The 59622-nt window shown below is 44.2% G+C and overlaps 2 protein-coding genes across 2 annotated transcripts; one reads left to right on the forward strand and one right to left on the reverse strand.

Annotated features, from left to right (window-relative positions):
* Positions 1 to 22315: 22315 nt before the first annotated feature.
* On the reverse strand, positions 22316 to 45332 carry mmp15b (matrix metallopeptidase 15b; the record flags this gene model as incomplete). Its single annotated transcript, XM_079216649.1, has 10 exons — positions 22316 to 22833; positions 24224 to 24342; positions 25138 to 25288; positions 28020 to 28158; positions 33023 to 33219; positions 33872 to 34033; positions 37021 to 37328; positions 37425 to 37547; positions 37898 to 38046; positions 45213 to 45332. The coding sequence occupies 10 exons, from the start codon at positions 45330 to 45332 to the stop codon at positions 22316 to 22318; spliced, it is 1986 nt and encodes a 661-aa protein (XP_079072775.1).
* Positions 45333 to 46928: 1596 nt separating this feature from the next.
* Positions 46929 to 58076, forward strand: LOC306735907 (adhesion G-protein coupled receptor G2; the record flags this gene model as incomplete). The annotated part of the gene is made up of 12 exons (XM_079217477.1): positions 46929 to 46939; positions 51115 to 51265; positions 52384 to 52506; positions 53350 to 53463; positions 53573 to 53618; positions 53877 to 53971; positions 54780 to 54898; positions 55175 to 55443; positions 56282 to 56378; positions 56644 to 56773; positions 57051 to 57207; positions 57988 to 58076. 12 exons carry the CDS (start codon positions 46929 to 46931, stop codon positions 58074 to 58076), a joined length of 1401 nt encoding a protein of 466 aa, XP_079073603.1.
* Between the last annotated feature and the right edge of the window lie 1546 nt (positions 58077 to 59622).

Genomic DNA, 59622 nt, shown 5'->3' on the forward strand with positions numbered 1-59622 from the left:
CTGTCCAATCCAGAAGGCTGTATGGAATATCCAACTGCACGGTAGAAAACATTGCCACCGGCATATGCTCCTCCATTAGTGAACCTGACTGAAGACAGAGCGATCTTGAATGGACCTAATGGGTCTGAAAGGCCAGAGAAGATGTATAGATAAATTCATCCATCTTGTCTCCCTGAATCGGGAAGGAGGAAATCCAGATAGGCATCCAATCCAAATAAATCAATTCACTGTTTGCTCAAATTACATTGTGGTGTTTGAGCACCACAGGGAGACATTCTTTGCTCGAGGAAAGTGATGACTCAACTAGAAAAGAAATGTACACTGTGTCCTCAACAGCAGTCAGCTGCAGTCCGTCCAGGGAGGAGTTGACTTAGACATTAGACCCTAAAGCTAAAAGCCTCAAAGCTACGGTTACCAGCTGCCTCATAGGAATCAACCGCGAGAATGTGAGCAATGGGTCAAGAAGCAAGTTCCCCGTTTGGCCTCTTTTAGCTGATTGTTTTAGTTTTCTGGCCAAAAGACTACGCTCTCATCCAACGGATAATTTTTGGACAGAACAAAAGAATATGCAACACATCGACCTCATGATGCAACATTTCCAACAAGCTTTATGTTTTGATGTAACTAACACTATCAATGAATACCAAACTATGCAGTATCAATATTTCCTATAGGCAATAATGTAAATTCTGTCTTGTTTAGTATACTTAGCGTTTTACCGTTTACTTGTTTGTAATATCTTGCTGTTTATTTAAAATGACCCTTTTTGGTTTTATTGCACTATCCCCTTTGCTACTGTAACACTGCAGTGTGTCCTCACTGTGAGACTAATAAAGGAGTATTCTAACAGTTATGGTTACGGTTGAGTTTGGGTTCGGGAAAATCCAAGAGCAAGTGAATTTTGAATCTTAAAAAGCTAGTATATTTAGGCGAAGCTGTCTTCGTCAGCCCGTCTTCGACACGCCCTAATCCTGATTCCTATCGACGTCTGAATTGTGACAAATGAAGGGCCGATGCCGAACAAGTGTTTCAAACTTCTTCAAATCCTCAGCATGGCATGAGAGCGGCCTCCATAGCGGCTCGTTGATACAGTGAGAAGCTGCAGAACTACATTTTCCTTGTCTGGTTTTTTTTTTCGTCAGTGCTAGTTACCTCACACAGAGACGAGGGAGAACGAGACAGAATTATTCATAAGGAGCCGTCTTCTTACCGGTAAGGTCTTTCAAAAGGTTTCTCGTTTCACAGTGAAGTCAGAGACACCGTGTCGTACCAGTAGTTTCTGACACATACATTCCTATATATATATACATAAATATATATATATATATATATATATATATATATATATATATATATATATATATCCTTTTTTTTCACCGTCAGACAATTTGTAGCCAGCAGGGAAAACATCACATGAGCTCGAAGCCAATACAACAGAGAGAAAGTCCCTCAAAGCCATTGTGTACACAACATCCCATGTCCTGAGGGATGTAGGGTTCATTTTAATTCCCCTGATGAGACAAGATTCCCAACCCGTCCCCCCACTCCTCCCACACACACACACACACGCACACACACACGCACACACACACACACACACTTCTTGTCTGCTAGTGGTTTGAGGTCTCACTTCATTGCATCCTCAGGCTCATTTTTGACATTCTTAACTTCGCCCTCTGCCTTTGTACTTCTTGTTGAGTGCATGAAGATGTTGCTCCGACACAACCTGACCTTTTCTATTCTTGCGCCCCTCCCTGCTGCCTCCGCTGCAAAATTGCCACACCTTTTTTGCGTGAGCCTCGGGGCTCGGACACTGCTTTTCAGGGGATCGCTGCTTCCACTGCACTAGATCGCACGCAGATGGAGAAATTACGCACGACAGAGAAAGGGTCATGCACCAGACAGTGCCTCTTATAGCCCGCTGTGCCCCCAGGGGAACCCATCTGGAACACAATTTCCCATGAATTGTCTCTGGTTTGCTTCTGCGTGTGCAGTGGTTTCTCCACGCAGAACACGACCCCTCGGTTCACGATGTATCCGGCCGGGGCCTAGCCACATAACATTTAAATGGAATCTGTTCTCATTAAGTGAAAAGTACTTGGGGTGTGCATCATCCAGGAAGAGGTTTAATCCACACCTACGCAGCTGCATGACAAGAATAGATGAGGAGCAGACAGACGGACGACTGGCACGGTAAATGGCCCAATAAATCTACCGAGCTGCCTACTGTCTGTGTCTGTGTCTCTCTCTGTGTGTGTGTGTGTGTGTGTGTGTGTGTGTGTGTGTGTGTGTGTGTGTGTGTGTGTGTGTGTGTGTGCATCACCCCGGGGATTTAAGTTAGTGGCTAAAACAGAGGTGGTTGCAAACCTCCTATCTGTCTGCATTCCTGAGCCAGATGAAATAACAAGACAGGAATAAATAGCAAACACATTCCTTGCAACAGAGGATAACCGGGGTGGCAGAGATGTTCTTGTTGTGGCGACTCTTCTAATTTTCCCAACTGGTGCCGATGCATCCCTCCTTTTTTTTTATTTGTTCTCCGCTACATCCGATCCCAATTCTATTTTACTACCTTGAATTGGTATACAATGAAATTATTGCTTGTTTTTTTCGGGGAGTTAGAGTCTCATTCTTCCAAATAATACTATAATCTAATTGCTGGTGGTATTGTATTTTTGCAGAGGCTCATAACGTTGTCGCCGAATGTATTTTAGCTAAAATGTTTTGTTCTTGAGCCAAAAGAGCCGGTGGCAAAAGGACTTTCATTACTGCAGCATTGTCAGTCTCAAACTTTACCGCTGCAGTTCTACTTGTTCCGGATGAATCTCTGCTCTCAGCATCTGCCTCACCCTCTCTGTTATGTTTAATATAATCATATTAAAGAATAATATATAATGAATAAATAAGACTCTTAATTAGTTGTCATTTTTAAAAGTAAATGACATTTTACACTACAACTAGAGACACCAGTGAACGGCCTTGGTGTTGCTGCAGTAGGCAGATATCTTTGGACATGAGTCAGACTTAGTGTTCCTCTCTGCTGCTGAACTAATCATAATAATATTCTTTATTGTCCACAAATGCATGAAAGCTTGGCAAGAGAGCAAAAAAGCTTATTCCCCAAACGTAAAACTTTTTTTAAAATGTAATGCTTGATGATTAGTATCGGAGCGCAGGTCAATGGGTACAGCTTCATTGTATGGATAATAGGCAAAAGAAGAAGTCCACAGTTAGTGTGAAATCTAAAAAAGTCAATATCAGAAAGAGTTGAAAACACACAGCTGTGTTCTTTTTCAAAGCTGAACTTTACATGACATTGCCCTCGGACTCTTCCATGTCTTTTGGACAGACTTGTTAGTGTTCCAGCTGAAAAAAATAACACATTTTATGGATTGGTTTCCCCCTGTTCATGGCCTGCCGATCTCAAGGCGGCGGATCGGTCACAATGCTGCCATTCAACCAACCAGAAGCCAGCGGGACAGACAGCCAGCAAGGGCCTGGTCAAAGTACGTATTGCCATCCATGAACTGAGATGTGAAAATGTGCTGTATTTGAAGACTGGATATTTGATGATGCCTTTGCTTGTACATGAATTCCTTCAGTTATTTGCAATCCAGGCTCCTGACAATCCGTATTTCCTGACAATTGTAAATGTATCCTAGTAGCTGGCTGTAGCAACTCGTGATGTTCAATATGAGCCCTAATTAAGACCCTCACTTTACTTTCCAATTATTATTAGCCCGAGGAATGAAACATAGTGAAGTCACGCCTTCGTAATAGAGAGGGGTAAGATGGATTTCAAGAGCAGTGATTTATCAGAAATAATGAGCTCCAAATGAACGATGTACGGCCTGTAACATGAGCCTAATGTTGTTTATAGCTCCCAGACTCCCAGATATAATTGTGTTCAGCTGTTGGAAACGATGGGAGCAAAGCAACAGGACCCTTTGCCCCATGGCAACTGATATGGCGTACCATTGCCGTGGTAACACATGCGACGTCACTCGTTTCCGGACAAATTTAAAGTTAAGACATAAGTAAGAAGCAAAACACATTATTAAAGTTTGAATCGGAATGTAAAGACAGGCATTATATTCACCCACTTTTACGTGAGCATCGTGCTGAAGCCGCTCCGGGCTGGACCGCATGTAAAAACCCGATCATCCCGACACCCACACCCAGCCGGTTATCAACCCCGTCGGCCCGTTTAAGAGTTAAGAGTCATGCAGTCAGACTGCAGAAGGACAAGCAGCCGTCTACTGAGCCCACTCAGCCAGTCAGGAGCGCACGGACACCGAAGCCACTGCCCTTGGCTGAGATGAGACGGAGGCTGGAATGCATGTAGAGGAGTTGGGCCAGACGAGAATCCTTTATTCTGAGGCAGACATGAGAGAAAGGCGCAGTAGTTGTTAGACCAACGGAGTGAGTGTGTGTGTGTGTGTGTGTGTGTGTGTGTGTGTGTGTGTGTGTGTGTGTGTAGGGGGGGGGAGAGGGGACTGATAGAGAAAATGAGTTGCAGACATCAAAACCAGCGAGGGACATCTCTGAAGCAGGGCTCGGCTCGATATGTTTTTCGTTCAATTAAGAGCCAGGAAATGGGAATTCAAAAAGCAGACTCCATTAACTTTTATTTCCAGTCGATAAAAACATTCCTCAAAGAGAATACAGTTTTGGGGCGATGTTGTCATTTGCCATCTTAGACTTAACAATTTAAATCAAGCAAATTGAAACTGAACTGCCAGCCGAGAGCTTCGAGTCTCTCGGCCAGTCGAGACGCTCCCCGTCTCTCTCGCTGACTCACGGCCTCCCCTTCTCTCCCTTTCATGTGTGTCAGTGCGCCGGCATATCTTAACTTCGAGGGCGCTATCACAGGAATCCTTCTGGCCCCCGGCGGGATCTGACGGAGAAGCTGAAAAATGAAGACGGAACAGACACGCCTCGACAGCGCAATGAATGAGCAGGAGTGATAGCGGGAGATGAAGCGAGCTGAGAAGTGATTCTGTCTTTAAAAAAAAGAAGAAGATGAAAATGGGGGAGAATGGGAGCTGAGATGTAGAGGGATGACAATGAGCGCTTGACTGTTGCATGTGAAAGACTAAAGACGAATTGTTTTAGAAAGAGGCCGATGGAAAAGCAGCCATATTTAATTAGCTATACCTGTGGCATTAAGCTTCCCTAATTAGTTTGGATAACTTGCTTCAATCAGCATTAACAAATGAGGCTGTGCTCCAAATAATATGTTATGGCAAGCAGTACTGTTTATGCTAATATTTCTCAAAATAGAACCAGTTTATCTGGAACCCATTGCTTCTGAGAACAAAATGTTGGTACTTGGATCTATTTATGCTGAAAGTGCAATACTTCTTCCTGTGTTGTGCCTTCGTCCTCTCTTGCCTCGTGCCGTGAAGCAGTAGATACAATCCCAAATGTAAAAGGAGGAGAACGGCATTTGCTTTCTTGCTGTGAGTTAGATGAGAAGCTTGATGCCCCTCTTGTGTGTTTGGGCTTTAAGTCTGCAGCTGGAGCCGGGGGGACAAAGAGCTAGACTGTCTCCCTCCAAAGTTAGAAAAATATACGTACCTCGTCTCTCCACTCAGCCCTCACACATCTTGAAAATAACAATACCTGTATCAGAATGTTGTTTGTTGATTTCAGCTCAGCCGTCAACACAGTCTCCCCCTTGAAAGTGATGACCAAACTCAGCACTGTGTGCTCCAGTGCCTCACTCTGCAGCTGGTTATCAGACGTCCTCACAAACAGACCCCCGGCAGCTCGGATCGGCGGCCACCCCCTCCTCCACTCTAGCGTTGAACACCGAAGCCCCGCAGGGCTGTGTGCTCAGCCCCCTCCTGTTCACGCTGCACACACACCACTGCTGGCCCAAACATGAAGACAACTCTGTTGGGAAGTTTGCAGGTGACACCACAACGATGAGACTTCCTCTTGAGAGGAAATCAACGACCTTACAGAGTTGTGTTCAGAGAACAACCGACTGAAAACCTAGACGCTGATTGTCGATTTTAGAAAATCAAAAAAGGCAAGTGAAGAATTTGAAGTTCCTAGGAACCAGCATCACAAACAACCTAACATGGTCAACACACATGAAAATAGCGTAGTCATAAACAGCTAAATTCCTCAAGGATGGGAATGGTACTCGACACAATGGCAGGGACTACCGTGCAAGGTGCCACCTGCCCATCAGGACCAACTAACCATTCACACCGGGAGTAATTTAGAGATGAATGTGAGGAGACGGGGATCAAACCATCGATCTTCTGATAGAGGGACAACCCGCTCTACCTTCTGACATGTGATGTGCACGGCCCAGACAGGAGGGCTCTCCAGCGGGTGATGAAAGAACATCACTGGTACCCATCTACCGAGCATCAGTGATGCTGGTGACAAGAGGAGCCTGAGAAGAGCTCAAAGGAAGCTAAAAACAAAACCCACCCAGCAACAACCTGCTCACCCTGCTGCCGTCTGGGAACTGATACAGAAGTATCAGCTGCCTGCCACCAGACTTCAGAGACTTCTTTCCTCAGGCTGTGAGGCTCCTGAATTCACCCTCCGCCATCAAATATAGTTTAGATTTCTCTGTTTTTGTGGAGCAAAATGTGAAAAATGGCTCTTTTTTTTGTTGCGCAACCCTGTAAAACAATAATAGCCTTGAACCTCAAGGCTCACTAATTAACACAATGTATGTTACATTACATACATGACAATATTCATTTTTTTCTAATCGAATCCTTAAATTTGATGAGATCATTTGAAAGTGGCTCCGAAGTTGTACATGACTTCTATCCTCCTTTGGCACCCCTTTTTCTATCAGTATTCCATCAGCAGGAAGAGAAGGAGGGGTACATTAATACAAAACAGCACAGTCATGCTCTTTTGGGAACATAAAGTTTTTGTCAACCGACATCCAAACCCCTCTCCGAGTAGTTTATACAATGTTAGTGATGCTACTCGCCCACAATCACATCTGATCTGCTGAATTTCTGTGTACGGCCCCCTATTTTACATATTAAATATAACAGAACAGAATAACACTCGCTTTACCAGAGAACAACATAATTCCATTTAAATATTTTGAGGCAAACAACAAGCCCACGCTGTTTTGTTTTTACGGATTAAACCAGATACATTTAGTGAACTCCTGATATTTACAGGTGCTAAGAGGCATATTTGGCTTTTTATGCTTGAAGCCTCCAGGTGTAAATCCTCTCATCAAACTCTTGGGAAGCATATGAACTATAGTGTATTCGCCAACATGTTTGACCACAGTATTCCTTTAAATGAAAGTGGATAACCTCCTTTTTATGTAAACAAGGACTTTAAGAGCTAAGGGAACTTGTCTCGTGTCCAACATGTTATTTAACCCAGCTGCAGCTATTTATCCTGTTGGAGTGCTCTTGCTCAAGAGTCCTCGTCCTAAATGTCCTCAATGATTATTGATGTTGTTGATTCTGGATATACATTATTTATATGCCTTTTTTTCTAAAGATCCAATATGATTACATTTCTTCCCTCAGCAGAATAAGGGTAATGGGACTTAGGAATCCACCTGGTTCGTAAAACGGTTCCCATTTCCTCACACACAGACACTCACACACATGCACTTGTGCGTTTTTCATTCCGTCCTCCATTTGGCATCTGTTTGTTTCCTGCTGGTTAGTCGCCCGCCTCGCCATTCCTGCTCCAGATGCCTGGAAGACATGACGGCATCTCCAGAGCTTCGCCAGGACCAGGGGCTCCCCACCTGCTGGGTGGCCGACTCACGCTGCCTCTCGCTGGACTCACTGTGTGTGTGTGTGTGTGTGTGTGTGTGTGTGTGTGTGTGTGTGTGTGTGTGTGTGTGTGTGTGGAGGTGTGTTTTGACTGCAATAAATACACTTATTACAGACACATTTACAACAAAGAAACCATGCATTTACAGACCTTTAAAAAACAAAACAAAAAACACTATTTGACATTTGACAGTAACCATGAAAGAACAAAGAGTAAGGAAAAGAGAAACAGACAGAAGCCCGGGGATACGATGTTCCTGGTCTGTAATTCTCATGTACATACAAACTGTACGAACAGCCTTCCAGTCTCACCAATGCAAGTTACTCTCTTTATTTCTAACACCAATGAAATAGTACTTGCATTACTTTAGTACTTACTCAGCAGCAGAAGGGATGTACTGAACCTTCAATGCTCAGTTGGTAACACACCCAAGGGCCCCACAAGTCACAACTTCATCTTTCCTTTTGGTCCTGTTTTATAGGTTTACGTTCATAATTACATCTTTTTTTACTATTAGTTTATATTGAGTGTTAAATCAAAACACCACAAACTAATTGACACACGCATCCTGAGGCGAGGTAGTCAGCTGTGTGTACTTTGCTTCGTGGGAACTGGAGGGAACCGGGTTCATAGAGTAACTGGCGTAGTATAAAGAGCAAGATAGTTCACACGGCGGGTAGGAGGACTCAAACAAAGTGTGGGACTTTCAGTTAGGAGACCGCTGTTCATGTCATGTGAAAAACGTAACGTAAACGTTGACATTTTGTCACGTCGGCCAGTTACGCGGAAGTCACTTAGTCGAGTAAACGTCGACCATTTTCTTTTCTTAAGTGATCTAAACTTCCTGTGAAGATGTTATTTAGTAAAGACGGCATCCATTATTGATAACCCGCCACGGGAACGTAGAGCATCGTAGTTTGAATAAGTGAATTATCATTACGGAATAAGTAACTCTAATTGAATTATTGATTTGAAAATGGTAATCTAGAATAGTATTAAAATGGTAAAAGTAATCACACCACAGTGAAGAAGTGTGGTAAAGTGATGCATCACTGGCCCACACAGCTCACCAGTACTCCTCTGTGGTCTCTGACACACACACACACACACACACACACACACACACACACACACACACACACACACACACACACACACACATACATGCACACGCACGAGACACAGCCACACACACACAGCTACACAGCTACAGATAGACACACACACACACACACACAGACACAGATACACACACCATGTGTCCCTTGTGCTGTTTTCCTCATTAACTTTATTACATCCCATAATTTAACGAGCTTTTCTCGCCCGTTGTTATGATGATAGGTGTAGCATCCACGTGAAACCAGACCGCGCGGAGTTCTTATCTGCACACACATTGTAACGCACGCACAGGGTGTAAAAAGCGTACTCACGCAGACACTGGGTTTATTGTGCAGAGGGGGGAACTACATCTCATAATAAAACACACAGACACAGCAGGGCTGCATTCAATCTCACCACCTCATCTGGGTTCTCTTTGTAGCCCCAGCTTTGTAGTGCACATCAAGGCACGTCAACCAGCGAGTTGATGTAGGATGCAATAAAAGTTTAGAGACGGCAATATAAAGTCAGGAGAACATGATGACCAGGTAAGTCTCCCAATGACTGCGCTGCGATTTCCCTGTGGACGCTCACGTGTGAGACGGATGGAGAGGGTTTGATAGCTCGTCTTTATTAGGCTGCAAGCGTTTCCCACAGGGGGGAGGATGTTCTGAATAGTATGGTCCATCTACAGAACTGTGATGTCAGGGTATAATAATCGAAAAGGCCTGTGGGAAAGGCAATATGTTTCACCCTCGAGGGGTGACGAACCGACGGAACGGAAAATGTTAAATGAGAGTGCAAATATTCTGAATCAGAGATCCTCACGCCGGCAGAGAATGTTCGCAACGACACCTCTATCCAATAGAAGGTTTGAATGGATTCTCGCAGGCAGAGGATCAACTATCGGGATCCTATTGACCCAGAGCAGCGTCCAGCAGTCTGGCTGAGGTCAAGTGTTCTCAAGTCTATAAGACACTGTAAACTGTGTCATTGAGTTTCCTTTAAGCTCTGAGTGAATTAGAGTTCGCTAGGACTTTTATTGTGAAAGGTAAAGAACTGAAGGAGTGGATCTGGTCTGCGCTTCCTCTGTCAAGGTTGAAACAGAGTGATAAAGTTTCATTAAAAAAACTGTTTAAGTATACAATTATTATGAAATGCAATTATTATAAAATGCAAATTGCAATATTTCTTGGTTTTCCTAATACTGAACACAGTATTCACAACTACGTGAGAGGATTAATCTAAAAAAGACGTCGCCCCTCCTGGGTCTGTGTGGGTCAGCGGTTCATAACACGAGGGATTGTGGGAAGTGAGGAGGCTGCTTGTCTCGAAGATTCAGCCGCTGTGGAGACGAGGTCAGAACTTTCTCTCAGGAAAGAGAGACGGAGGGACTTCAGTGGGGACAAGTGTCAGCCACACAAATCCACACCAACACACAAACACACACATCTGCAATGCGTATTGTTTTCATGAGGAAACACATTTTGTGGCGGAAATATTGTGTCGGGGTATCTCAGGAACCTTTGTTAGGAATTGCTTCAAATTTGGCACACATGTCCACTTGGGCTCACGGGCGAACTGATGATTTTTTTGGTGGTGAAAGGTCACTCTGACGTCAGAAATAAATATATATATATTTTTGGTCATAACCAAATAATGAATATGTTAATTATGACGTCACTCAAATGTCTATGGATGAAATGAAACATGCAACTTGACCGGCAGTGGTTCTAGCTCCTGATAAAGTTCTACCCGGCTTCACAGGAACAGTGTCGTCCCTTCATTTCATCGTCTTCTGTCGCGATCTTCAGCTTGTTCTCACCGCCCAATCAGTGTGACATCCTGGATACATCCTCTAGCAACACAGCGTCAACTGGCGCCCACCTGCGTGTGTGTGTGTGTGTGTGTGTGTGTGTGTTTCTTGAGTTCCTCGTTTACCTGCATCTGTACATGTTCATGCATTCCTCGCATGCTTGCGTGTCCAGATGGAGTTTTTGAGGACATCCAGGTGGTGTTTGTGGTTCCACGCTGGAGGCCAGCTGGGCTTCATTACCAGCTGAGTAGGACAGACATCTCCACACAGGGTCAACGACACGGGGAGGTACGTGCTGAGTAGAAGTCCCAATTTAGACTTAAAAGGTACACAAATGGCAAAATGACATGAAACGGAAATGAGGAATGACAGAAGAACATGATTTTTAGGTAATACTCTACTACTTCTACTACTCCTGTCTGATTGGTTGGTAGCATTTAGTGCTAGTGTAAAACAGACCTCTAGGAGACTGTCTATTTTTTTAATGCAATAAATTCTGATTTTCATGACAGAAATGCTCACCATGTTTTAAAAATGTTGGTCTTATCACTATTGATTTAAGAGGTAAAAGAAAATTTGCCAATGAATGGAAATTCCAGGAAAAGAAAGACTTTTAAGCTCAATTGTAAATAAAGCAGGAAACAGGTCTGCGAGGTAGATGAGGAGGGTTTATGTCTTGGTTTCATGGTGACAGAAGAAGTGCTCTAGGACTCCTGATGGATTAATAAGGCCAGAGAGAGGGAGGAGGACTGCGCCAGTAGCATGATCACTGATAGCCGGACAGACAAAAGAAAAGAGAGGCACCGACAGACACTGAAGCAACCAGAAATTCAACGGAGAAAAGAAGTTGACGGGCCTGACAACAAAGCCTGGTCGACACACAGTCTTTGATTGTGAGTGCCTATCACCAAAGGAGACAAAAAACATTCAAAAAACATTGAAGAAACAGTGACATTGTGTCAGAGTCTTGGAAGACTTGAGGCTTATTCCCAGATGATAAAAAAAAAAAGAACAACTGCTAGACGCACACCGTCTTTTCCTCGGCACGATGTGAGAGCCGGTCATGTGACAGTACCTGCTTCTGCTGCCCACGTCCTCCCTGATTGGTTGGTCCCGCCCACCTCGTCAAGGGCTCGGCCTCACCTGTTAGAGTGGATACAGGTCCACGGTGGTGGGCTGGGGGCTTTCAGTCATTCCCCACAATTAATAACTTGAGTTCTTGCTGCTTTTTTATAGCCTGATGGATTATTACTGTAGCTATGACCTACACAGGTTTTTTACAAGCATGGGGAGTATCGTGGTATTAAAAATAAAATAAAAACATTGGCTATCTCAACCAGTAAACCCGCCCTGCAGCATGTCCACGCCCTGTGCTGTGGCGACGTGTGCCAAGGCTACAGCACCGGATCACACTGGCCGAGCTCCACTACAGCTCCAGATGTTACCTCCACATTAGCTCACTGTGAAACAATAAAAGTGAAGCAGGGAAGGGGGATGTGACAGAGAGGAAGATGGAAAAAAAATGGAAACTGATTTTTATGGAGAGGAAGTTATACACTCATGTACAGTAAACATTATGAGGCTGGTTTACTGAGCCGTGTTGTTCGGTCACAGTGGACAATCTGCACATGGCACACTTTTTTGTTTCATTTTCTGACATCACATTCTGTACATTTCAAGTACCTCCATTTAGTTTTAAATTACAAATATTGTCAAGTTCCATCCAATCTGGGTGATTTCTTATTTGTTGTCTTAGTACGGTGGCATGAGGTGATCGTGTACGTCATAGTTTTCTTTCCTGTGTCCCAGTATCTGCTGCCTCAGATCATCCCCGGCTCGCATTAAAGTTTCATCTAATCTAATCGGCTAATCTAAATAAGTTATGGCACACCTACAGTAAAGGAACGTTGGAGACCTTTTGTATTTACAGCACATTTACTCTGGTACAAAATCTATTTTACAAGTCCACAAATTGCTTTGCAATGCATGCTGTATATTACATGGATACTTTGTGTTGCTCCTTCACGTCTAAAAGAGACAGTTGAGGTGGTTTGAGTATCCTGATCAGGAGGCTTCTTGGGCACCTTTCTATGGAGGTTTCTCGGAAACGTGACGCCAACTGGTGGGCGACCCTGGGGTAGACCCAGAACCCGCTGGAGAGATTATATGTCGTATATGTCCCGGGGCCGGGCGAAGTGATGCTGTGGAGAGGGACGTCTGGAGAGCGTTGCCACGCCTGCTGCCACCACAACCCGGCCCTGGATAAGCTCAAGAAAACGGACGGTATCATGGACTTAATTTAGTGTTTTTTTTATGTGAAAAAAAAGTGAGACCATGGTCCAAGGATCAAGGATTTAAAGAGTCATGAACTCACTTGGTGGCCTGTACTACGAGTTCAACATACCTTGGGTGTCTTTCGGTTATCTGGCTCAAGAAGCTTAACAATAAATTAAGTGAACATATGATGTGAATTTGTGATAAGCGTATATCAAAAAATACAAATAAATGTATTTCCTGGCATTGCAGCTGAAAGAATTTGGCTCAAATATCGTCATACATACCATAATAATCCATCTGCAACACTTTATTAATTTAACAGAAAACACATGTTGTTATCGTCAGCTCTGTCGTGCTCCAGATGGGCAGAGATATCAGGTGGCATCACCGTGGTCAGTGATTTATTGCCAGCTGTCCTTCTGTATTTGGCAGTTTTTTAGCTGCATTGCTTTCAGTCTGGAATATGAATTTAACTTCTTCATATGTGTGTAACATCCTCTTACAATCACTGGACCGAGCTTTGCTCCCCGTAAGAAGTGAACCTCTGTCATAGGACTGAAAACTCAGTCTTAACCCTGAAGTTTTGTGTTAAATGTGCCAATGATCAAAAACAACATTTTAATTCTAAACTAAACCATTTAAATGCCTCCCCAACAGGTGCACTTCTGTAAAAGTGTTTTGAAACAGGTGGTTCAGCTTCAGCATGTTCAAGACATTTTGCAGCCGAGTCATTAGCTGTAGCTGCTAGTGATTAACGTGTGTGTGTGTGTGTGTGTGTGTGTGTGTGTGTGTGTGTGTGTGTGTGTGTGTGTGTGTGTGTGTGTGTGTGTGTGTGTGTGTGTGTGTGTGTGTGGTAGTGGAGCTGAAAGTGAGTTCATTTTCTACTCAGAGTAGAGAGATGACTGCCAGTAATTACGTTCCTCCACAGGGCGTACCTGGTGATAACTGTAGCAGATAGATTTAACGATGCACTGGTTCTGGCTCAGACTTCACACACACAGCAGGAAAGCATTAAAAGCATGTAAACACAGCGCAAAGCAAGCCGACACACACGCGACGGGCGCCGTTAAAGTTGTTTGTTTAGAGGTCAGTGCACAGAGGTACGTCTGAAACTAGGTCGTCTTTCAGGAGACGGAGAGAGTTTGTACGCTCCTCCGTCCTCCTCCAGTGTCACAACAGGCCTTTCCTTCAGCGAGTCAATAATCTGACATGAGACCAACAAAAAACCTGTTCCAGGACAAAGAAAGAAAGGCTGAACTCTATGAGGGGCCGGTAATGGTCATGAAAGATATTTTAATCAATATGTCTTATCAACAACGCAGCATTTTAGCGTCTTTCAGCTTGTTTCGCTTCAACGGCCTGACTGCGGCGTGACTGTTTTGGTTAACTCTCATTAGAGTCACTGTGGACAGCTGAGTACAGGGTTAGTGCTCTCAGTCAAATTCGTTTTTAACTTTGTTTATTTTGCGTTTTGTCTCTTTTTTGGCAAATTAATTACACTCAAAATAAGAGTATTGGGAAGTGGAGAGAGAGTCTGTTACCATAATAGTCAAAAAAAAGCAGGATTTACATAATATCATTTGTATTATTATCATGATATCATGCATCCTATTTAAATATCGTCTATATCTGTTCATCGTGACACCCCGAGTTGAAACTGGATCGTTCTTAAAATGGATTGTGTTTCTGTGAACACGCTGGACCTCTTCTGAGCGTCGGGCGGTGACCGATAGACACTCTGGTTTCCAGTGGATTATTTCTATTAGTGTTGGAACAGGTGCAACGTTTGACCTGCTGATGGCACCGGGTGGGAAGTCAGATTTGAGGAACAAGGCAAAGTTCAAGCAAAATTCTGTTCCACTAATTGAAAAAATGTAATGAATAAAACCAACAATTAACTGATTCAAGTATTGCCTCTGGATTTAAATCTTGTTAATCCTCGGTGTGACAGAGCTCCATTGGTTTCCAATCGACTATAAAGAATGAATATTGAATATATATATTATGTATTATATATATGAATATTGGCCTCGACATGAATACTCCCTCTGACGTTTGATCAGTTCGCCCAGCAGAACATTTCTTAAGTTATAATTATTATTACTCGATAACGTTAAAGGTATCCACCAAAATAACCCAGTACCATGCATTATTGAAATGTTTCCATTCTGTGCCCAGATCCTGAAATGACTATCTGTATGGTTTTGTGTTCTTCGCTTTGAAACAGCGGTGTGATTGGCCTCAGCGGCTGCAACCCAATCAGTGTCAGTATGGCTACATGCAGCGTTCATTAAGACGAAATGCGGTGGTGGTGGCAAGAAATGCATTATGGGTATCGAATGAAGTAGACAAAAGGTATCAAATGAAGTCCTCTATTGGTATCACCTAAGGGTACTGGTATCGTGATGTATTTCAACGATAAATGATGTGTGTTTGTGAGTGAGTGTGCACCTCTGTGTCTGTCCACACCTAATCTCGCGTTCTGCTGCAGCAAACCACATCATATTTTTCGGTTATGGCTACATGCTCAAACATGTGACTCTTTCAAACCCTCTTTTATTACCTGTTTTATGCTGCCATTGAACTGCCAGCTGAGTCCTCGCCCACTATTCCTGACCGGCCCCCTGAGTGCCGTCTCTTTTTTGGGTTCCAGACGATGTGTTTGGCGAACAGGTAACACCTTCTGCTGAGTACCTCTCGGCCGCACTTTTACTGATTTAAAAAAGTGTGTAAACTGATTTTCCTCACTGTTTCTCTGGCCGCAGAACAGAGGCCGAGAATTATTCAGCAGAGGGTTTACCGGTAGTTTAAGCACACGCTCAGCCCAGTTTGTGAAGGATTGCGCTGCCTCACCTCTGTTTGAACAGGACATGCGCAAATTCATCGATGTTGATTACAAAAATGCTTGAAATGATTGGAATCACACAGAAAATACATTTCTAGCAGAGATCAGTCTAGAAATATTCATTTTTATTGTATTTTATCTGCCTCCCCTGACCGCACGTCCCTGCAGCAGAGGGTGTGCTTGACTAACAGAACTCCCAGTAGGCGACACATACTGCTGAGTACATTGCTGCCAGACAGATCAGAGAGTTTGATTTTGTTTTTGGTAAGATTGTTTGAACTGTTTTACCTGTCTGGACCAGACAAACACTGTCTAGTTTACTTTCTCTCATCCCAGTGGCAAATACCTTTTTCTTTGGAAAAGCTTGAAGCCCTCAGAAAGGCTCCTCCATTAATTGATCACGAGGACTCGAATGAAGACAAAAACACTATAATTTGGGCCAGTTACTCCTGCGACGGGTTGCGAGTAGGTGTCGCTTCATTTTCTTATTCCGAGGCACAAAAACATCTCATTAAAAACTGCCGTCAGTCTGTAATTTTGGTGTTTGGATAGAATCCATCACAAACAAAAAGCCTTGTGCCTTGTGCTGTGAACAATGCATTTCCTCTCAAAGTGATGACACCACAGCCCCGTCGGCTTCCAACCGGCTCTACGGGCAGCTCGCTAACTTCCTCCCCCGCTCATGTGGCTTCCTGGCAATCAGCCAGAGCCTCTCTCTCTCTTTCCCCCTCCCATTGGTCCATAAAGCCACTTCTGCTGCCTGTCCCGTGTGAGACAGGAAGCAAGGCCCTATGGACAGTGACCTCACCGCAGGAAGAGAGTGGAGGGCGTGTGTACTGTAAGTGTACGTGAGTGCTGAATTGTAATCCCCCGCTCTCTTAAGATGGTTCACAAAGCACCGCACCGCTCCAAAGAAGAAGAAAAAAGACTACTTTTAATGTTTTCAGGGCAATTTTTTTAATGTGTACATGTCCAGCATGGCTTGTTAACACACTCAACTAGAGGTGAACACACAACAACACAAATGTATAAAATCTTACAGTTTCTACAGGTAATCAAAAACAAAACACTAACAACCAATCAACAAGAAAAAAAAAATCATTGGAATGTTATTAACAAAATAAAATGTCCTATCAAGTTTGGAGAGAAAAGAAACAAATGCACAAAATTAAAAAGACAATTATCAAAGACACAAACAACTGTTTTGATTGACGGCTGCTTTTTTTTTATTGTATCTCTCTCATCCCAGTCAGAGGACGGCAGAGCTCAGAAAGTCACTGGACCGTCACGTGGTCGTAATGAAGAGAGGCCGAGCTCCACTACCGAGTCCACACTGCTGTAGCCGCAGGTAGCGGGTGAGTCAGTCTTCATGAAAGAGGGCTGCTCAACAGCTTCGACCCGCTGCTCTCGCCCCGTGGGGCAGAGCGACAACACAGATGCTGAGAGTCGTTTGTCGGCCATATTTTCCACTTAGGAAGTTAGCAGGGTGGCGATTTAGAATGAGTGCTGTCAAGAGTGGATGGGGGAGGGGAGGGAGGGTCAGTGAGCGAGGTAAGATGCCCCTCGGGGAAAGGAGAGAAATATCTGGTCCTTTCTGGGTTTCGAGCCGTCACAGAGCTGACGGAACGCAGACGGATTTTATTTTTTTGTGTCTTTGATCTGTTCAGTTTGTCATTTATTGATCTTTTTTTTTTTTCCTTTCCCGAAGAGTTCAGACTTTGCACAGGGCTGACGCAACGACTTTTTGAAGCTTGCGGTTAGTAAGAAGTGCAGGGATACGCAGTGACGCTGAAACACACACACAAAAGGAAAAGTGCACAGATGCTTCTGGAGAAAAAAAAATAAAACCCTGCCTTTTTAACTGATTGTGGAGATTTTAACAGAGATGCTCATTAAAATAAAAGAACAACAAAAAGAAAGGTATGAAAGCCCGCGTTCGGAGCCAACACAGCAGGGCTGACGGAGGGACGCTCAAACATGCAGTGTTTAATGAAACACATCCTGAGAGAGATGAAAGCTCAGCGATAGCTTGACCTCACCGAAACTTTGCATCACGGCCCTGAACTTCAAAAAGGAACAGGGCATTAACATAAAAAATAATAAAAACCTTCTGAATGTGACATCCTGCTGTCAGGTCTGCAAACCTGACGGGTTCGGTGTGTTTCAGTGAATCCCTCCAGTGTTCAAAAGTTGCTGAATAAGGAGGTGTAGCTAAAAAAAAGAATAATAATTAAATAAAAATACAGGCTGTGCTGCGTGGGGCCAGACCTCAGCCTGGACTGGTTCCCTTCAGGGGAGGGAGGAGGTTTGGAGGAAGACAATAACGTGTTTGTGTGCGCATTAGGGAGAGAGAAAATAAGGGGAGGTGACAGAGAGTGGTTGTGTGTGTGTGTGTGAGAGAGAGAGAGAGAGAGAGAGAGAGAGAGAGAGAAGGCCATTGTTGGTATTGTGACCCCCACAGACGGCTGGGACGAGTCTGCGGAAGGGTGAGAAAGAGAGAGAGAGAGAGAGAGCGTGGGAGATTTACAGTCAGAAAAAAACAGGCCTCGCTTATGGAGAGTGGAGCTGATTAACTGAACACCTCTACACACACACACACACACGCACACACACACATCCATCAGCCTGGGCATCTCTCCCTTCGAAACCTCTCAATCGTTGTCCTCTGCTCGCTGTCCCTTTAGACGATCGGTGTCTCCCTCAAACTGCTGCATGGCAGAAACTGGTGATTTCAAGAGTAAAGGACACTCCAGGTGCAGCAGACTTTGAAGTGGTTAGCTCCCCTATGGGCTGGCTTGTGTGGAGAAACAAGAGGAGTTGATGAGCCAGAAGAGCTACACACACACACACACACACACACACACACACACGAGTACTGAGCCTGTCCAGACACTGGGATGACTTCAGCATCGACGTGTCGATTGGAAGGAATAGGACAGGAGAGGATGGAGCCCAGAGGATGGGGGGGGGTGGGGGGGCTTTTAACGCTGATTAGCTTTATCCGCCTTCCCCCGATGGCGAGGAGGTGAACGATGCACACAGGACAGCGTTTCCTAGCAACCGCTATTGACCGGCCACACAGATCAATCACCAGTCTTCTAGTGACGGCTCATTATGCTCTTTCCCTTTCAGTGAGTGTCCTGGCAGCTTCCCCTCTGTCCGCGTAAAGGTGTCCCCCCTCCACCCGTCTGCGCCTCAGCAGCAGCGTGAGGTATCGGTAAAAAAAGCTGCTCCTGCTTCTGAGGACCAGCTGGAACCGATAGGCAGGCTTTTCATATTGTTCTGTGTTCGACTACGTTCTGTCTCCTCCTGGGAGCCGAAGTTTCCTCTTTGGCTCGGGGCTGAACAGGAGAATGTGGGTCACATGGGCGGCTGCCAGTGGGATAGAGCCATCAAAGTCCTCTCTCTCTCTCTCTCTCTCTTCCACCCCTCCTTATTCCTGAGATCCAAGCTTTGCCGGCTCAAGAGGACGAGGTCAGCCTCCCCCCCCCTTGTGTCTCAGCTGCAAAAGAAACCCCAGACTCTCCTCCTCGCCCCCCGTCCACATCTGTAATCTGAGCCGGGTGAGCCCCCCCCCCCCGGTCGGATGGCAGCTCACTTAAATGCCACCTCATAAGCCTTCCTCCCATTCATGTTTAAAGCTGCACTCCAAAGTCGTCCAGTCTCTCTTGTCTTGGTTTGTAAACTCAAAATCGTATGTCTTTCGAAAGAAAATCATTTTCCGATTGATTTGAATAACTCAAAATTGGGCCCTGAAGGTACGTGTTCCCAAATGGGTCAAGTACAATTATCTCATCTTTGATGAATATTTTTTTCAAAACACAACTTTATGGGACAGCTTTGTTGTTTTTGCAAATTGTTTCCTCTTTAGTACTATATATTTTGCTAATTGTTTAGATTTCCCGCCATAAGTTTCCATTAATTTCTCTACAGTACGAAAACCAGTGAGAAAACGAGTTGTATCATCCAAGAGATGGATTTTGACATTTTTTATAATCTGCGTGATTTTCATGCTGGACAAGAAAAATTAAACGGAAACCAGGAAACACCTTCCGAACACTGACATCATGAGTGGTAAAGACCCTCCCCCCGCCTCGCTCTTGCGAGATGAAAAGGGAGTGGGGAGTGTTTTGGTTCTGGGAGTTCAAGGTTTAGTTTAGGGGTCACTGGGGGGGTTAACAGCATTTGCACACACCTGCTGTTTTTTAATGAAGAGGATTAGTCCGTGTTCACGTTAGCCTGCATGGAGCGAGCCCACCCTGCTGCTAACAGCGACATCATATTAACAACACATGGGCCGCGGGTCATCTGGGAAGTCTCTCAAACTGTCTTAAGAAAACACCAGCGGTAAAAAGTCCATTAAACACGGTGCGGTACATTAGCTGCACACTGCCACCGCCGTGGCGCATTCGTGGTGTTACATCCTGAAGTCAAATGGCTTTGCTTTGTTTGGCCCTGGTTTTATGTCTCTGACACACACACACACACACACACACACACACACGCAACGGATCTTCTCTCTCCCTTGTTATTTCACAGCGAGCCGACTTGAACCATTAGTCCGGCTCCCCTCGAGCACAGAGAAAGAAGAATTAGCCACGTGAGTGAAAGTTGAGGGAAGAGATCCCCTTTAACGCCTGAACCCTTTCAGCCAAAGAGGCCTTTAAACACTTTCCAAATAAGGAAGAGAAAGGAGGTGGACCTATTGTCCAACTGTGTGAGGACGAGGTGAAGACGGAAGACAAGGCAGTAATCTGAATTTAAAGGGTAATTACTATTTATTACAACTTGAGGCCTATTTTTAGAGCCACGAGTGCTATCTGTTGTTATAACATCACTTTAAGACCAGCAGCTCAGCACCTATTTACACATTTTGTCCAGTAATTTTTCCTTTTCCCAATCGAGGGTCAAAGAGAGTGTTGTACAAATCCTAAAGCCATATGAATACAATTAACTTGACTTCATCTAACTGTTCACAAAAAAGTGAATAATTGTATTTCCAAACATGTCAAACTATTTCTTTAAACAGACCCCCCCCCCCATGTGAGACGGATGGTCTAAACCACTTTATTTAAAGGTGACGCTGTGTGCGCACAACTACGGCAAGTACTATGGGTCAAACTAAAACCAGGAAGCTGGTCTGTAAACTGACTTATTATTTAAAAAGTATACGCGTGGCTAACCCGGGGTTTTGTTTGGAGGATCCACATCTTTCTGGGAACGTCTCCCCATTCCCAGATTTCAGCAATTAACTCGGTCACAACAGCGTTATTATTAAAATTAAGAACATTACTAGAAACAAATAAGACCTACGTTGTAATAAACTGGGACTATCCTTTAAAACCAAAGCAGTGCCTGAACGGCAACAAACTCAACGTGCCCAAAACCCTGTTTCTCTCTCTCCCACGGGCGTGACACACTGCGCTGCAGAGCAAAAGGGAAGGGGTGAAGAAGAAGATGCCGAGAGGAGGAAGGAGCACCACCGAACTCCACTCGAAGCAGAGTGGTCCGCCCACGCCCCACCTCTCGGGTGACTTCTTCTTTCTTTCTTTGTAACGGTGACAGTATTGACCTTGATTGTGAGCGACCCCTGCCGCCCCTCACACGGTCTCTTCAGCCTCCTGCCCTCTGGTAGGAGATACCGGAGCCTCCATGCTCGCACCACCAGGCTGTCCAACAGCTTCATCCACCAGGCTGTCAGGAAGCTGAACTCTCTCCCCACCGTCCCACTCCGTCCTCTTCTCTAGACTCACATGTCTGGATGCTGCTAAGGAGTTAGTCATTTATTTTATAGTTAGTCCTTCACAGTCTAAACATTTTTTGTAGTTCCTAATTTATGTTGTCTATATGTTATATGTTGTTGTTTTTTAACTTTTAAACTGTTTTTTTTGCACTTTATTATTATTATTATTATTATTATTATTACATTGCACAATTCTCTATATGTTGGACAGAAGAGAAACATAATATTGATCTTCTGCATGTTTGCACAAAATTAACAATAAAACTGACTTTGACTTTGAGCATGAGCAGATGTCCGGTTAATGGCAAGGACAAAAGCCCCGACTGAGATTAGGAAGGAGGAAGGCGGTGCAGAGAGAATAGAACGGCCTTCCTGGTTTAGAAATAATAATAACAATAACAACAACAACAACAAAAAGTCACACGAATACAAGGAAAAAAACATGTGCAAACTTCTCTCATATAAATAGACTACAGTCAACGCATTGTAGAGCACCAGGGAGGTTTAGGGTGGTGTGTGTGTGTGTGTGTGTGTATAAGTAAGACATTACGCTTGCTTTTAGTCTGTGTGTGTGTGTGTGTGTGTGTGTGTCAGTACAGTATTGGATCTACTACCACGTGAACTAAGAGCTGCGGGAGCCGCTGAGACGGATGCATCACTGGGAGGAGGCCTTGAATAGGGAAGGGGAGGGGCGGTGTCTATGGTCCGATTCAAGTTCAAAGTTCAGAGTCCCCGTGAGTTCAAGGGGTCAGACCCAGTCTTGCAGCGAGCGCTTGCAGTGCACCAGCAGCCGCGGCGCCCCCTTGCTCTGCAGCGTGTTGATGATGGCGTAGATCAGTCCCAGGATGCACAGCACCAGGACAAGCGGGATGGTCACCATCAGGATGTTCATGGTCCGCTCCTCGCTGTCGTCCACCTTCAGCACCACGTCCACCTCGTTGGTGTTCTCCTCGCGGTCCTCGCGGTGGTCTTCGTCTTTGCCGTTGTCCGACCCCTTGCCCGTGTTCTTGTCCGTTGCGCCGCCGTCCGTCCCCTCTTTGCCCTTGTCGCCATCTCGTCCGTCTGCGTCCGGGTTGAACGGCGGGCGGTTCAAGTCCGGTTGCTTGCGTCCTGCGTCCGCGTCCGTCTCTCTGTCTCTGTCGGGGTCCAGGTCCACGCTGCAGCCCATGAAGTCTTTCAGGATGGACTTGGGGTAGCCCGGTTCGCTCTTCATCCGGTGGTTGTCAAACTTCCAGTACTTGGAACCCTTGTAGAAGAAGGTGTACGCTGGAGAAGGCAAGAGCAGAGGAAGACGTCAGCCAATTTAAATGAAATAGTTGTCATCAGAGGAGAATATTGATACCACACTCATTATAAAGCTGGAGCTAGCAGCAGATGTTATGGTTAGCTTAGCTTAGCTTAGCATAAAGACAGGAAACAGCTAAGGGACTAGCTTGAAACAGCCTTTCTCTGCTGTTTGCCAACAAGTCTCCAGGCTCCAAAAACACCCCACACCTACTATTTAGGTAGATTTTATACAAATGTGTAAACTTTAGATGTTATGGTAAGCAGTTTTTTAGCAGTTAATTGTTTCCACTTGGTTCCAGTCTTTATGCTAAGCTACGCTAACCAATTACTGGCAGTAGCTTCATATTTACCATATATATATATATATGAGAGTAAATGGACTGTACTTGTCTAGCGCTTTTATCTTTCTCGTCTTCCGGCCACTCAAAGTGCTTTAACACTACATGTCATCATTCACACTGATGGGAGGAGCTACCAAGCAAGGTGCCACCTGCCCATCAGGAATAGCTAACCATTCACACATACTCACACGCCACAGGCACTTTGGGGTTACGTGTCTTGCCAAGGAAACATCGACATGGACTAGTGCAGTGATTTTCAACCACTGTGCGGGAAAATGTCCAATTTCACTTAATCGGTCCCCAAAAATATTATTTAGTTGCCGCAAATAATTTTCCATTGTTGAGCGTCTGAGTCTGGAATATAGTGGCTGGCCTAGTAATTAAATACTCTTCCATGCCAGTAGGTAGTGCAATAATTACCAACCATATATGCTGTATTATGCGACAATGTGACATTTTGTAACTTCTTTTGTTTTTTTTTATTGAAGGAAATGTGCCGCGGCTCAAACAAAGTTGAAGAACACTGGACTAGTGGAGCCAGGGATCGAACCGCCAACCCTCTGAAGGACAACCCTGCCATACTACTGAGCCATAGACGCCCTGGCATCAATCTTCTTCGAATGAGTCCGTTTCTCAAAATATCAAACTATTCCTTTATTAACCCTAAAAAAAATCAAATCAAAATGTTTATTCATCTCAAATAAATAGCTGTTGAAATTAAAAATTAAAGTGTGTTCTGTCCTTAACAAAGACTCTGCTTGGAGACTGGATCGCACTCTGGCGGAGCACAGCAAAGCTAAAAGCATTTCACATCTTGGCTCAAATTCACACATACACCGTCCCCTCTCTCCCCCGATGATTGCGTGACCACACCCTGATTCTTTGTTTCAGGCGTGTCTCTGTCCTCCCCCCTCCGAGCCCCCCAGCCCCTCCTTGCCCTTTTCAAAACACACACACACACACACACACACACACACACACACACACACACACACACACAGAAAACCACTCTTCCTGTGTCAGCTCACCGCCATCATCGCTGAGGAAGGCCCCCTTGGGAGAGGAGGGCACCGACGACCCCCAGACGTTGATTGGTTTCGGGTAGCCTCGGTCGGCCAAGCGCGACTGCTCGTTGAAGCGCCAGTACCTGCAGAGAGCAGCGGAGAAGAACGTCGTCACCACTTCAAAGCCCTCGAAACAAACTTACAGAGCAGCAGGACATGACAGGTCTCTAGGGGTGTGCACGACTGTACGGTTTACACTCGACATTCAAATCTTTTCGGCGTGTAAATGCACTAGTGAACCTGAAGCAAGTCAGTTGCTTAGCTTAACACGCACGGGGCAGTATTCATGTGGAAAAAATTTACAAAAACTCCATAAAATGTATTATTAAAAATACACATGAACATTCTTTAAAGCTAATCTAAAGGGAATACATCCAATGTGCTACAGCTGGAGTAGTTTGATAGGAACCAGACTGTGTCCCCTGTTGCCCTTGTGTTTACATTTCCATGAACCATACGTGGTCGGCTAAGAGAGGCTGTAAATAGATAACGCTAGCTTGCTGTTGTTTCGCAGGTATAATGTTCGTATTTTAGCGTGTTAGCATGCTAACACAGCACAGCTGAAGTGCAGCTGAGGCTGATTGAAATGTAATTTAAATGACCTGATGATGGAGTTAGATGAAAAGTAAAGTAGTCACTAAAAGTGAATGGTAAATTGTAAATGGACTGGTTCTTGGATAGTCTTCCGACCACTCAAAGCGCTTTAACACTGCATGTCATCATTCACCCAGAGACACTCGAGCCACACTGCTAGCATTGCTAACAAAAGACTGACTCCAAGGATAGCCAGTCAAACTAATCACCTACTAATGCATACTTATATAGCAGGTGAATTAGAGGGCTGTCATGTGATGCTGACAGGTTGCAGGCTACATTACCAGTCTCCTTGGAAGAAGTATGTGTAGCCGGATGGCTCCCACCAGATGGCTGTGTCTATCCGGTCGTAGGGAATATCTTGACCGTAATCAACCAGCTCCATTGGATAGCCCTGTTCCAGGTTAGCCTCCCGGAAAAGCCAGAATTTATTTCCTGAGGAGAGGAGAGGAGAGGAGAGGAGAGGAGAGGAGAGGAGAGGAGAGGAGAGGAGAAGAGAGGTGCTTAATGGTGCTTACATGGGTACATTCCCTATCCACCCCCACTCATAATAAACCTTATGGACTCTGGAAAATATTAGCACACACCATCACACTGTATATGTTACGTGCTTGCTGGCACAGAATATGTTCAATAATTGAAACTGAATGAGGGATTTAAAAAAAAAGAGAACAATAAGAACAATCAGAGGGGCCAGAACAGCATTTGTGCACTTGTAAATGATGTGAACGCAATAAGGATTTGTTGGCAGGCAATCATAAAAACAGAAAGGCATAGAAGGAGCACACCACGGACTCTGGAGTTTAGGTTGAGCTTGTAATTATCCATTAGGAGCGGCTTGTCTAATGTCAGGCTGGAGGGAAGGCTTTATTGTTTCTTACTGTGTCAGACAGAGGGACTCCATTCCTGCTGGCACCAAAACATCTCTGCTCTTGGTCACCATTACATATATACTCTTGGTTACCATTACATCTCTACTCTTGGTTACCATTACATCTCTACTCTTGGTCACCATTACATATATACTCTTGGTCACCATTACATCTCTGCTCTTGGTCACCAAAACATCTCTGCTCTTGGCTTCAATCCCTTCTCTGTATCTGTATGTAGAATACATTACACATCCATCCACCTCTGGGCCCCTTGCTCCTTTTTTTAAAATGAAAGCGCTCCACTCAGCATCTGGAGAGAACAAGAGGCTGACGCAATGCTTCCCAGGGCTCGTGTCGTGCACTGGCTCCTGATGTAAAATCCCATGACTTTCCCAAACTTCTCATCACCGTGTAACTGCTGCTATTTTTCTCCTGGGATGAACCAGTTTGAGACCGCGGGGTAACACAATAGCAGTGTGAGAAGATAAAATGAATTCATTTCTGTCCGGATTACATTTTACAAAATGGATATTTTTTCCCTATTGAGAATACAAACTTGATATTCATGCTCATTGTCTATATTTACACTAAATGACTGAGAAATACAAAAATTATAATAGTGTTTTATGGAAAGAGTTCTTTATTTGGCCTGTGTGGGAAGATGGGATTCAAAAGCAACATTTCGTGTTTGCTTTTGCAGGAGATGTAAGGCGTTTAGTATTTTGTGTACGTTTGTTTTGTGTGTGTGTGTAGTCTTGACAAAAGATGGCCCTAATTTCACAAATTATTTTTCGCAATTACGAAAAAACAGTATCTACCGCCATATAGATATGTAGTCTGTGATATTTGTGGGTTTCTGATTCAATGCAAAATGCATGCTGTGACAGTGTCTGTCTCAAAATCAGCTCCCAGAGCATCTGCACCATTTTTGACTGAGTCAAATAAAAAAAATAAAACCTCTGCTTGAGAAAAGACTGCTGTCTTCACGCCGACAGAAACTGACTGATCTGATTCGTCTATTCAAAGGTCTGAGTTTGTCCCCCCCTTCTCTCGTGCACTCGGGTCGGCCAGTCCTTCCTTCTTTTTTTCCCTTTCCTTCCTCTTTCTTTTCTCTTGTTCCTTCTTTGCTAATGGTCTGCAGCCAAGTGTCACACTGAGAGGCTTGCCGATGACATCATCCTCCTCCTCCTCCTACTCATCATCATCATCAACAGCTGCCCTTAAGCCTGTAGCTCCGAGAGTCGAGCCGCATGAAAAACAAGGTTCGTTCGACAAACTTTATCCACTGTTGTAAAAGACAAGCTGCCCTCAGTGACTCACAGGGCAAATAATGAGCTGTGCTAAAAGAGATTTATACTCTGCATGTAGAATACATTATGTTTGTTGAAAACAAGTTCCAGAATCTGTTTTTACGTGATGGGATGAAATGACTGCGGAGCGTCCGAATGTATTCAGGCTGTATAGGAGAAACCACACGGCGGATGCTTCTCCATGCGGTTGACGATGTTATGTCCCACATGCTCATGATACAAACTCTGCACTACCAGAACATTGCAATATCTTATCTGATGAAAAGAGAAGCTTTTTTCCACCTGAGCGAGCTGACACGCAGCTACAGACTGACTTATATGATTTATGTATACAGTATTCTTATGGGGGTGTATTTTGTTTATACTACAGTATCTTTGTGTTTCTATATTTGAGTATGAAAAACATTATGCAACCAGAATTACCACCTGGTGGTTGTACGTCTCCGCTGACCAGTTAAATTGCAATTTACATCCATGTCTGTCCAAACTGCCATCGCTTTATCATTGTTATCATATTAGACATTTGTGTGAAAATGTCCTAATGAGCATATGGAGGACTGCGCCAAAAGCGATTGTGTTTGTGTGTGTGTGTCAGTTGAACACAAAATAAAATGTTGAAAAGCAAGCATTGATTTGAGTTTTATTTTGCAGGACATTTGTAGAGTTTTGCCTGTGTGTGTGTTTTCATTCTTGCGTGTACATTCTTTTGATTTGTGTGTTGAGTTGAGAAAAAAACTGTAGTATTTATTTTATATCAATTAAAAAATATGATAATTGCAGGTTTCTGCGATGTTAAACGATGCAATACTTCTTCCCTCACCGAGAGAGTATAAAAGCTCACAGTTAATGGTGCTGATACACAATCATTTTATCTCTAAAACACAACGAGGAATAGATGATCCTTCCTGCAAGCAAACCCCAACACACAACATAAATCTTCCTCAGTACTAAAATGTTCGCCGCGTGCCAGCATTTGCTGCTTACCTTTAAAGAAGACGAACCTGCCGTCGTGTCTCTCGTAGGCAGCGTCTATGTCTCCGGGCAGACCCCTCCAGAAGTGGCCGATGGGCATGGGGTAGTTATCCAGAACCCTGTTCCTGCGCACCCGCCAGAACCAACGGCCCTGAGGGGAAGGAAGGAGCCGGTGTGATTGAGTGTGCTTCGTCTCTTATCGTCGGGTGAACACAGCTTGAAAGACCCATTGGTTTCTCTTTGTCCTTCTTAAAACCCTCTGAACCCCAAAAACTCAGTGGGATTGAAACACATGTTGTGGTTTTTTCAAACCATTGCCAAAACGACACTGTTTATCTATGTAATTGTTTATTTATGTAATTATTGACAGACCTTTCTGACTGTCTTTGAACACATCATGTGTGACGAACGCAACCAATACAATGCCAAAAACATTTTATTCTACATTCCCAAATAAGTCGTTTGAATTGACTAGATCCTGTAAAAAACATAAAATTCTGCGATCCTCAGCGCAACTAGAAAGCCATGATTGACTCGGTGAGACCAACAGTCACGTGACAACAACTCTGTGAAACTGCAGTACACAGAGCATTGAGGAGAGGACTGGAGAGGCTGTATGTGGAGGTTGATACAATGTGAATACTTCAATGTACATAGCACAGTCTCCATTTTATTTTCCTACACTGGTAACTCTGTAGACACTTGAAATAATAATGTACATATAGATTCCAGTGTTTTCCAATTTTTGTAAAACAAATTATCAAAGAAATTCAACTTGCTTTTTTATCTTTTTGATGGTGTATTTCATGGTACTGCACAAAAGACATGTTTTAGTTCACTCTCCTTCGAGCCTTGGTTGTGCTCCTTCTAGAATCAAGGCCACCGAGAGCAGAATGAGAGCAAAACAACTGATTTAGAGGGTTAACTCTTGGGGCTGGAAGCCAAAGTAAACCAAATTCAACACGCATGGCTTCATATCTCATTCTTAGTATATTCCTCTGAGGTGCGATGCTTGATGGTCATTATGCCAAGCAAGGATATCTAGACCAGAACGTACAATGAAGTAACAACAGTGGATAACTGACGGGCTAATAATAGCCATGTCTCCGCTCTGGTGGCTTTATTGCACCGGATACCAGATAACTTTTTTAAAATAATTGTTGTCAGTGTCAAGAAACAGGGAAAAATCCCTGCTGGCACATGTGAACCCGAGCACAGAGCTCATAGATCTGCTCTATATGCTGCGCACACGCGCCAGCAGACAGATTTACACCAGCGGCCCTCAGACCCATTCATAAGTGGTGAGTCAGGAGCCCTGCTCGTCCTGGATAATGTAACGGTGGAATGCTCCGTGCTGCTTCTTTCTGGCAAGCACAACCAGTTTTGTCCTTCACGCAGGACACTCTGGCAGACGGGACGCCGCGGAACGGAGCGCAGCGGAGGCAGCTAAGGGGGGACGAGGAGCGCCGAACAGGCCGCACGCCCCTCCGTTTGTGTGGTCTGACAGCCGGCTCCTTTTGCGTTGGCCAGATTAAGACTGAGTTGACCATATTAGTCCTCGGCAGAACGGAGCGGATCTCCGTGTGGGAGGGTTACTATTGAGCCCTGCTGGCTGTCTCTGTGCCCAGCCCTCTGCTGTGAAGAAGTACTCGGAGCGAAGAAAAGAAATGACAGCGACGTTCTTCTTATAATGGACAGGGCTTTGTGGAGATGAGAGAGTGGTACTGATGTGAGGGTTGCTTCCACTCACACAGTACGCTGGTAAATCTTTCTGCCGATGCAGAGCGAGAGCCGAGAGGAGCCATGTCTACCATTAATGAGTGCAGCTTCCTCAGAGCGGAGTGGAGGCATTGCAAATCTATATGAGGACAATTTGAATATGCAGCACAGTTGGAAATGTACAGTGCTGACAGACAGTAAAACAAAGGAATTAATAGCAGTGAATGCTGGCTGACAACATGACTACAGGAGAGAAAAGAGGGCTTTCCAGCCTTCGTCTGGATTGCATCCCCTTTAATAATGTAAATCCAGACGTGCGCCGATACGCAGCCAGCTCGGAGACATCTGCCACACGGGCGCCTCCGTGAGGCCGTACTTCAGGAAAAGCTGTGCTCTGAACTACATGCTAACGTCTGCGTGCCGACAAGCTCGCAAAGGCAACGGTAACATGTTGATGTTCGGCAGGTTTAACCCAGGCAGCAACCTCCGGTTCAGCCGAGTGAAGCCGATGCAGAAGTGTCTTAAAACTTGCATTCTCTCTACTGATCAGCAGGAGGCGACTCCTCTGGTTACAACAATAAGTCAGAGACATAAGTCTATGAGAAAATGAGGAATTCAAGTGACTCTGGTGATCCCCTGACTTTTTCTCTAGCGCCACCATCAAGTTGAAATTTGGGGCTTTTAGTGAAATATGCAGACGGCAACATCCGGTTCTGTAAAGTGAAAACAATCCAGTGCTTTAAACTTCCATTCTTTCTGAAAGTTGATAGTCTGGTTGTATAGAAGATGTCTATGAGAAAATAACTCTACTTCTCTCTTGATTTATTCCCTCAGTAAACATTGTAAACATGAGTTTATGTCTCAATCTCTCGTTTTAAGTCTTCTTCAATACAGCATGATGTTCATTTAGTAAATTATTATTTAGAGTCAAATAGACAATAAAGCAGAGTATGCTTTAGGGCGGGGCCACAAGGTGATTGACAGGCTGCTGCCGCAACCAGAGTCGTATACGGCGTCTCTACGTCACTCTTCCGCATTCCCAATGTGGTAACTTACGCTCATTGGTAGTAAAATAAATAAATAAACAAACAACAATATGGCAACGGCTGTAACCCATAAATCACTGAACTTGAGGCTTCAAAACGTCAGTCCACAAACCAATGTGTGACGTGTGACGTTCATACACAGTCCGTGGTTTAACCATGTTCACTGTCGTGCGATAGCATGATTACATTTGCTGATGCAAATACCATTGGAAGACAAAAAGGGCCGATTGGTCTGCCTTCCCTCTGACCAGGTCGTCTGTATCCGTTTAACAACTACCGGAGGGCAAGGAATAAGCATACTTTGGACACTGATTAACGCTATCCAGACTAGCTTCATGACTGTTGATGAAACCCAAGGATATAGAGATCACTGGCTGGGATGCAACCCAAGAGCACGAATAGAACCGTTTGACCACATGCAGCACTTGTCCAGGCAGCCGTACGCCAAGTCTTATTACTACTGGTCAGTGTCAGAGACACTTCCAGTCCCAGAGAGGAGATATTCATAGGCTGATCTCTGTGCGTCTGGAGAGCCGGGCTCTGTTATATCTGACTCTTCAATAATACTAATGCAAACAGAAGCACCTGCATCAGATTTTTCATCAGCTCAAAGTAGTTTCATATTTCACTCTTGACACAGGCTCGTCAAACGGCTTACTGGGATCCAGTTCAAGATGTGGCTGATAGCTTAATACTGTTGGAGATACTGTTCAGCTGTTTGAATCCCTACCACTGCTGTTCCCTGTGAAATGTCACATATCATGACAGCGTTTCATTTTCCTTTCCTTTCCTGGGTGTTCTCTGTCCAGCTCTGTCCGATATCTACGCACCTCTTCAGCGTCCAGCGCGGCTGCCAACACTGGACACCTCCTCTGACCCTGAAACACAGCCTCACTTATCTCTGTGGAGCTCTTCGGGATCGGTGCGGCGACGCTCTATACATAGTCGAGCTCCACAGAGATAAGAAGCCCACAGGGAGAAACGGGCAGTCATGTTTGCTGCTGAACTTTCAGTTAATTCAACTTTGAGAATGACCACATCTCTCTCTAACGTCTTGTGTCATCGACACCGCAGTCGGACTGGATGCTCTATGAGCCGCTAGAGCAGCCAGTTACACAGAAACAAGAGCAAGCTAGCTGGCTATTTAGTTATATCGAGCGCCTTTTTGTTGAAACGTTCATTCAAAAAGTTCTACTTTTCACAAAGTCCATGCGATCCAAAGTGTCACTTTTCATAAACCGACCAACCACAGACCGGATGAGGCGGAACATAGAAAAAAAGTGCTATACAGCAAATTTCTAAATGTTGTTATGCATGAATGGTTATGATTGTTGACAAAAAAACAATACACAAAAAAAATACACAAAGTGTTGGTTGTGTATTTCTAAAACTGCTTTATCATCCAGTTATAATTATTATTATACTACTGGTAATCCAACATGTTATTAAATTACTTAAAACATGATATCATTAATATGTGAATATTGTACTATTTCTACTGATCTATTCCAATTCAGTTATTGTTATGAATGTTGTTCAGTAATCTTGTTTCCATAAATGTGGCTTAGGCAGTGTGGGTGGTGGTGCATCGCTGGGAAAGGTGTTGGTGGTCTAAAGGTCCGGGGCCATTTTTCACTCCTAATCCGTCCCTGATCGACCAGGAACCATTACCTCCATGATAGGTGAAAGCACTTAGCATGTGAATAACAACATGTGTGCACGTGACTGAGTTGCATAATATCAGAAGACCTTAAAGATTAAATAATGAATAGAGAACAGCTGAGAGCAACTTCAGCCAGCAGCGAAATGACTTGTACTGGCAAACAGTTTTCTAAAACATACCTCCTGAAGGTAAAAAGCCAGCTAATGGTGCTTCGGCCCTCATGAATGCTTTTGTGTGGGTCCAGGGGCTCTTTAATGCAAACACCTGACCACACTCCACCCTTTTAACAGCGTTCCGCCTCATAAAAGACACTGGCCCTGTTGGTTTACAATCCTCAAGGACCTGATTGAAAACAGGCCCCTTGTTGGCTGTGCACACGCCATTTGTTTTAAACTGGTTGTACAGAAAAGGATGACTAATTTATTGACACAGTTAAGCTGTCAGGACAGCTCCTCTGCTGGAAGCCCACTGAATTTCCAAGCAAGGACATGTAATAAACCAATGTGGAGGTCAACATACCTCTTCCAAAGTTGTATGGTCATAATCTAGAAGGTGGTGGCTGAAGTTAAAATCCTTAAACCATTTACCTTGAAGACGAACATCTCTCCTCGGAGCACAGCGACCGTGTCAAAGTTCCCTTCACAGATATTGGGTCCGTAGTGGTCTGGTCTTTCGGTGGTCCTGGGGCGGTCAGGGTGCCGAGGAGGTGTCTGAGGCGGCCTGGGATCCGGTCGACGGGGTGTCACGGTGGGCAGGGCCTGGGTGGGGCCGCCGTCCGGTAGACCTGCAGGGACAAAGGAACAGGAGGGGGGTTAACATGCTTGCATAATGACATAAGATATAGGACTGGCTGAGGGAATGAAGAGAGATGACCACACAAAAGCTTGCATGAATGAATAACAAATTCATAATTCATGAGAGTTAATTCACGGTGTGGTTAGTATCAAAGAGTCAAAACTGATTGAAGGAATAGTTAAACACTACATGAAATACATCTGTTCGTTTTCTTGCCAGGAGTGAGCTGAGAAGATTGAAACCCCTCTCATATACAGTACATCTGATGGATACGGACGGAGACGGTTAGTTTAGCTTTTTTCGAGCAAATGAAAAACACTCAAAATACGAGATGGAGAGAGTCTGTAACCATAACTGTATAAAGGCGTAACTAAAGGGGTGCTGAAACATTTACACAATAATATGAATTGATGTACAGATCAGATTAAATGAGCAGAACATACATGTGTAATTTAGTGAGCTTTAGAGGTATTAGTAAAAAAAAGACAATCCCCTGCTTTCAGTCTTTATGCTAAGCTAACCGTCTCCCTGCTGAGACTTCATATTTAACTGATTTTGAGAATGCTATCAATTTTCTCATTCAACTCTCAGCAAAACCTTCCAGAGACGACATACTATTGCTTTAATATTTAACAACCCACCATAAATCTGCTGTATGCCTCGATGGTCGTCCTCGGGCAACTGGAAGTTCTCCGTCTCCATCCATTGGTAAAAGGGAGCCATGATAGCCAGCGGGTTGTTGGAGTGCTCTAGACCCAGGGCGTGGCCCAGCTCATGGACCGCAACCAGGAAGAGGTCATTACCTGTGTTGACGAAGCAAAGACACAAGTTAGGGGAGGACATAATAATCTCTGGGAAAGGGGATTTCTCAAGTTTATTCAGAAGAGGAAAGAGAGAATACATGTATCCCTCTGCATTCATACAGTACGTGTATGAAAATCCCTTATGGGACCGCAGGGGGAGCAGGAAGTCCTAATACATCCAATGTACTGTATAAGAATGGCTGCTCATTGTTCACTCCCAGTGATGGTGCCAATACAAATCTCCACAGATCAGACACTAACAATAGCTGATGTGAATCAACATACATTTCTAACACTGCCAACCAATCAAAAGATGCCGTTGTCCAATGCAACAACTACACAATGACAAGTCTGACACACAGCTGACCAGCATATTCCCATGAGTTCATCTCTGAAGTGACTTTGGGTTACTTCCCCTCAGTCAACATCTCTTTGTTACTCGGCCCTGATCTCTGTGAACTTTGAACTACAACTTGCCGTTTTGTGTGGCGCGATTATCCGACCAGATTGGTCAGATTCGCTCGTGAGATGTTGGGGGAATTGGGACCTGGTGATGTCACTGCTGGATGCCTGTCCTTGTGCATCTCCTCATTTGCAAAAGAAACACGCACACACACACACACACACACACACACACACACACACACACACACACACACACACACACACACACACACACACACACACACACACACACACACACACACACACACACATCTCCCTCGCCATCTGTAATTTCAGAGTCACATGAACGTCTCCGTGGCGTCCTGAGCTGCAGCCAACGCTCAAGGGGAGAAAACAGCGGAGGGCGAGGCAGAGTGCTGGAGATAAAGAGGCCTTTGTAAAGGTAGCTGTGACAAACGCTCAGTTCTAAAGAGAAAAGCAGAAGCAGGCTTCAATAGTCTCGGCAAAGTTAGGAGTTCAGCCAGTGCAACTATTGCCATTTCTGACGACACACACACAGGTTTTGTCTTTCAAGTCCCATTTTTAACTCTCCGAGGCATTGTTTGCTTGTTTACCACGTCTCACACCTCGTCCATCAGGGGTTGACTCGCTGTGCAGGACACGCACACTAAAGCAGCGCCACGACAACCAGAGAGCACGCTCCTTAAGCTTGCTCTGCCTTTGGGCCAGTGACTTAGTGCCATCAGTCTCATCTGACCCCAAACAACCAAAGCCTCTGACCGTTGCATCTGGGCGGGTGAGGTGTGTTTTAGATGTGATGAATCACGTAAAGGCTCTTCGTCCGTGCAAAAAGACGGCTGATGAATCGCATCGTGCGTCACAAGGTTAAAGGTTTGTTCTTTGCTGACAAGTGAAACTGAGCTCAGGGAGAAAAGGAAAGAGAAACAACCGTGACTGCAAAGGATGGTTGAAAAAAAGGATTTGTGCTTTGATATGTCAGCTGACGTTGCATTCATTTCATTATGTGTTGCTGTAGCTCCTTAGGCCAAAGTCTGCTTCTGTTTGACCCCGCCCAAAAGAAAGTCGCGGTTCTGATTCCCACTCGAGGACACCTCAGCAGGGCAGATGATAACTTGCCATGGCTCCTCTAGCCTCCCTTCTTAGCTCAAACCATGCTCCTCTTTCATGTGAGGTTAAGAGACAATCCACTTTATTGTTGTGTGCACCAGAATATGAACAGTGGGTCTGGAGGAGGTCTGTTGAGCAGTAAATGGGTTATTTGTCCGATTCATTTATTTAGTCGAAATACATTTAGAAAAATTTGAAAAAGTTAATTTTGTTTTCCCAACCGGATTTAGAAATGAGTTTGGAAGAAAGAAAAAAATGCAGGAGTTTAAACGTGGACGTCATGTGAAAGGTTTTACTAATTAGATGTGTCAGGATAGTAATTGGGGTCTGCTTTGCTTTTGAGCTGTGTAAGTAGTGCGAGGCAACAAAGGGAGCTCTAAAGGTCTCCCCAAGAGGAACACACTCCCACTTACTGTGGCATTCCTCCGTCCCTGTGATCTGTCCTGCTACACATCCCACACACAGCTGATCGCAGAGATACACACACACACACACACACACACACAGCAGACACAGACAGACAGATGAACTGTGTGTGTGTGTGTGTGTGTGTGTGTGTGTGTGTGTGTGTGTGTGTGTGTGTGTGTGTGTGTGTGTGTGTGTGTGTGTGTGTGTGCGGATAACAGGGCAAGAAAGCCCATTGTTGCAACAAAAATAAATAAATCCCTCAGCAGGGTTAATGGGTGCACAGCAAGAGGAGGAACTCTGAAGACTTTCTGAAGATATTTTCTTAATCCTTACTGCTGCATATGATTAGCTGCGTGCGAGACATTGGTGTGAAGAGTTGTAATTGGGTTAGTGTTCATCATAAAGAAAGTGTTGAGATGTGTTTGGGCAATGGCTTCAGCAAACTGAAGTCCTCAAAAGTACAAACATGTGCCTAGGGCCGCTGGTACGGATGGACCCCAGAGTTAATGGATCAGTGCACGTTTGAGAACCATAAAGAGGTCGACTATGAACGTGCAGAGGTAAACGGGAGCCTGACAAATGAGAGACGATGTAGCTAGCTGAGCCGTGCCAACTCTAGTGAGGGACGGAGCAAAGCGATGGGGACAGCTGTTTGCTATCTGCTATACAGATCTATTACGACGGCTACGCGACACGACGCCGGGCTGCAAACTGCTGCTCGGCTGGAATGGACAAGGGCCTAAATAACTCCTAAATCCCCTAAAGACCGAAAGAAAAAGCTTCACAGCCCTGCAAGCTGTCCACCCACCTGAAGCCGCCATACAAGACGGCGTTTCTGCTTGTAAAAACCTCTCCTCGAAAGGTGTTTGTTGTAGATTAGCAATGTTTGGAACAACATGTTCTTCCCACTCTATCCCCACTATATTCTGCTTTCACTTATTTTCCTTTGTAGTGTTTGGTTGTGACTAAAAGAAGAACGCCGCTGTCCCAGAAACAAATCCACAACGCGACAGGCTTTCCCAATTCCACCGACGGTGAGCAATTACCTTGTATGTTCTGGTTTCCTATGGTCCACGGTTCATCCGAGTCAAAGTGGGTGTCCCCACCCATTCCGGGTCCGGGGAAGTAGGCGTGCGCTAGGAAGCCTCCCTCCCCATCAAAAGGAGAGCTGTCTCCATGGAAACCCGAGGCGAAGAAGATCATGATGTCGGGTTCCTTGCGCCGTCCGTATTTGATCTCTTGGTAGGGAATCTCGTCGAAGGTCAATGGGGTCACCTTCTGCCAGACATTGAACGCCCGGCGGATGGCTTCGAATGAGTTGTACTCCCCGATCTTGGGAGTGTAGTTCTGGATGCTACGGGAACAAATGAAGGCAGAGGAGAAATCATGTCGCTTCAAAGTCAATCAAAGTCCTACAACTAGTAAGACTAGTAAAGCGCCTTTTCGTTACCTGTAAGTGAGGTGGCTCTTGTTCCATTTATGTCCCGTGAGGGCGTAGCGCTTCCGCCGCACGTTGGTCTTGATCTGGCCCCCGAACTTGTCGGGCACGCCGCAGCGGGGTCTCTTCATGGCGCTGAAGGAGTTAAAACAAAGTCAGCAGCGGGAAGGGGAGCAGATGAAGGGGGAACATGATGTTAAAAGCTGCCCCTTCCTCCTCTTGATGTGTGTGTTCTTTGTGTTGTTTAATTTAAAGCTGTGAGCCGCCTGGTGCAGCCAGCTCACTTGATCCTGTTCCTTTGAAGGAACCCATCCTGTCCTAGTTATGCTGACACATTCTAGACCAAATCAATAATTCCCGTGGCTTTGCAAAATTATCAATTTAACCAACGCTTGGGGTCCAAAATGTGTTGCAGAACATTGGTCCATAGTCCATGTTTTGATTTGTGTTTGTCTCATGAGTGCAAGTGTTTAATCCGTGCTAACCTGATGGTCTGAGGGTCCATCTGTCCCGTGACCTCCAGACTGTAGAACTGCTGCATGTCGCTGATCGCATTGGACAGGATCTGAGCCGATCGCATGGTGGACATCTGTCTGCTGGCCTGAGGCAGGTAACCGTACGTCCTCAGCCATGACTGGAAACGGGAGGAAAAACAGAGAGGTCTGATACAGAGTGCTCGTAAAAAAAAAAATGTGATACTGAATCAGAGCTCACTATTTACCCAAAGACAGAAAGAGTCCTCAGTAAGCTTTTAATCCCACACAGACGTCAAATCTCAGAAGAAAGACACTTTTTACATGATCTAGAAGTGAATTACGACAAGAAAGCTGAAATAGAAATTATAGGAAGTAACTGAAACTGTTTTATGAGCTAATGGCCATTTTTTTATTTGACAGCTGACAGTCTGCAACACAGTGACATTTCATTTTCATGACATGCCCTGGTGCTCAGACGGACATCCGTTCCACTGCGAGGCCTTCTCCATCTCACTGTGTTCTGGGAGTGTGCAACTGGGACGTGGGGGTGGTCTGGGGGCGCAGACTTTAGGGAGAAAAAGTGAAATTGAACCCAATCACAGATGACGCAAAGTCTATTCCACCTGTTATGTGGAAACCTAATATGACACACACACTTGCACATCGGTTAATCTGAGACACCAGATAGGTCGACACATGGACACACTCCCAGCGGGAGGTGCAGCAGGTCGTGTGTCTGAGTGTGCATGTGTGCTCGCGCACGTCTTTCACAATGCAAAACACAGCTTGATAAGCTGTGTTTACTTATCCACTCCTTAAATTCCCTACTCACGTCTGCTCAGTCCTTTTCTCTCTCTCTCTCTCACACACACACACACACACACACACACACACACACACACACACACACACACACACACACACACACACACACACACACACACACACACACACACACACACACACACAAAGGGGGCTCATTTGCTGTATGTGTATCCCACACAAACAAAACGTCCCCACAGTCCAATGAAAACGAATAACAAAGAGTATCCCAGTAACCTCTCTCCTCTCTGAGACTCCTGCGCTGTCTGCACTCTTCAATAGGGCCGCATGTAATAAAACTCACCGAAGAAAGGAAGGAACGTTATCGACACAGAGCTGCCGGCACAAAGTGACTCTCCCAGTTCGGTGATGTCAAACCTCGTCCTTCCTCCACCATTCGAGCAGATTAACGCACGTAACGCCTGATCAATCAATCACTGTCGATTGCTGAGCTGAGTCCGACAGACCCTGACGGCGTCTCATCCATCATCATGATCATTGGGATCAATTACGGCAGGAGATGACTACTGTCAGCCATTAAATATACGGGCCGCTGTTGGGGGAGCACCTCTGCAGGTTGAGGATTTACATCAAAAGTTCTTCTGGCGGCAGCGAAAAGTCGTCCACATGCACTTAAATAAAGCAAGTCTCGGTATGCTTCTTCGCTTCTCTTTAATTTAGAAAATATATTCCTTCAAAATGAATCTTTCAAATTGAACGAAAGCCGATGCAGAAAGACATTTTTGTGCAGTGAAAACACGGCTAACTCAAAAGGCAGCGAGCAAGTGAGGCAAAACTCTTCACCTGAGAACCTTGTGTCTTTACAGTCTGTCTCTCTGGCCGCTGGCCAACCGGGAGGTCGAGGATGCACGCAGCGCTTGTGTGGTGAGCTCTCTGGGTCTGCTGCTCTCTGTGAGGCATTCTTCTAGATAGTAGCACGTGCTAATGTGCATACTGTACAGTGCAGAGCTCAAACACTATACTGTACTATAACGTTATGTCCCCCCTATACCATCCCATTATACTTCATGCTGCCCTATGTGTACACACAAATACTTCACTTTGGTCACTTTAACCGTTGCTGGTCAATTTATGTTGGAAGTCTTCTGCTGCTGCTGTCGCACCAAGTTTTGCCCTAGGGACCAATTAAGAGTTATCTCATCTTGTTCGCATTTTATTAACAACCCTATTATTTCCTTATGGAGACATTAGAGCGTTTAAAAAAACAAAACTACAATCCGGATAGCATTTTAGCATCCCCGTCTGTGTTTCCCTCGTCTCTCTCCCTTTCTGGCAGGGCCTGTGTTCGCTCTGTGTGGGAGTGTGTAGCAGCAGCAGGAAGAGGAGGACAGAGGGCTGAACTGGTCGTGACCCTGACCCACCTCTGCCTTTAGGATAAGGAAGCTTCAACAAACACACACACACACACACACACACACACACACACACACACACACACACACACTGTCCAATGCAAACATACACTTCCTGACACACTATGTAAATACTCTCTCTGTCTCTCTCTCTCACACACACACACACACACACACACACATACATACACACACACAGACGGGGGAAACAGGTGGCAGGGTTCACGAAACACTCTTCATCTGGAATTTCATTCGTGACACAATAACAGCGGCAGCGGCAGTGGAGAAACTTTAACAGTAAGCAGTCGTGGCCAGATGTTCATGTATCTGTAGGAGAAACCCGGCATGGAGCGATTCCCCAAGAACAGAACGCCAAACACCAGGACAAAGACTCAGAGGCTGCAAACAGTCCAGTGGCGGTCAATCGGTTTAATAGCTAGACGCCGCCGGTGTCACCCGAGACTCTCAGACGAACGTGTCGTGGTCACTTGCAGTGACTCCAGCTGTTGAAAAACGCTGCTGTGTCCTTGTAAAAGCCTTCAATCAATATTGAAATACACACTTATCTGTGTTTATGGTCCACGTAGGTTCGTTTGGAAGTCACCAGTAAACACGGCCACTCCCTAAGCTGAAACCCCTGTTGCAATACGGACTGTGACAACCGAGCATGCAGCCAGGCATCATGATGCTGGTCACAGTTCTGAGGTCGTTCAGATGATGTCAGATGTAAAAAGGGTCTCGATCGTGACAGTCGACTAAGAATTCCGTTGATCTAGTTAACGGTGAAAATGAGGACAGATATTATCAGCTGCAGATATTATCAGCTGTAGCTAGCAAGCATTCGCTAACTGACGTGGGTTGAAAACTCCATCTATGACTGAATTGTTTTAAAACTAAAACCCTACAAGTCTTCAGTATGCACATGAAGTGTAAAGCTTCAAATAAATAATGTGTCGCTGTTTGTATCTGTCTTTGCTAACGTGTCTTTATTTGTTTTTTCCATAAAGTGATAAAAAAAAGGGACACCCTCCAAACTCTTTAGAAGCAGAGTATCGTTCTTACTGCATAGATTCCACCAGTTGGGTTGAATTAAATACATGAATTTACGAAATGACAAAAAAGAATTCCACAAAAGACACATCGTCTAAGCAGTACGTCATGTCAGTTAATGGTTCATGCTACATCCTGCCTGAAGATAAATAATAAAAAAAATGTAAAAAAAAGAAAGCGCTTGTTGTAATGCAGTCGTACAACCTTGTTCAACACTTTGGGACAAACAAAGGAGTTACATCGCAATTCCCATCAAAAGTCCCCTAAAAGTAATTTAAAGTCCCCCCCACCCTCTCTGTGATCTGCATCTCCACATGGTCGTCATTGCAGCAGTGATAGCACTTGATGGAAAAGGGAAATGGCTTCACGTCCGTTGACATCCGATGATGTCTCTGCACACGTTGTGTTTACGACAGGCGGCGGTCGGGTAACGCGCTGCATGCTGGGGTTAAGACGTATGGCGGCCGAGCGCTTCAGTCTGGCCGCTCGCCTTCCCTCATCAGCCGGGCTGAATACAAAACAAGTCTCAGACAACAGCGGGAACGGGGGCCTCCGCTATTAAATCTTTCAAAGAGTCCTTGAGCTTACCTGCCAAGACCAGGCCCAGCAATATACAAGGAGTTGTAAAACCTGCCAGCAGTGTGTGTGTGTGTGTGTGTGTGTGTGTGTGTGTGTGTGTGTGTGTGTGTGTCCACCGCAATGTCAGCCAAGATACTAACAGAGCTTTTATTCCGAGGCTTGGTCTGCTGCCATCTCTCACCCCCAAAAAGTCCAACCAAGGAGGACGAATCAGTAAGAGGAGCAGCGGGAAAGACAGAGCGACGGACAAACAGGGGGAAGAGAATGGAATTTGTTCAGTTTTAATATTTTTGCGTAGCATGCACGGAGTTAGAGAGGCCCCCTTTCTTCTGCACGCAAAGGCGATACAGAGTTGTGGGCAGATGTGTGATGCATGCGGGGGTCATTCTGCAGAAGCGTTGGAATTGTCCCAAAGCATATCAATAAATGCCCGATCACCCTAATGCACGCTCAAGAGTCTCCACTTAACCGCCCTCGCGCCATTCCCCTGCCTCGTCCTGTCGCTGTAGCAACGCGAGTCTTTGTGGACATGGTGACGGCCAATCGCAGGGGAGCGGGCTGGAATGCGAAGAGACAGCACGCTGCAGATTACATGGATACAAAGCGGAGAGGAGATTGAGGAAGTTTGCCCCGTTATGGGCAGCAGTAAGCCACAGATGTGCCGCTCACTGCGCTGATACCGCTGTGCTTTAGCTACTAATTGTTGTTGTACACTTTTTAGGATTCTTCTCCAGGTGCAGACGGTCGTATCGGGACCACGCTTCTTTCTCCCGTCCTCTTCCCTTTCACAGTTCTCTCTCTCTCTCTCTCTCCCCCCTCGGACAAAAGGCTCCATTGTATTTCCTGGGATGCCTTGGAGTCCCGGTGCACCAGCATGCCTGTGCACTGTCTGTGTCTGTGTCTGTGTGTGTGTGTGTGTGTGTTGCGTGTGTGTGTGTGTGTGTGTCAGCGAGAGAACAGCTGTCACATTCAGCCATCACATGCTGCACAGCTGAGACCCAACGCTGCCGCTCCTGTCAGCTTCCTCCCTCCATGTTTGTCTCCCTTTTCAGCCACAGGTTTATCTCAGCCGTCTCTTCTCTTCACACAATTATCCTCTCTCTCTCTGTCCCTCTCTCTCCCCCCCTCTCCCTCTCTCCCTCCTTCCCTCCCTCCCTCCCTTTCTTTCTTTCTCTCTCTCCCTCTCCTTGGCTTCAGCCTCCTGCCTTCCCACCTCATCCTTTTTATCCAGACAGAGTGGGAGTCCAGGTCCGAGCCCTTCACACATGGCTTGAACTACATCAGGTCTGGGGTGGAGGCGACGGCTTCTGTTTCCATATCGACCAGTCGTGATTGCAATCTGGTTGTCTCACACCTTAGCTTCACCGCTGTCTTTAAAATAGATGCTTGAGCGCATGTGAGTAACAATGTCGAAGTCCCGATGCAACGGATATGAAAAATGTAGAATACGAGAGTGCACTTTCGATGCTCGTTATGGATGTTACCCAGAGGCCATAAGGTGAGCATAAGTAACACAGCTTTTGTGCTAGCCATGCCAACGATGTGAGCCAGAGCTTTGGCGTGATCAAACCTTGGAGCTTTCTGCAAGCAAAACAGTTCAAGTTACGAGAACAAACGATCAACATATATATAATTCAAGTGATGGCTCCCTTTTAAAAGTCAGTTTGTCGGTGCGAACCATTTCACCGCATCATGCCCCTTTTCAACATTATTATCGAACATCTGGTTGCATCCTAGTTCAAATCGTAATGCCTAATATTTGCTTATTCTACCCCTAAAATCGACAATATACAAGCCTCACATTCAACTCTTCACCACAGAAAAGCCAGCCTGTTTTCTAAAAAATGTAAATGACGAGTGACTTCATGAAAGCCGGGTCTCCCCCCTCGTAAAGATGAGTGGGCCGGTCGTGGAGATGAGCGGCCCGTCACACAGACGAGCAGCACGTACCTCTGGCAGCTGCTTGTTTCAACGCCAACGCCGTCTGTTGCTGCTAACACACATTCAGATCAGCTGAACTTGTCAAATGGGAAGCGACAGGTGCTCAATACCATTTCCCACGAGGCAACACAACAACAACCACAACTCTGGTATAATAAAGGGACTGCTCATGCAAACAGCTGTGTTCTGTACATTAAGCTGTTTTTAAAGGGAGTAGTGTGTGGTGCCCTCTTTATGTGTTCCAGGCTTTGTAATTATGTTGGTTATTAAATAAATAGCTGTCCAGTCAAATAACTGCTGGGCGGGGGCAGCTATACTGCACCGTGTGTCCGGGATGCAACGCACTTGCAGATATCCATGCTTGTAAGGAGCGTGTCAAATGTTTGATAGACAACGTGGGTAATGCAACAGTTACTATTTTCAGCTGACACACACACACACACACACACACACACACACACACACACACACACACATACCTTTAGCAACAAGTGCTGAGGACTTTTTCAGCAGTCTACGCGTTGTGTAAACCCTCTTGTCTGAGTAAGACACACTAGCAAACACCTGCATACATACACACACACACACACACACACACACACACACACACACACACACACACACACACACACACACACACACACACACAAATTACCCCTTCAGATGATGTTGCAACTTGGCTGACAAGCAGACCCCCTCACCCTGGTCACTGAGTTTGGTAAAGCAAGCTCACCTCTAATGACCGGGGGTCTGTCTGTCTGTCTGTCTGTGTGTGTGTGTGTGTCTGTCTAACAACGAGCAGAAGCTTCACCACTAATCATCTCTCTCGAAAACACAAAAACACAGAAAACAGGTGCAATGAGCTTTGCTTTTTGGGTATCTTTTCCTATTCGCCCAGAAAGTTTGAGAAACAAACCTATGAATTCTCGCACATTAATTATCAAAGGAACCAACAAGTGTGTGGTTTTTTTTTTTAGAATGATGTGACAGTGCCCAGGAGAAGGAAAACACAACCTCTTCAATAAAACATGTCGGATTACTGGAAGAGGTGGAGGTCCTATAGATGGAGAGTTGTTAAGGCTTGGATAAGGTCATATTATGCCAGTTGACTTTGCTAAACAACGCTTTTGTTTGTGTGTTCAGGGTCTCATTATAATAACAATAATGCAATAATAATTAATAGTAGCATCATAAACCGGATGTTGTGCACTGGATGTTCCTGCGTTAATTCTGATTGGCCAGGTCGAGTCTGAAGCTGTGACACAGGTTTAAGTACCACCACTCCGTGTTTACCTGATTTAAAAGAACCACGCGGCTCTAAATAAACCCAGTCGTAGCGTCCCGGCCTATAGAATCATGTCTACAGCATCACACTAGCCAGGCGAATACCACTGGAGGTATGAACCCGGCCACCCGCTGCTTGGCACCGGGCTATCGGCTCATGAGGGCGCATGCGGTGCATTTACGTTCCTGTTAAAGTCAGCATCTAAGCTCCGCTGGTTCTGGGTTTAACTCAACCCTCACTGCTGGGTTGTTGTGTTTGTTGTTGTGTGTCTTACCTCTGAATTGAAGGTGCCGTCATCCTCCGCTCCCCGCGCCACGAGCGCGCACAGCCACAGCGCGAAGAAAGTCCGTCTCCAGAGCATCCAGACGCAGCTGCTCCGCGAGGCGGACGCCATGCTACCGGGGCGGAGGGCTCAGTAGACGGCTGCAGTGCGATGTCTTCGGGGAGTTTTACTCGCAGTATTTTGGTAGTTGTATGCGGTAAAAGTCCCAATAAAATAGAAAAAAAGAACTATAAAAAAAACCTACTTTAATAGTACTCCCTAGAAAGAATGCTACGACAAGACTTCAACAGTGCGCGAGCGTCCTGGGAAAGAGCTCCATGCCGGTGTTACGGTCAGTGCCGCGCGACAAACTGAGTTGAGTTCGCTCATGTGTGAGCCCTCGGAGCGCGCGCGGTCTCACTTGCGCGCGAGCCACCCAGCAGTGGGTCAATTACTAACATGTTCGAGTTCCGTGAACAATGCCTGTCGGTGTGCAGTTAAGATTCCGCCCTGAGAAAGTTGCGAACTTTCGCCTAAAAACACTAAACAAAAAATGATGGGCAAAGTTGACCCGACTCCTTCTGGCAGAAGCTTCGTGCAGTGTCGTTGCTGTAAAGCGAACACGGCAGTTTTAGCTCGCGACCTCACTTGTAAAAAAAAAATATATATATATATATATATTTATGAGCCCTCTACGTCCAGTTTTCCCTTTCCCCCAGAGGAAGCCGATACTTAGTTTTAGTTGCTATCAGTCACGTCCCGGTTCAGCGGCTCCGTGCTGTCGTCTCCCTACCGGAGCAGGGCGGACTGCGGCTCCGCTGCTCGTGGGGTTTCGGCACCTTTTACGAACGCTGAGACGCACGAGCGTCAAGTGTGACGGCACGGCAACGAGGTGTCGTGCCGTCATGACTTTCACAATAAAAGAAGCAGAGTAGCCCGACTCCTTCTGACTAGGTCTGCAAATGTGAAACAGAACAAATACAGAACGTTTTTTAAAGACATATTGACATAAATACGTTTCCCTTTTTCAAATATTGTCATATCAACATCACAGTTTAAAACGTTGAGAGGTTTGAAGGGGCAGCTCATGGAAGAGATCACCAATGTTAGTTAAATAAATCAGTGCGGTAATATTTGACATAGGCAGTCAGTGTGCAAATCACACTACAAACCAAATCTCTTTGTTTTTGTTGGAATTATTAAGTTTCTTTTGCAGGTATGCTTACGTTTTGGCTCTTACTTTGAAGGCAACACTTTTCCGGCATTGTGTTATCTTTCTGTGTCCGACTTGATGGAGCTGACCAACTACAATGCGCTATCAACCGGACGGATGGAGGTGGAAGTGGGGAGGGAGGAAAGAAGCACACGTACACACACACACACACACACACACACACACACACACACACCACAATCTGAATACCACAGGAAGTAGGCTCCTGATAAGATGTGAGATTTAAAACCACCATTATGTGTGATAAAGTATCTGTAAACTCACTGTTCATTAACCAATATGTTAAGTTTCAGAGACTGTAATGTGTCGTCTAGGGCGGCAGCACACACAACAACACACTTATATGTTTGCAACAGCATCTTTTCTATGCCTGTTCTGTTCTTTGCATATAATGTATGTCTTCTTCAAATCCGTATTAGAAATAAGATAGCCCTGCTTTGTTTAGAATTAATAATAATAAGATTAATAATGACATTCTGGTACCGGTGGTCAAAATGGGGTCCAGGTGAGAAGGAAGCACCTGTCATCGCTGCAGGGGGTTAACAGGAGGGCAGATAATGATCCCACTTCCTATAGGCAGTCCCTGTCCTTTGATCCCTCTCCGAGACCGTGGACAGACATGTCTATACAATGAGATCCCTATTGAGGGATCCGATCCCAGGCAAAAAAGGGAAGTATTTTCCAAAGGGGCATGTTATTGGCTTCTGGAACCCCGAATCGTATCCACAGCAGGTTATCCTTATGAATGCACAAAATGATTGGAGAAGGGGAGAGAGAGGAGATGCATGATGGGTCAATGCGGTCTTAAGCCATCGCGATGAAAAGTCATTTTTGTATCATTCACTATGCAGCTGTTGCATAGTATAGCAGGGAGGTATGTGTCTAAAAGGGCTCCCTTATCTTTGTGGCCTGGGGTCAATACACAGCCTCCCTAGCACACACAGAGGTCTCTGCTCCTCTGACCCCTTAAGCTCTTCTCCATATTTGAGCATCACTGCATGTGGCGGATTATAGTGTTTCTCAGCTCGTGTTTTTAGAAGTTTGTACAATTAACTGTTTTTTTTAAGCAGTTCCACTTGGGATAGAGGCAAAAGAAAACAGCAGATCAAAAGTGCACAGCGTGGCTCCTTGCAAATCCCCATTGTATATCAAATTAAAAATTAAAAAAGCTACATTAACTGACAAAGAGAGAGTGTGTTTTATCACCAATGGGTTTTCCAGTTAGTCACGAGGATCAGCACCTGCTGTGTGCATGTGAGTCATGTTGCTTCACCGGTCTCCTTGTATCCAGGTGAGCGGTGCGATGTGTTTGTCTCAGGTAGGATCAAAACCCCCAGAGGCTAACATCAGTCAGCCCTTTCCCCCACACCGGTGATCTCAACTGTTTTGGCATCAACCGAGCAAACGTGGGGGAATGGGAAATCCCCATCCTGCTCGATTTCTGTAGTGTTAGTACCTGTATGTCATTGTTTTCCTGAGTGATAAACACTGATATTTGTCTCCCAACACTCATAACACAATGGCCTAAAAAAGACACCAACCATGTAAGTGTTCCAATAAGTATCCCTGTTGGTTGTATTGCATGAATTACCTTAGACTGTTATGTTACAGATATGCTGCAATGTGCTTCAGTCGGCCATATTTTCACAAACTAAATTAATTCAGTAATGCAACATGACAAGCATGCTTTAATCCCTCTGCATGCACTTGTGTTAAAGCTACAGGTATATGCATAAGCATGTCCTCTCTTGTCGCCCCCCTTTTCTCAACCTGGGCACTGTGATGTCACACAAGAATGAGAAGAGGCCCTCTCGTGTTCTTAACTTAAAGTTGGAATGTTGTGGAATGTAGCAAACCGCAGTCTATTTACAATCACTTTGTGTGTTATTACAACGCAAAATGGACCGTGAACACATCACCTACGGCTTTGGTGGTTGAGTTTGAGGGAGAAAAAAAACCCATTCATGAAATTTGAAGGATGTGGTCAATGAAAAGTTATTCGCTGTGTAAAAATGTTTAGAAAAGTGAACTCAGTAGGCTGTTGATACATGTGTGTAACCAATGTGCAACATGTTATTGTATGTTCTGTTTGGTTTGGTTCTATTCTGTTCTGTTCTGTACTGATCAAGTCTAGTCTAGTCTGTTGTGTTGGCACAATGCCGTGCTGGCCACCACCTGGTAGGAAGGCCTCCTGCATGCCCATCCAGTAAACCCTGCTGATGGATGAAACATAATGTGTAACACAGACACACAAACACACATGGAAGACATGCACAGCCCCATAAACACATATGTGTCTGGACTAGAATCAAACAGGTGGCCTGAGGTTCCTATGATGACAATACCAGCTCCTAACACCAAACACCATCACTTCCTTTTCAAGTGAAATGCTGCTGACAGCTATTGAGCTCCAAAGTCTTTGATGTTCAATAAATCATGACAAATGAGGGAATAGAAAATCACATGAATACATTGTGGAAAACACACAAGTGGAACAAATTATCTGTGAAATAATAATCTGCTTATTTCCCGATAACATCACTTTTTATTTAATCGTGTCACTTTTCACGATCTGTTGGTCAATCTCCCGGAGCAATGACAGTGTCAAAGACATTTTGAGTCAACTAACTAGCTGCTGCTGTAATTAAACACACTACACACACACACACACACACACACACACACACACACACACACACACACACACACACACACACACACACACAGACATGGAAACTAATCTTTCACAAAACACACGTGGCTGAATTAGAATAGCTTTAGCATGGTTGTTGATAGAGCTAACAAGCTGCATTTGGTAGCGCTTCCAAACTTTCAGGAAAAGAGGCTGGTGGCACTGATTGGCTGAAGGGTGGGCCGGCGGTGACAGCACTGTCATGAGAGGTGACATCGTGAGATAATATGAACCATTATGTAAAGTGGTGTTATGAAAACGAGACCTGTTATGAAACTTGCTATTGGGGGGAAATGTCTGAATGAAACATAATCTTTTGAAAGAGTACATTGTGAAATTGAAATGTCTACAGTTAAATAATGGATAAATCAATGACGATGAATTATGAAACATTTGATAGTAATGAATTGAGTGTTAATGATAGATGATCGGGAATTGTTCATTCATTTATATATATTTTTTAACACAATTGAGTCATTTGATTATTTATTTCATAATGTCTTTTTGGTTTATTGAATTTGTAATATATCATTTTGGGATTTCACAAGTTAGTTTCTATTCTAAATGGTGCAAATAAAGTTAATGCATGGTTTTGGGTTGTGTTGAGATTGTTTATGTCTTCATGCGCTCCATTATATAAGAGAGATGCAAAGTAAGCAAGTGAGAGCATGACTTGCAAAACAGATGCAGGTTTTCATTTGAAATGCAAACTTACTGATCAAGCTGCCAGGAAAGACTAAATTAAAATATTTGTTCCAGTTAGACATGTTTTGCAATACACAACTATCGAAATTTGGAGAAAGTAAGGCTTGGTTCCAAGTCTCGAGGCCTCTTTTCTCTTGTTTCTTGATGTGCTACTCCCCTCTGCTGGCCAGAGTAGTGACATGCAACCATGAAAGTGCAGCGTAAATTAACCAATCAACTGCAATGTTCAGATGAACCAGCTTCTAAACAAACTAGTGTTTCTTGTGTGCAGAGATTAAGTGCAGTGTTCAATGCCCATGTTCACAGGTGACACAAGTGAGCGATACAATAGGTATTTGTAGCTTTCTGACTGCTGCTGGTTCCTCTTTTTTATTTCAGTATGTCATTTACATGTTGTGTTTTTTTCTCCACTTCCCATGAAGCTCTATGACTTCAGCCGGTTTCCTCACTTGCTTTTGTGCCGTTGTCACATCAGCTGTACTCTGCTTCTTCAGACAAAATCATTTGTACACAGAATCAGTGACATTAAAAAGGTAGGCTTTGTTTCTATTTTCTTTTGTTGAGAACCATGTAGCTGTCCCTATTGATGCTGATATTAGGCCGAAGGAATATCTGTCGGTTACTTAACTGTATGGAAATGAATATAAACATACTTGTTGTAGTTCCAGTTAAGATCAATGAGTGTGGTGTAAGAGTGTGTTTGTACTTCCATGTGTCTGTGTGTAAGGCTTGAATACAATGACATCAGAGAGGTCCAAGGTCATGTTTATTTATTTACCAGACATTTATGGTCGTTTTTTTCTTCTTCTAAATGAATCCTCTTCCCTTCATAGGATGGAGTGGTGGCTACTCTGTTGGCTGGTCCTGTTCACTCGTGCAAGCCCATGTTTAGGCCAAGGTTGCAATTGTAGAGAGTCAAACAGTGAGATGCTACACTATATATAGTGTTATTCAATATGCTATTTTTGTGTATCTTGAATATCAATACACAATTATTTTACTCTACAGATGTTCCGACAACCAAGCAATGTATGAATGAAGTCATCGACATTTTGAAAAAAGGAAACCTCAACAACGCTATTGAGTAAACGTTTATTATGTCTGTTGGGAATTATTTTATGTGTTTGTTTTAGTATTTCACCAGATATGCATGTACGTGGGTGTATTTGCAAAGGGTTTGGGTTCAGGCATACAGTGGATCAGAATTAATTATTTGGTTTAAGGAAACGAGTTGTAAATCAAAATGATGTACATATTCGTAAATTCCTGTCCTTTTCCACAAGCGCCCTGGAGAGCCTAGAACAGGCTCTAGAGAAAACTAATGTGGCCTCGACGACATCCTTCTACCAGAGCAGTTTAGTGGCCCTCGTGCGGAAACCCAAAGGCTCCAACGGCCAATGCAACGGCTTTGGAATTCATGCTAGTTGGAAAAAGGTAAGGATGCAAGTAGCATGGCCACAGGGATGGCAATGTCTAGACTGACTGAAATATCTCCACAGCTACTTGATGCCATGACATTTTGTCCAGACATGCACGCTTCCCAGATGAGGAATTTGAGTGACTCTGCTGAGCCACCATCAAGTTGAAATTTTGGTCTATAAGTTAAATATGCAGATGGCAACCTCCGGTTCAGAAAAGTGAAGACAACTTTAAACTTTCATTCTTTCTGATAGCCAGCTATGAGAAAATGGCTCTACTTCTCTATTGATTTATTCCCTCTGTAAACATTGTAAACATGAGTTTATGGTCTAAATCTCTAGTTTCAGGACTTCTTCAATACAGCATGATGTTCATTAAGTAAATTATGGTCCATTTAGAGTCAAATAGGCCATAAAGCGTGGTATGCTTTTGGGGCGGGGCTACTTTGGGATTGACAGGTCGTGACCACAGCATTTGAATTGAAACCTTAAAACAAAAAAAGTGTTGTTCAGCGTTGGTGATACTTATCTCCACCCTCTCATGTCACTTCTGGCTGCAAACAAGCAAGACGGCGACGGACAAAAAACAAGAGGGCGGCGGTCAAAATGAAGAACGCAAGTCTCTATGACAGCAGCGCGCAAAAAAGGAGTCACTACGAGGACTACGTCTACTTCTTATACGCAGGGCAATGCGACTTACAAGCAATCTTTCTCACTTCATATTTTTGAAGGTGTTGAAGTGTGTTCTCATTGACCATCACTAATAGTTGTTTTAATCAATGACTAATCATTATCAGGATCTATTCAAAACGTTTGCAATCAGCAGTGAACTACCCATCCAAAAGAAAGACATCATGTCATGCAGTGTGCTTCTTTTCATGATCATTACAAGATCCCTCAAAAGTGCTCCTCTGCGTCGACCCCTCCATGGGAAGGTCAGGGGTCAGTGTCAGCTTCTGAAGCACAGATTGGTAGTGAGCACGTCTGCTGCGTTGAGCCAGCATTGTTGGGAAATTGAAACGGTGTCTCTGCTGGTGCGATAAGGTATCAGTGTATGTGTGGGAGTTGCATTGTTCTGTTACAACTATTGACCAGGAGGGTGTCCCTGTTTTTGTTTCTGTGCCTCTGATGTAGATGAAAGAGGACGAGGCTGTCACCAACAGCAACGTGATGCTCCGAGTGCCGAGAGAGTTGGACGCAAACGACACCATTGTGTTCTTCATGATTGCCTGGCCTGAAGCAAGCAGGGTCAATTTAGTAAGACAATCTGAGGATATATTCATTTTGTATTGTATTTACAGTGTAAACTTGAGTTATAGGACCACTCCTGGTTGTTACACATTTGAGCCCAATTGAGATGATTGGTTTAATGAATAAAGCAGAGTGCAGGGCAACACTTTTTAAGTAAAAACCCAGGGACACAAATTATCCATAAGGGTTTGGGCAGCTATACTCCCTTCGTTCAACATTTCATGCATGTTCATCATTGTTTTCATGCTCATATTATGAAATGGTTGATTGTTGGTTTTTTATTGGGCTTTATTAAGAAGCAGCCTGATCTCTTATCATAACAAATAACAATAATGGCTAAAAGTATTGCAATACTAGACTCAAGGTTGTAAAGAAATACTAAATTATTCGCTGCTATCGAGGCAGCCATTGGTACTCCGTTGAAATCAATTGACAGAGACTGCAAGGTAATCGCAGTGAACATGTCCTTGTCTTCTTGAAAAAAATCAACATTCAAATTCTAGCTTTAATTGAATGCCATTGTTGTGGTTAAATACAAATAAATCCACTCTATAGCACAGGAATACGGTTTGCTGCCATTGCGAGCTCCTGCTACCGGGCTGCGTGATTCAGGAAGTGGAGTGGGCGTGGCTCAAGGAGGGGTGAACAAGGTCTGAGATCAGTTGATATAAAGAGGAACACTTGCTGGAACATTGCAAAACTTCCTTCATAGCCACCATGTGTTCAATTTCCAAACTAAATAACTGAACATGTTCAAGCTCCCAGTCGTTGGAATGACATCGTAGATTCTTCTCCAACGGATAATAGTCTTGCATGAACTAACAGCCTGACTGTATGTGGCCCATGTAGACTGCATCGGGAGAAGAACTACATGAGAGCAGACTGATTAGCATGAGTGTGCGGGGCAAGAAGGTTTCTGCACTGCAGGAGCCTGTCACCATCACGGTGACTTTGCCTGCAAACGTAACTACAACTTCCTTCCATTTATATCTATTGCCCAATAGAAGAAAAGATACCAACAGACGCACCATGTAAACCCTGATGTAAAACCTAGTGTATTGTTGTGTCACAGGAGACCCGAATCCCTACATGTGTGTTCTTGAACAATACGAAAAAGAGTGAGTAATATATGAATACATGTTTTGTTTTTGTGTGTGTGTGAGTGTGTGTATGTGTGTGTGTGTGTGTGTGTGTGTGTGTGTGTGTGTGTGTGTGTGTGTGTGTGTGTGTGTGTGTGTGTGTGTGTGTATGTGTGTGTGTGATGAGGATTATGAGTTGGCTTCAATGTAACCGGTTAGCTGAGTTGATGTTATCCCGGCGAGTCAGGATTATTTGCATAATGGATCTGTCGGTGTGTGGTTGTTGTTTGTCACCAGGCTTCAGCAGCAATGGCTGCAAAACCCAGTGGGAGAGTGGTCAGAGCATCATCAAATGCAGCTGCTATCACCTCACGCACTTCGGCGTGCTCCTGGTAAGCTTAACCTCCTCAGAGAGACAGGACCCAACCAAGTTAACTGAGACGTGCAGCGAATGGCAGCTGGAAGAAACACTGCATGTAGTGGATAGCCTTTCAGCGTGGCCTAAACCAATAGAAAACCAACCTATTTTTAAGCCTCTGTTTGAAAATTGTATACCCAAACTAAACAGGGTGTACCTCTGCAACCACTATGGCTATTTGAATAATTAGTGTTATAATAAAAGGTACACATGTGAGATTTTGTTCAGATGTGTAAATGTCAGTCTATATGTTACTGGTTAAGAGTAAATGAAGATGACACACAGCAAAAATGCAAAGGTTTCAGGTCCGCTGAGAAAAAAATCACTTTCAGGATGATTATTTCTTTGAAATGATGCAGCTGTAAGGTCTAGCTCTAACCCAAATCATAGCACAGTATGTGAACATTCTCTCTGAAAAGGTTGACTTTGATAAAGTGAAGCAGAACAAAGCTAGAGACGGTTTAGTACAGAGAAAATTCAGGCGAGGTCTCCAAAATTTGCATTAGGGCACATTTGCACAGATCCGTGACATTTCCATTTTTTCATGTACCAAACCATATATTTCACTTGTATATTACTTCCATCCAAGTACAGCAGTTTTGGGCTTTTTTTTTTACATAAAACAAGCTATGATTTAAAGTTTTATATAACATGTGATCACAGTGCGTCCTTATTTATAAATAAAAATAAACTTAGCATACTGCATGAACATCCTAATCATCGCTATCAAATCAATGTAATGAAGTGGAAAAGACAAAATGCCCCGTGCCCCCTCTCCTCAGGTGTCTTCTTCCCCCGTCTCAGACACAGATCTGGAGATTCTGTCATACATCACTCTGATTGGCTGCAGTCTGTCTCTTTTTGCCCTGGTCATCACCGTTGTGCTCTTCATCACGAATAGGTAATTTGTTCTTCCCAGATTTACCTTCAATCCATCCTCTCACGTATTTTTGAGAACGACATCCTTTTGTCCTTGCTCCCTTTCACTTGCTCTCTTCCTCCTCCCTTGTTTGACTTTTGTCTCGTTGTATTGTCTGATTTATTTCCTCTTTTTTTTCTTCTTCTATTGGTTTGAATTGCAGCGTGCTTTCCCTTTGCTATCGTCACATTCAGTCTCTCCTTTAGTGAAATCTGCACATGATTTTACGCTCACCACGGATGGATTCTCCTCTGACAGAAAGCTCAGAGAAGATGTCTCCATGAAGGTCCACATCAGCCTGGCCATCGCCCTGATCCTCCTCAACCTGCACTTCCTCCCCAGCCAGTGGGTGGCAACACTGTCCTCCAATGGGCTCTGCCTCTACATGGCCCTCTGTCTGCACTACTCCCTGCTGGCCTCCTTCAGCTGGATGGCCCTGGAGGGGTTCCACCTCTACCTTCTCCTGGTCCGAGTCTTCAACATCTACGTCAGGAGATACCTGTTCAAGCTCAGCGTGGTGGGATGGGGTGAGTGGAGTCGCACACGGCAACTCACCCAACTCTAAGAAGTAGCATCACCACAGTGCAGGAATACTTGTGACACGCTAAAGTCCTACAGTTTCAGGAAAAGTACAAAAGTCATAGCATCAAAATGTACTCAAAGTCCTGAAAGGTAAAGGTATTTATTATGCAGAATGGCCTATTTCACAATGATATAGAACAATATATATATATATATATATATATATATATATATATATATATATATATATATATATATATATATATATATTAAAACAAATATATAAATATAGATATAAATATATATATATATATATATATATATTCATCTATATATAGAAGAGAGAAAAAAATATATTTATACATAGACAAAAAAGATACATTTATATTCATATATATATATATATATATATATATATATATATATATATACACAGGTATATATATATATATGAATATATATATATATATATATATATATATATATATATATATATATATATGTATCTGTTTTGTTCACAATCCATTTACAATCCATAAAGTCTTATCTTCATCCACAGTGATACATCAAAACCTATTTGTTGACGATGTTTTGTATCATGAATCCGAGTTGGCAAAGTAAATAAAGTTATCAAAAATAAATTTTTAAAAGTGGAGTAAAAAGTAGAATACTTGCCTCTCTAATCTCGTGCAGTAAGAAGTATAGAGTAGCATGAAATGGAAACACTCAAGTAAAGAACAAGGACCTCAAGATTGCACTCGAGTGCAGTACTCATTGAGCAAGTGCACTTAGTTACTCTCCAGCACTGCCTCATCGCTGCCTGGGTCCCTGCTTGTGTTTCAGGAGTCCCTGCAGTCATCGTGTCCCTGGTGGCCGCCATCGACTCAGACTCGTATGGACGCGTCGCCCTGGACTGGTCTGACCCCAACAGCACCGAAGTGTAAGGGAGGAGTGGGAAATACATTTGCAAGCATGTACAATCTAGACGAATAATTAATTATTTATTGGGGTGGTTTTGCATGTCCGTGTGTATTTGAATGTATTTGGGGAATTGTGTTCACAGCAACAACTGCTATTATAAATGAAAGGAAGGAATATTTGGGGTGCATCTTTCGATACTGAATTTACATTTTAATTACAGAACTCCCATTGAATTTTTCATCACATGAGATGAAATCCTTATCCTTATCTCTGTCTCTTCGCAGATGCTACATAGTCAACACCATGGTGAAGATGGTGACCACGGTGGGAGTGTTTGGCCTGGTGTTCGTCTTCAACATGATCATGCTGGTGGTGACGGTCAGACGCATCCTAGGTCTCCACCCGAGCGGAGAGGTTCGAGTCTCTCTGCCATTCTTGTCTTTAGAAAAAAAAGGATCTACACAGTATGGGGATATTACGTGAACTGCTGCGTCTCGTGGAAAGAACTCAAAATGGTGATCGTAATACGTCTCCTGAGAGCAAGGTTTTCAAATGAACTGAAGATAGATCTGCCTCCGTTCACAGGGAGTTTTCTACCCTGGTGTCGTTGTCACAATAGCAGACAGCATGCATGTCACAGTTTGGTGGTTTATGAATGTCTATGTTGATGTGTGAATAATGTCTTTTGCAGTTTGGGCAGAAGGACCGGAACAGAGCCCGGCGAGACGCCTGCACCCTGCTGGGAGTCACCACTCTGCTTGGCCTGACCTGGGGCCTGGTCTTCTTCTCGTTTGGCTACCTGACCACTCCGGGCCTCTACCTCTTCTGCATCCTGAACTCGCTGCAAGGTCTGCACAACCTGCCAGACAATTCTATACAGTATAAATATTATGTTCCACTCACTGAATTAAACAAATTGCCATAACTAAATTTCATGCATCCATTTTCAGAATTTTAAACCTTTAAAAGCCAGTTTGTGTGTGACGAAAAAAATAAAACCCAATTAATTTACTTTCTGATGCTTTTTTCTGCATCTGTTGTCATTTAAATAAACACAAATAAATAAATAAAAAACTCCCAATGGTGAGCTTAGTAGGCAAACATGTCAAATGGCCCCCTCCTAAAACTGCTATAAAATACTATATTAATATTATTTTCCACTTTCAATTAGCTAAATCTTTTAGCAACATCAGTCCTGCTCATCACTACAACATATGGATTCATTTCATTAACACTTTAATATGTTTGTTTACAAGATGCCACTGTTGTGGAGGGAAAAAAGCACGACAATAATTAAATTATTTTCTGGATACTAAATGCAAGGACCTTTTCCCCACGGTCTGGGATACTGTCAATGATTAAGAAATGTATTTTGATGATATGCAGGAAACCACGCAGAGGCACCCCAAAGAGCAAACATGAGGAAATGGCTCAATCTGGTGGAAAACAGTAAAAACTGCAATTTTTTTTTGTTTTAATGGGTTTCAATGGCGACATCTCTGTCATTAAGCTGTAGTGGATATTGCCTCGAATATTTTGCATGATGACAAACAGGGACATGCCACAGCTAGAATGGTTTGCATGATCCTGCAGTCTCTAACAGTTCTCTTGTCACTCCTTTGACTCAGGTTTCTTCATCTTCCTGTGGTTTGTGATGGCTTGGAGAAAGAGCGGAAACCCAACTACTAGCAGTGTACCACCCAGCACCAGCAGCTGAGCCTCAGCCCAGCACATCGACACCTGTGTTCTCTTTGTGTGTGTGTGTTTGTACAATCGTGCATGTGTGGGTTGGGGAAAGTGTATGCAGAAACACTATGCACTTGCCGTTATCATTTCTGTTTTCGATCATGTTTTCATGTTCAACAATGCAGCAGAAAAGCAAGCGTGCTCGTTCGAGCTAACTCCAGCAGGTGACTCTAATATTACATGTAAAACATTATTAACACTCGCAGTGAGTGTGTTATGTAGGTCGTTTTGTCATTCCCTGGTGTTCTAATAAAAACATTGTGGTGAAGGGTTAATCTCAATCCAGCAGTAGATCTGTTGTCTGGATGCCAGTCATCACCATCCTTAAAGAGATAGTACGGATTTTGTTTAAAGGCATGTATGAGGTATTCTTCCATACACTAATAATATACTAACTATGGATAAGTACCTCATACACACGCACTTCAAAAGATCCAAACTATCCCTTTAAGGCACATTGCAATGCAGAGCTGATGGGATGGTTGCACTTTTTTACCTTTTCAATTTTTGGGGGCAGCGTGACTCACAGGTCTTTACCATCTCACTATTTTAGTGAAAGTTTCAAGAGAGAACGCTGCAGTTAGTGAGACGATGTTAGAATGTCTTTTCTGGAAGAGAAGAAGAAGCATCGACGAGGAGTGGTCTGCATCGTGTCCAGGTCGGATTTGGGTCTATTGCATATTGTATTTTAGCACATTACACTTGGTTCATGTTTGTCATATGGTTGTAATGCATCATGTTTTTTAACCTTTATTAAAGCACCTGGACCCTTTACAGTCTTCAGTTGGTTTTCCACAGCATAAGGTTGTTAACGTACGTGATGGCACATCCCTGTTGACACTACAGCAGTGGATTTTAGACATCGGTTCCCAACATACAAACAGGAAACAAACCCAGCGGCAGTACATTTATTGCTCTGATAAAAAAACATATATTTGCATGAAGTGAATACATCCAGGCAGACTGAACATAAGCACCTTTGTGCTGTGCAGTGAGCTTTTGATCGTGAGATAACCGGACCGGCACGGATCAGTGTTGGTCTGGTTCTTCCTGTTCAGGCCAGAAGTAAGAGGAGGACGACTCTGTGACCACGCAGTAAGTATGTGTTGGAATAGAACAGTCAATTTGGTGATTCGTTTTAAAGATACAGAAATCTCGGCGATGGACTTCAAATGTCCCTTTAGATGGAACTGTATGACAGATTGTCCTCTATTAGGTAAACAATATATAGCCTTTTCTAATTTTACCCTTTTTGAATTTGAATGTTTTTGAGTTTTGAATTTGAGATTATCTTTACTCTATTATCACTAGCAGTGACTGATATGTCATGCATTGCTGTAATGAGTTCAAGTCCTTTCTGAATTGAACTGTATTCAAGTATAAATCAGGTGCACTATTGATAAAGGGGCGATCTGCTTGTGGGAATCTGGAGGGTAAGTTCATATTTGTGGTATTTGAGGGCGTCAGATATGCAGCTCTGCTCCAATTTGTTCCTTTCTGTCTGCCTGTATGGCAAC

This window comes from Taurulus bubalis (assembly GCF_910589615.1).
Source record: "Taurulus bubalis genome assembly, chromosome: 4".
Classification (NCBI taxonomy): Eukaryota; Metazoa; Chordata; class Actinopteri; order Perciformes; family Cottidae; genus Taurulus; species Taurulus bubalis.